Source organism: Notamacropus eugenii, chromosome Y (assembly GCF_028372415.1).
Source record: "Notamacropus eugenii isolate mMacEug1 chromosome Y, mMacEug1.pri_v2, whole genome shotgun sequence".
In the NCBI taxonomy this organism is placed as follows: Eukaryota; Metazoa; Chordata; class Mammalia; order Diprotodontia; family Macropodidae; genus Notamacropus; species Notamacropus eugenii.
The window spans coordinates 11004716-11076804 of record NC_092880.1 but is presented as its reverse complement, the minus strand read 5'-3'; the positions used below and the strand labels follow the sequence as shown (position 1 = coordinate 11076804).

The 72089-nt window shown below is 36.9% G+C and overlaps 2 protein-coding genes, 1 long non-coding RNA gene and 1 pseudogene across 3 annotated transcripts; 1 reads left to right on the top strand and 3 right to left on the bottom strand.

Annotated features, from left to right (window-relative positions):
- Nucleotides 1-8100: 8100 nt before the first annotated feature.
- LOC140516573 (olfactory receptor 14A2-like) lies at nucleotides 8101-9089 on the bottom strand. Its single transcript, XM_072627508.1, has one exon. The coding sequence runs from the start codon at nucleotides 9087-9089 to the stop codon at nucleotides 8133-8135; it is 957 nt and encodes a 318-aa protein (XP_072483609.1). The 3' UTR covers nucleotides 8101-8132.
- Nucleotides 9090-18426: 9337 nt separating this feature from the next.
- On the top strand, nucleotides 18427-41581 carry LOC140516657 (uncharacterized). Its single transcript, XR_011971412.1, has 3 exons — nucleotides 18427-18573; nucleotides 40948-41103; nucleotides 41215-41581. It is a non-coding gene; the product is annotated as an uncharacterized lncRNA (long non-coding RNA).
- LOC140516646 (olfactory receptor 14A2-like) lies at nucleotides 24131-25045 on the bottom strand. The gene is given in 1 exon segment (XM_072627647.1): nucleotides 24131-25045. A coding segment is annotated over 1 exon segment (915 nt).
- On the bottom strand, nucleotides 38303-39228 carry LOC140516830 (olfactory receptor 14A2-like; annotated as a pseudogene).
- Nucleotides 41582-72089: the final 30508 nt, after the last annotated feature.

The window sequence follows — 72089 nt, the reverse complement described above, 5'->3', positions numbered from 1 at the left end:
TTGTTCAGAGACCCCATAACCTTGAATGCCCAAGAAATTAAGGGCTTCTGTAGGAGCGACCAAAGAACTCGCCTGTGTGGGGCTACAAATAAGAATATCATGCACATACTGAATTAAGCTACTATCTGCTAGTTTCAGGTTCTTTAAATCCATTCCTGAAGCCTGGCCAAATAAATGAGGGTTATCTCAAAACCCTTTGGGCAAGACTGTCCACGTTAGCTGATATGGACTTGATTTCCTAGGAAGAGTCCATTCAAAGGCAAAAATAAATTGTGAGTATTCTCTATTAGGCTTTTTTTGTGGGAAGGATTGCAGAGTTGCATGGAGATGAGTAAAGGACAAGGATATTATACTTGGGGAATTTTTCAGTGAAAGGTTGTAGTCCTTCCCTGACCTCAGGCTTAAATAGATATTGCCTGTGAAGAGGGAACACTTTAGGGTCTGGGAGGCAACAATAGCTGGGGTGGCAGAAGTAGTTGCCCCTGGAATTCCCAGATCCCAAACAATTGGCTGGACTGTCTCCCACACTTTTAAGCGAACATGGGTAGATTTAGTGAACAAAGGCAAAAAGGGAGATGGGAGGTTTAACTAGAGAAAATTTGCTCCTCAATTTCACCATCAGGTTCCTTTCCAACAAGGGGGCAGGGCCAGAGGAGGACATAAGGAAAGAGTGTTTAAACAACAGATCCTCAAGTAGGCTGGGGAGGGGGTATGTTTGGAGACATTCCTTAGTTTTCCTTTCCATGCCTCTGACCGGAGGGGTCAAGGGATGGGTAGGGCTAGAGTAATTAGTTAAAACAGAGAATTTAGCCATGTTAAAGTGGGTAACCTTACCTTTACCCTCGATTTTTGCCCCATGCTTGGTGAGAGAGATGAAGAAAGTGGGAGCACTGCCAGCACCGAGGCTTTCCTGTCATTCTGAGTCTTGAGAAGACTGGAGGACATGGTACTGGGGGTAGCTCCACCACTTTTCCAAACTGAGGGACAATCCTTCCTTCAATGTCCCTCCTGGTCACATGGGCATGGTTCCACAGGTGTCAGTTCCTGGGGTTCCTTCTGGGGGGTGCCCTGGAGGAGCACTCCTTGGCCCAGTGACCCTCCTTGTGGCATTGAAAACAGGTTTCCCCACTGCCCAAGTAGTTGAGCTTCCTCCAAGGGGGCACCCTGCAGGGGTAGTTCCTGGATTTTTTCCTGGCCATGGCAGCAGCCAAGAATTGAACATGCTCCCTGTCTCTGGCCCTTCACATGTGTTCTCTTTCCTCTGCTGCAACAAGGTCTCTATCATTAAAGACTCCAAAGGCCATCTCCAGTAATTGGGCCTGAGGTATTTGGGGTCCCATTGCTAATTTCTGCAATTTCCTCCTAATATCTGGGGCAGACTGATTAATGAAATATATGCTAAAGATTGCTGCCCCCTCTGTGGAGTCAGGATCCAAATTTGTATGCTTTTTAATAGCTTGTACTAGTTGGTCCTGAAAAGGGGCAGGGTTTTCCTTTTCTTCCTGAGTAATTTCCCTAACTTTTTGACAATTTACTTTATTTTGAAATGCAGTTTTTAGGCCTTCTAACAGGCAAATTACCTTATGGACTCTCTTTCCTCTATCCTCACTCTTTTGATAATCTCATTCTGGGTCACTAGTGGGAACAGCAGCTGCTCCTGCGGGGTATTTTGTGGGATCATTGCTAGCCAATCGATCCCCAAAACTTTTGGGTATGTTCCCATATAGTCTTCTTCTCCTCAGTTGTACAGCAGGCAGAGAACAAATATGCAGATCATTCCAAGAAAGTTCAGATTGTAGTAAAATGTCCCTAAAACCCTCAGTAATCTTAGTGGAGTCTTCAGAATATCTCCCCAGTTTCTCTTTAACCTGAATGAAGTCTGAGATGGAGAATGGGACTTGAGGAGCTGTGGGGGCAAGAGCTTGGTAGGAAGTCCTGGTTTTCATGAGGAAGAGGCTGGGAAATGCTAACTGAACTGGATTGGAGTGCAAGGTCAAGGGATCGAGCTGGCTGGGGGAAAAAGATCAGCTAGCACCTGAGGAGGCAAAGGGGTTAGAGGGGGAGATACCCCAGAGACTACTGTGGGGGTGGGGCCTGAGACCTGACTGAATGTTGCCCCAGGGAGAGGGACTGCAGAGGGAGCCACCTCAGCAACTTCTCTGAGGAGGGAGGAGAGGAGATACAGGATAGGAGATATGGAAGATAAATGAGGTAGGAGTCAAGGGGAATTGGGATAGAGGAAAAGGGAAGGGAAACCAAGAGAAAGAAGGGGTGGCCAAGGAGGGGGAGGCCAGGTTTGGGAGAGGTAAGGGAGCAGCAGGTGGGGCTGTGGGAGATTGGGGTGAGAATAGGAGTTGGGATGGAGGGAATGGGGATAGGGAAGGAGGTGAGGCCGAGACCCAAATGTCCAATTCACCCTCATTGTCTTTCTGTGGGGTGGCTCTGGCTACAAGCATCTTACAATCTTTTCTTTGAATGGGGTCCTGAGAGACCTTGACGAAGGCCATTATGTAGGGTATTTCCATCCATTTTCCTTTTTGGTGACAATATAACTCTAATTGTAAAAGAGTATTACATTGTAAGGTCCCAAAAATGGGCCATACTTCACGTCCTCCAGGTGATACTGAAGCCAATCTATGTTTCAAAAACACACCAATTTTTTCTTTATATGTTCTTTAGAGAATCTAAATTTTTTCCAGTTTTGTAAGAGACAACCCAAAGGCGAATGTTTGGGAATTGAAGAGGGTTGATCCATTACAGACATGGGGTTGGAAGTCCCTCCCTCTGTAAAGGAGGACGTGAAGTAAGTCTTGAAAAGAAACAAGAGGAAAAAAGTAACTGACGTTTCCCTAATTGCCTAGTGCCCAGGGAATTCAGAGAGTTGGACACGTGCTTCCTGACAGGGCATCTGTCCTTGTCTATGCTTTGGAGGGTGTGCCCAGGTCCATGGCCTCAAACCCAGCCACTGGACCAACAACCTGAGAGCGTCAGGCTGAGTGTAAGACAGCCTTCTGCTGCCTGACCTGCTGCAACCTGAGAGGTCCAAAACCAATTTCCCTAATTCCCTAGCACCCAGGGAGTTCAGACAGCGGGGCACACACTTCCTGATAGGGCATCTCTCCTTGTGCCCAGGTTCATGGCTTCCAACATAGCCACTGCACCGACAACCTGAGAGCGTCAGGCTGAGTGAAAGACAGCCTTCTAGCTGCCTGACCTACTGGAACCTGAGGTCAGAGTTGAAAACCCCTTCCAAGGTGCTTGGAGAGTGAGAAGGGGATAGGGAGACAGGGAGGCTTATATACTTTCCAGTCTTGGCAGAAGAACTTGAGATTAGCAGTTCTTCCAGATCAAGAACCAAAACTTTGAGGTTGGGATGCTGTACCCCAAAATACTGACCCATCGGGTCCTGCTCGAATGAATTTGATACATATCTTCTCAAAGCCAAAGAAAAACAAAGTTTATTAAAGATTTGCCAGACTGGATTGACTCTTAAGGGGCCTAATCTTTTGTAATGCTCATATTGACAAGCAGGCCAGATAGAATCTCAGCTAAACAGAGTCTGAGCTGGATTAAACCTGAGCACCTTCATGGAGGCAAGATGGAACTTAAATACAGAAAAGAGGGAAGAAGAAGAATCCAGGTGTTGCTAAGTAGTCTGGGGTCCCAGGAACGGTCTTGATAGATCAAACCCAAGGAGGATCCTGATGGGAGTGATTGGTAATAGAATCAAAGGGAGGAATATCAAAAGAATGCAAAAAGGAGATAGGGAGTATCTGACCTGGGAGAAATGGAAGGGGAATCCAAGGAGCCCTACCCCAAGGCCAGACTTTCAGGAGCCCTTCAGAAAAATGGGACAAAAGCACTCCCAATCCAAGCGAAAAAGTCTTGGCTTGGGTTTGTATCTCATCAGGGTCAGTTCCTAAAGTCCTTTAAAAGCTGAATTAAGGAGTTTATATTTTATCCTTGAGACAATAGGAAGCTAGCAGAATTGATTGAGTTGGATAGTGATATTGTCAGATCTGCTCTTAAGTAAAATTATTTTGTTAGTAGTATACCAAATATTCTGGAGTGATGAGAGACTTGAAATAGGGAGGGTTGGTAGGAGAATGTTGCAATTATCTAGACTAGCAGTGATGAAAGCCTGAACTAAAGTGATAACTGTGTCAATGGAGAGAAGGGATCGATCCTGAGTGATTTTGTGCAGGACAAATAGGCAACAAAAAGTTGCCTGTTCAGCACTGATTAAATAGGCGGCTTACCTGAAGCAGCAAAATGTGGAAAACAATAGGAGACTTCATGTGCCAGGCAAGTCAAACTGCACCCCCATCGCCATATCAATCAATACTTCCTCTCAAACTTCGATAGAGACAGTCTTGGTCTTTGAGCCTGATAATGTTTAATATAAAATTTTGGAGTGATCTCTTTGTTCTCTCTGAAATAAACTCAGAGAGTGCCTCTTCCTATGTCAGCAAAAGCCAGCCAAGGCCGATTCTCCACTCCTTAAGGAGACCTTTAACCTAAGACACTATATCTTGAATAATGAGACTTTCCTTTGAATCTTATTATCTGTAGACATATACTATGTTATGGCATATTAATGGTAAAGAAAATATAGACATCTTAGATCATAATTTCTATTGAACATTGTTTACCCTTTCCTATGTCAATTGTCTGTTTAGGGGAGGAAGCCTGCCACTTACTAGTGGTGGGGTTTCTTTCCTTATCACCAAGACATATGCTTACCCAGCCTGAAATCTCAAGGCCTGACTAACATTGCTTTGTTAATTGTCCTGTCTTACTGAATTTATGATTTGCTTAATTAGAAGAGTTTCTTTCTCATGACAAAATGTACTCAAGAGAGTCAATTTCTGTACTAAGGCAGCCAGTTCTGATCCTGGCTCCATAGCGCTATGTAACCGTTTTCTTTATGGGGAATTGATTAATTAATTAATTAAATCATAAAATGTATGCATTTAGCCTGTTGCCTTTTCTTAACAAGTTTTCAGGTCAACAAGCCCAACAGTGCTAGAAATAATAGCACACTAGACAACTGCTGTTTCTAGCCCAGTCCCTCCAGCTGCCATATAGAGGATTACCCTTTAGGATGGGAGACCTGGTAACTCCATCTGCAGGTATTTTTTCAGTAGCCATAGCTACCAATTATTCAAAAAAAAATGTCTTTTGCATTGTCAAATAGTGTGATCAGAAATGGTTATGGTTTTATAAATGGAAATAACGGTAAAAAAGTTATCTTACCACTTGTCTCACTGCTCTAACCTAAGGACTACTAGACCTTTCAATCTCTCTTGCCTATGAATTCTGTTATTGGTTGTCTTCCCTTATTTGTAGATAAGCCCCTTGAGAGAAAAGACTGTGGCAATAATAATATAAGGGAGCCTCTGGTTGCCCTCGATGAATTCAAGTTAACATGTTTTTAGGCAGTGATTTATAATTGGGTGTTCTGAGAGGTTACTATTATCTGATGACCAAACATTATTTATATTGCCATATGGCAAGCAGGTAGTCCCATTAGAAAAATAAAAGAAAAAAACCCAATATAATTTTCAACAAACCTTAGTGAAGTTTATTGAAGAGTACAATGACTTTTCCTCTCATTTTTTTGTCACTTTCAGGTGTGGGACATTTTAATCTTGGCTTATGAAGGAACCCATATATCAGCTGCTCCCCATCAACTCTCTTCAAATTTTGGTGTATCCATTCAAGGGAGAGCAGTATCCAAGATTTGTCTATTTATTTTAAACTACTCTTTAATTTGAGAGTACCTTTCTATCTACTTCTTCCCTTCCAGATTTCCCATCTCTGGTCTTTCTAGCATTTTGATTGATTGAGATACAATGGTTTATCTATTGCCTCCATTCAAATACATACTTTGGTATTTATTTTGGGTACCAGTGGGCCACGCTCTGAATCCACGGCTAGTTTTGCAGATGCCCCTTTTCTTCACTCTGATAACTTTTTTTTAACAATTGGAAGGCTAGAAAACAACTGCCCTTAAAACAGTTCAGGACTGTTGCAGACAACCTTTTTTCCAAACTGTGCCACCCAGAAAACCAAAGTTGTGAGTGTGTTTTAAAAGTAAGCAAATATCTTCTACTTATCAGCCTATCTCTAATATTGAATATTATGTAATATATTGTGTTCATATGTAATTATATAATGGAAATTAATAAAATGTTCACATAATACTATCCATATACATATATACATACACACACATATACATATATACATACATACGTACATATGTATATATGTTGTTTACTCATTCAGTCATGTACAATTCCTTGTGGCCCCATGGACCTCAGTTTATAGAATTTTCTTGGCAGACACACTGAAGTGGTTTGTCATTTCCTTGTTCAGTGGATCACTAATCCATAGGCAAACAGAGGTTAAGTGACTTGGTCAAAGTCACACAGCTAGGAAATTTCTTAGGCTAGATTTGAACTTACATCTTTCTGACTTCAACTTCAGCACTCTATTCACAGCACCACCTACTCATCTTTCTCTCTCTCTCTCTCTCTCTCTCTCTCTCTCTCTGTGTATGTATTATGTACGTACATATATGTATATATATATATATATGAATATGAAACATTTACTATACAGACCCTTTCTTACTCATTGTTTGTGTTCGTCCTTTGTTGCCAAAGAAGATCATGCCATCAGAGAAATGATGACATGACTTGCACTTGACTTTGTTCTGAGTGAGGGAGGGCTTACTTAGTTATCCTGTATAGGGATATATGTTCAAAGAAACTTTAAATACATATTTAAATATATGGACTTAGCTGGACATTTTAAAGTATGGTCTTAAATACGTATTTACTTTCTTCCAAAGTAGACATAATGTTACAGTCTCTGGGGTAACAGATTTAAAGCAAACAGAGTGTCTTTTCTGTATATAATGGCAACACAAATCAAGTTATATTCTGCTCTTGTAAGAATTTTACTGTTTAAATGGGATTCTACATGTTAAATGTATCATTTGTATGATCAGAACACGTGGATTACTTAGCTTTCATGCTCTTAATATAGCCAGCCCAAACAACCTACATTTCAGTGAGAGGGCTAGTGGAAGTAGGCTCAATGGGTAAAAATTTCAGAGAGGAATGTTTGCACTAATGAGAGGAAAATGTCTGAACAATTAAAAAAAATGTAAAAGTGGAATGGTTTGCTCTTGTATGAAGTTACTCTGCCTCACTGAAAATAATCACATGAAATTTGGATGATCCTGAATTGTGGATGTTTTTATGGGTCAAGTTTAAGTATAGGGTAGACTAGAGGACTGGCCTTTTTCATCCCTCCCAATTCTGGATTTCTGTACTTATTTTCTAAATTTGAAGGTTAAATCAAGAGACTAACACTTTTCAGAAAGAAAATTAGTTATTTGAAAAATAGCATTTTGAAATCTCATCAATTTATATCAACTGTTTACTTAACAACTGACAACATGGAGTAGAAGGAAACATGTGACTTCAACTAGATGAATACTTGAATCAGAATGCTATAATTTACTGTAGATTTTGAAAATGTTAGTTATCCTTAAACATAAAGTGATGATAACACTTTTCCTAATTATCCCTATTATTTTGGTGATCACATATTGGACTGTGAAAGCATTTTACAAAACTGTAAAGCAAAATAGACATATAAAGACCTTTTCATGCTTCACTGTAAGTTATGGCATCCTGAGTCATTCTTCATATGTTTTCAAGAGAGATAATATTTTCTATCATTCCATGCAACTACTTGTTAAGAAAAAAAATTGACAAATTATCACTAGACCTTCAAATACAATTTTTTTCAGTTAAGTACCCTTTTTCATATTTTATTTGTTTCAGGAGTGAAATGAGTATACATTGCAACCATATTGTTATAATTCTCCAGACAATCTGGGAGTCAATGTTTTAAAATTGGTGAGCTTGACATGGACATAGTAGCAAGGAATTTAAGTCAGTAACGCATATTGAAGTGCTATATCAATATGTATGAAACATATACACATGTGTAAACATAGATATGCATAATATGAAATAAATACACATATGCAAACCTGTATGTATGTAAATGTGTGTTTATATGTGTGTGTAAATATATGCACAGGCATGTGATCATGGAAAAGACTTTGGTATTAATCCGTTTGAGAAGTATTTCCAGGCGATAAGTTTCATCAGAGCAGTCTTCATGTCCTTGTTCCTCAGGCTATAGATGATAGGGTTCAGCATTGGGGGCACCACTGTATAGAACATGGACAACAACAGATCTAGAACTGAATCAGATTCCTGGGGTGGCTTTAGATGAGCAATGACACCTGTTGTGATAAAAATCATGAGAACGATGAGGTGGGGCAGGCAAGTGGAGAAGGCTTTTGACCTACCCTCTGAAGTTGGTATCTTCAGTACAGTTGAGAATATGTGGCTGTAAGAGATTGTGATATAAATAAAGCAGAAAACTGCTAAACCAAACCCAAAAGCCATAGTGACATCAGCTGCAAGCTGTGTCTCAGAGCAGGAGATTCTGAGCAAGGGAGGGACATCGCAGAAGAACTGGTGGATTTCTTTGGAGCCACAGAAGGGCAAAATGAAAGTACTAGCTGAGTACAGGGCCCCAAACAAACTTCCACTGAACCAGGAAGCAGCTGCCATCTTCACACAAGCTCCTCTGGTCATGATGACTTCATAGTGCAGGGGCTGACAAATGGCCACATAGCGGTCATAGGACATCACTGTGAGGAGAGAAAGCTCTGATGCTACAAATAACATCATTAAAAAGAGCTGTGATATACACCCCAAGAAAGAGATGGAGTTGGTGCGAGTTGGTGAGTTTGCAATTGATTTGGGGACTGTGATGGAAATAAGACAAAGATCTAAAAAGGATAAGTTCTTTAGGAAGAAATACATAGGGGTGTGGAGTTTCCCATCAAGAGAGATGAGGGTGAAAATGAGTATGTTACCCATCAGAGCCACCAGGTAGATTAACAAGAAGAGGATGGCATGTAAGACCTGTAGCTCCCAGATGTTGGAAAAGCCCAAGAGGATGAATCCTGTCACCACAGTGAGATTGGCCATGTTTAAGGGTAGAGTATTTTCTCTACTGCCTGCATGGAGAAAAGAAACAGATGCCAAATGATGTGAAGAACATGTCAGATAACTTTGGTTCAGGTCCACTTTGTGACCTTTGATAAAAGACAGTCTTTTCTTAATTTTCCAATTTTTCAAATGAAGTGATAGAAGTAGTTCAGAGGATATTAACCTGAAGGTTATGGACCTAAAATATTTTGTTAAATACATTTTCCTGTAGTTTGTTTCTATTTTATTCTTGCATATTTTAATAACTTTTAGGGAACTGATTCTCAGAAATTTGTCCATAGGCTTCACCAGTTTGCCAAAGGGTCTCGTGAAGCAAAAAAAAAAGGGCTAAGAACCCCTCAAGTAGATGTTTTTAAGACTCTTCTATATCTCAGATTGTCTGGGAATCTATGAACAACCCCTTTACCTTGAAAAAGTTCATAATAATAGTTATATCTCTCAGTGGATGATTTTCATTACCATGACGTACTTTCATTATAAGACTTCTTTTTAGGTGGACAATTCTAGCAGCATTATTAATAATTTATACACAAGACACTGGAGCTCAGAAAAGTTAAATGACTTTTCAGTCATTATCCAAGAAGTATTAGAACCAAGTGTTAATCCAGGTTTCCTGCTTCCCAGGCTATCTTTAAAACTCCTCTAGGTCATTTAGCTGAGGCATACCTTAACGTGCTGGTCATAAAAAAAAAAAAATAAAGAAATAAAAATTGTCCTTTTAAGATCATCCTATAAAGGACAATAATCCTTTAAGAGTGAGAGTGATATGGATTATCTAGGAATTTTAAATGACATTCTCTTGCCCTGGACTGCTCGACTATCCAAGACATTTTGACACTATCATCAGCCCAATAGACTAGAAATGTCATGCAGATGAATATGGTGCTATATATTAGACTTCCTCACAGTCTTTTCAATTTCAAGCTCTCTGTTGGTTACCACCAACCCAGATCAGCCTTGTTGAAATGCAAATCTGTCCTCAAGTGGAAAATTAATTCCCAAAGCATTTTCTTCTGTATTGGATCTCTTCTGGTTTGAAGAATACAGCATGTGAAAAAACTGCTCCCTTCACCTCCAGACATTGCTTTAGACTGTGATTCACCTTGCCCTAGTTAAAACACACCTGGAGCTCAAACACATATATCCTCATATACTCATGAATTATTTCCCAACCTACACTTCTTGGACCCATTATTTTTTTGTCTATAAGGTCATATGTAAGTAGACACTTGCATTTGGGCATGAAGCAAAAGAATTACCAAGAATGGATCAACCATAGCATTTGAAAAGACATTTATTTATAAAGAGGTTGCTCCGTACAAGCCTCTATTCTAAACCTGGATAGTTTAAAAATATAGATCATCTCTAGGCTTCAAGATGTTTCCATTCTGTTAGGGAACAAATACTATATGCAAGTGAATATAATTCAAAGTATAATGGGATAAATGTATGTGGGGGAGAAAAAAAAACTCAGAGGTTTGTGAAACAGAGAGCTTATTTGTGACTGGTAAGATCAAGTGACAGGTTTTTGCTTAATGGAATTTGTAGAGAAGTTCTTAGAGTTTGGGGAGGATTTCAAAAGGCATAAATATTGAGGTTGCAAGGGGAGATATTTCATGTATGTTATCAGCATCAACACAGAAGCAGTGATGAGAACGACAAGGAAGAGGGATTATCTATTTTCTTAATATGAAGAACTTTGGAATGCAATATTGATTTTAAGAGGTACAATTTTGATCAAAGTGCTTGTACTTTTACTAAAATGCCCATGTTTTCCCATGCATTTTTCTTTTTGGACCTATTGTTTATTTTTATGTTGACCTGCACTTCATGCACCACTCAAAAATTTGCTTGGCCGTCATGCCTAATCTGATTTTACTTTCTTCCTTCCCTGATTGTGTTCCAATAATTATCCACTTTAACTGGATATTTGTCTCTCCTCTTGAATTACTTGCTGCTTTGTTTTATTGCAGATTACAACTTGCCAAATTGTAACCCTTGGTTACTTCAGCCAACCATCTCTTATAATTTTACTCATGTACTGCTGGATATAGCTGGTCAAAGCCACAAAACTCTATTGACAGAGTTCACTACCCTTTTATGCCATAGAATTGCAACTGTTCCTCTTGGCTTCTCCTGAACTTATATTCTCTTCTCCTATCTCCTATACCTTCCCTCCCATACAAATGAAGACTTCATATCATACTTCAGTTAGAAAATAGAGACCATTATGGTTGAGAGCTATTTCCCCTTTCTTTTCAACTAGCAACTAATTGATACCTTGCCCCATTCTCTCCTACTTTGCTCTAGTCTCTGATGATGATTTAAAGTATTCCTGCACCTGAGAAGAGTCAAATCCTCTATGTATACCCTTGATTCCATCCCATTTTTAAGATATTTCTTCTATCAGCCTCTTCTCTACCTCTAATATTTCGTGTTTCCGTAACTACTCATTCCTTTCCTGGGTCCTAAAATTCCCCTTATCCTTAATAACATCCAAATAGGCTCTATGATTTTTCTGTACCCAGTAAAAGACTTAGAAAAACACTATCCATGTTTTTATCTCTACTGTCTCTTCTTTCATTCTTATAAACCTCTGTTAATCTGACATATGACCTCTTGAGTCAAGTGAAATTACCATTTTAAAAGTCAACAGTAATTCATTAATGTGTTTATCTGATAGATTTCAAAAACTCATTCTTCTTGACTTTTGTATAATATTTGTCACACTTGAATACTCTCTCATCCTTTATAGAGTACTTAATACTCTGATTTTGGTTACTCTACTCTCTCTTGGTCTTCCTAATATGTATCTGACAACTAATTTGTAGCGTCTCTTGCTGTATCATCACTGTCCCCTCATGCTCTCTTTGGCATGCTCATGCCAAAGTTGTTTTAGACTTTCTTCTATCTTTTCCATTCCTGTTCTCTCAGTGGTCTTATTGTTTCACGTGGGTTTGTTCATGTTCCCTATGATGATGAATCCAATACCTATTTTTCCTGCCCTAGTCTTTCTCTCTTAAGCTTTATCATTACATCATATATCCAAAGTGGATGTTCTCTAGCTATCTCAAACTCAGCATGTTCCAAACCCACTCATTATTTTCCCCATTCCCCACAGATCCCCTGCTTCTCAACTGCCTTATTTCTTGAAGAGAACCATCATCCCTTCAGTCACCAGATTCATAACTTCACTGCTATCTTTTTCATGTCACACTTACCCTATTTCCCCACATGTAATCAGTTTTCACATAGTGTTGTTTCTGTCACCACAACGTCTTCTGCATTTGTCCTTTTTCTTTCATTTACTAAGCCACTACTCTAATTCAGACATCTGTCACTTATGTAGAATAATGCAGTGTCTTCCTAATTGGTGTCCCTGTCCCAAGTCTCTTTCCTCTGTAATCCATCTATCACATGTCTGCCAATATGGTTTTCCTAAAGCACAAAATTGAGTATGTCACTCTCCCACTCATTAAACCATAGAGAGCTCATTAATTCTCACAGAAACAAGTGTAAACCTTTAATTTTGATTTTGACATGCTTTCTGAAGGAGGACCCATTCCTCATTTCTGACCATAGTGCATCGTTATCCTCTCTACTTTAACACTTTAATTATTTTAATGTAATATCCAGTCAAAATAACCTTATGGCCTTTCCTGACTTTGTTGTTCAATCATTTCAGTCATGTTCGACTCTTCATGATCCCATTTGGGGTTTTCTTGGCAAAAATACTGAAGTGGTTTACCGTCTACATGTCCAGGTCATATTTTTTAACAGATGAGGAACTGACACAAATATGGTTTAGTGACTTGCCCAGGGTCACAGAGAATGGTAAGTGTCTGAGGCTGTATTTGAACTCGCAAAGATGATTCTTCCTGATCCGCAGGCTAGTACTCCATCCACTGCACCTAGCTTCCCTTCTTTCCTCATATCCAGTGCTCAATTTCCCATCTCTGTGGTTTTTTCCTGCCTATTCAAAGGCTGAAGTTAAGAAATGTTTTCCCATCTCTCTTTGAATCCCTAACTCCTAGTATAGTGATTGACCTGCTTTGGTAAATGCTTAGTAAATACTTGCTGATTGATTTCTTTATGGTTAGTCTTTCAGTGATCACTTAGTTTATAAACCATAAGTCATTGGAAAGATCATTGTACCCCAATGTATGGCCCAAGATTGCCTGAAATCCTTAACTTCACTGTTTCATGCTTCCTTCAGTTTACTATTAAAGAGATAGTCTTATAGAATGCACTCTTTTTTTTTAAACACCTAGGTGAGATCAGTTACTGGAAAGAGTATTTTGCCTGAATATTATAGAGAAAGGATATGTGATTTAAGAACTGGCTATACCATAAAGAACGATAGTCCTGAGTTCGTAGCAGCATAATTTTCATGGAGGGGAATGAACACTGAGTAGCAAGGGAACAACATGAGTAACCCGAGTACTAAAACCTAATAAAGAATATAAAGATGTCAGAACTTACCTAAAACAATCCTCATATTTATAATTGTTGCCATGCTTGACTTGATTTTCATACCTAAGAACCTGTTTAAAATTGCAGATGCAAGTTGTAACAGCTTCTCTCCCTTTGATAATATAGTTTTTAACATTTCTGGACATTTAAGATTAGTTTTGTCACAGATTTTCTAATCTGGGGCAGAAAGTCTGTGATGTATCTGCATTTTGATAACAGAAAAGGTAGAAATTTACACCTCTTTCCATTTACCTCTTTAATGCATTGCTTGACATAAGATTATCTTTTCTCCATTCAGGCATCTCCAGGCACATGTAGAGATGGAGTAAACTCTGGAAAGTGAAGGGTACTTGTAGACTCAATGATAAAATGTGTAATTGATGAAAACTTCATTTCCTTTCCTCAGATTTCTGGTCCTAGTACAATCCTGGTATATATTCTGAGTCACAGTAAGTATATTGAGCTGGGAAGCTCTAATGTTGTCTTAGCTATACTTACCACTTTTCTACTTCAACTGCAGAATTTAAAGTGTTTTTAGGGTATCAAGTTTCTTAGTATCTAGTTCATCTCTTTCTCTGAGATTGTTATATTTGCTATATTCTTACATCATTTTATTTTCCTTCTGAGATTCAAACTCTCTAAATTTGCTGGGATTCTCCAAGGGTAATAGAATTATAGATATCCTCAGTGATTCTATAGTTTTTCAGTGTTAAGGGCCCTACAGTCCCTGAGCAGCTCAAATCCCAAAACCTATAGCCATCGTTAGCATGGCTCTTGGGAAATGGGGAGCACTTGAGGACCCTATGATACCTAGAACCTATTGCTTACATTGATAACAACATAAACATTCTAGTAATCATCAGATAACATTTAAAACTATTTTTTAATTCAGAAAATGTTTCATATTCCACCAAGCTATATAAATCAATGTACTGCCCCTTCTCCAAACAACAAAGAAACCCAATAACGAAAGATATTCTTCTGTATCTCTTAGGAAAATGCAGCATACTTTATTACAACCATTATCTTTTATTATTCTCCATTTGCTATATTATGTTTGTCCTTTGTTTTTGAAGAGGACATCAGGGCCTGCAGCTGACTGATTTGAGTTAGGGAGGGCTGTGAAAGGTCACCAGCCTCACATTCTCCTCCAGAGCCATCTGTATTCAATGACCAGATATGGATCAGGATGACCAGAGATGGCCCATGGAACTCTTTCTCTTTGAAATAGCAACCCTGATGGTCTTCCCCTCCTAGCTTTAATTTTTTTGCTAATTAAAAGGGCCATCCCTTGACTCACTACATAAAGAGGACAGGTCTATTCACTGACTGGGCATTAGCTCACTTTAAGTGAGTACTTGAAAAAAGACCTTAACCTAAAAGGGCAAGGGTATACCATTTGTTATAAAAAAAAAGGGTATCATTTAAAAATCTGGTCCTAATAGTGCCTCTCTGTTCCTAGCACCCACCATGGTACTTCATATATACTAAATATTTATGAGATGTAAAAAGAAGTCACGAAGATATTCACTTTTCTGAAATAGTGAATGAGAGAGAGCTTTAAGAGATGTCTTAATAGTTAAAGTCTCTCCATTACTATGATACTGTGGCTCTTTTGCAGATTTCTGATTGTTTTCCCAAATTCCTAATTTTTTTCAGTCACATAGTCATGGCTAACTTTTCATTACCTCATTAACCAAAGTACTTCAGTCCCTTCTATCCTCCACTATCTCTTGCATTGTTTCCATGATACTCTTTCACCCTCTGCCTTTCTCTTTCCCTTTTTTCTTCAATTTCCCTCAACATCAGGGGATGTTCACCAATGAGTTCTGTCTTGTCATTATGTGGCCCAAGTATTTAAGCTTCAACTTCAGTATTTGACCTTTCAGTTGATAATGTTTAATATAAATTTTAGACTTTAATAAGGGCCAAAGTTTGAATTAAGAAGAGTCTGGACCTAATAGTCTCCTTTGTTTAGAGGATGGCTTTTGATGTCAAGCAAATGGGACTCCCTTACTCCCTTATCAGACCCTTCTTCTAGCATCCTAGTGTGAAGAAAGGAAAACACAGATACCTTGGGTTGTAACTTCAGCTTTTGTCAAACTCTGTTAAGATAACAACTTCAAAGGCCTGTTTAGGACAGGAAGCCTGGTGGGATTTTCTTACCCAGCTGGAATCCCAAGGCCTGACCAACATTGCTTTGTTAATTGTCCTGTCTTACTGAATTTATGGTTTGCTTAATTAGGAGAGTTTCTTTCTCACGGCAAAATGTATATAAGCCAGAAGATTTCTGCACTGGGTAGCCAGAACATTTCTGGCTCCATAATGCATTATGTTACCGTTGTCTTTAATAGGGAATTGATTAATTAATTAAATCATAAAATGTATGCATTAGCCTGTTGCCTTTTCTTAATAAAGTTTTCAGGTCAACACAGTGAATAGCCCCAACGAATTTCTTTCAGGATTGAAAGTCTTCTCAAGCACCCCAATTTGAAAGTGTCACTTCTGTGGTGCTCAGTTTTCCTTATAGTCTAACTCTCTTAGCCAGGCATTGCTACTGGATGGCACTGTCTTGACTATCTGGACCCTTGTTGGCAAGGGTGTGATATATTTGCTTTTTAGTATATTGTCCCAATTTGCCATAGCTCATCTTCCAAGGAGCAAGTGTCATTCAATTTCATGGCTTCAGACCCTATCTAAAGTGATCTTTAAGTCCATGAATATAAAATCTGACAGTGCTGCCATTTCTTCTCCCTCTATTTGCCAAGAAGTGATGGCATCTGTTGCCAATATCTTAATAATTTTTACGTTAGGCTTCAAGCTAGCTTCTACAATCTCTTTTACCCTCATAAAGAGTCTTCTTAATTCCTCTTCACTTTCTGTCATCATATGATTCTTCATTGTTTTTCTCTTTGTTTAGGTCTTTTGTACCTTACTCTGCACACAATTGCTGTTAGTACTTAAATTAATTTCCACTTAAGTGCTCTTTACCATTCTTGTTCTGATGTTTCTACAATATCTTCATATGAGTATAGCTCATCATTTATAATCTTCCCTTACCAAACTTCATCACTGTTTTGCTCTCCAGCTACTTTCAGTAGCATTATAGTAGTTGTCCCATTGATAGCACTATTCCAGTAGTCGGGTTCATGACACAAAAATTCAGTGATATGCATGAGGTCATATTTGCTTTTTGAATCGTGTCCTCTATTTCTTCTTGTTTGTTACCTAATATGGAATTTGTATATGGACTTTTTAGCCCATGGATTTTATTTCTGGTCCTTTCTTGGAACCTGTCTTGTGGTCTTCTGAAAGATTTCTCAACTGCTGTCCTTCTTTCATTTTAGCCACACTTTATGCCATTTATACTGATGGATGTGAATATTTAACTTTCTATCATTTTTGTAAACTTTAAAGCAGTTTAATGAGCATATGTATTCTTATGAACATTTGTTTCTAGACAAGAACCATTACTTTGTATTTTCCCAACATCCAGAAATCTGAACTCAATTTTCTTTTATCATCTTAGGTACCTTTAATTACCCAAATTGATTTTTCTTTTGTGTACGGGGGAAAATACCACCTAGTTCCCCATATATTTTACGACAATTCTTTCTAAGTTCCTTCTGACAACATTATTTGTGTCCATTAGAGTTGTAAAAAATTGGAAATTATCCTCATTTTCGTAACTGTTGGCAATTTCCTGGTGTGTTTTGGTAAGAGGACTAGCTGCTTCTCTACCCCTGAGCATAACTATAACTGCCCTTCCTTTTTATACCTCCTCTGTCTCTTACTGAGATTCCTAATAACCTGGAGTAAATGTCATGTTAGTCAATCTGGTAGGTGTGAGGTGGTATCTCATAGTTGTTTTAATTTGTATTTGCATAATAAGTAGTGATTTAGAACGCTTTTTTAAGGTGACTGTTGCTAATTTTGATTTCTTCTGTAAACAGCTTATTCTTATTGACTGAACATTTATCCACTGGGGAATGTCTCTTATTTTTATAAATTTGGCTTAGTTTTCCTACATATTTGAGAAATGAAGACTATGAGAGAAATTCAGTGGAATTATTTTCCCCAATTTCTTATTTTCCTTCGAGTTTTGGCTGTATTAGTTTTGTTCATGCAATAGCTTTTTAATTTCTTGTCATCAAAATGATCTATTTTATTTCCTGTAATCCTTTCTATCTGTTTGGTCACAAACTTTTCTTTTATTGATGAATCTTGATGGAGTGCTTGGTTGCATGTGCTTGGGCCCCAATTCTAAAATAATGTTTCTCTTTAAAAGTCACATTTCTCTCTACCCTCAAAACATTATCCCAGGGAGTTTCTCCCCAGCCTAAGGACCCAGGCTGCCCTAGCAACAACCGTTATCTCCCTTCTTGCTATAGTAGCCAGCTGCACCTATAGAACTTACTAGGCTTAACTAGCTGTGTACTGGCTTAATGGGTTGTATAGTGGGTCGTAATGACATTTACTACTCACTGACCAATCATATGTGTCTTAGACTTGGACATACCTATATTCCCTTACATTTATCTTGCCTAACAAGACATTGACTAGAAAAGCCTGATTTTTCCTGGTCACCCCAGAATGTTGGTTGACTTAGTGATATTTCAGGCCTAAAATCACATCTCCATGTTGCGCCCCACCCCCCTTGGGCTATTTCCCGATGAATTTTGGGTAAAATACCTGCACAGTAGATACTCAAAATGCATGTTCCTTGAAGAACTGACCATTCCTTACCCACTCCCTAATCCCACCCCAAAACAACTAGTTAGCATATTTGGCACAAGTGATACTACAGAATATCCTATATAAACTTTCTCTGTACCCCTTCTAGGTTGCAGGTTCCCTAAGAACTCTTGCCCACTGGAAAGCATAATAAATCTTTACCTGAACTTCAACAATGCTTGAGTCCATGAGTTCTTCTCCAGACTACCTGCCCCTGGGTCCTCACACCCTCTTCCAACCCTCATCAATCTGACAGGTGTGTTTTTCCATGTTCCCCTAATTTACTTATGATGTCATTCTTTACGTGTAAATCATTTATGCATTTTGACTTTTTTTTTTTAATATACAGTGTGAAATTTTGGTCTGTCCCGAGTTTCTGTCAAATTACTTTTCAGTTTTGCCAACAATTTTGGTCAAATGTTGTGTTCTTATCCCCAAAGCTTGGATCTTTGGGCTTCCTAAGCACTAGATTACTATGTTCATTTACTTCTGTGTATTATGTACCTAATCTCTTCCCCTGATCCACCACTCTATTTCTTATCCAGGATTAGAGTGTTTGATGATTAATATTTGATTATTACCATTTAGTAACAGAGTTTGAAACCTGTAACTGTTAGGTTGCTCTCCACATTTTTTTCTCATTAATTTCAATTTTATTTTCACTTTTTGTTCTTTCAGATGAATTTTGTTACTATTTTTCCTAGCTCTATTAAATAAATCTTTGGTAGTCTGTTTGGTCTGACACTGAATAAATACATTAACTTAGGTAGAATTCTTATTTTTATTAAATTATCTTTGGTACTTATGAGCAATTAATATTTCTCCAGTTGTATATGGATCAGTGCCATCAACTGGCAGATCGGAGGCTTATAGAAAAGAAATAGATAACAACAGCAGGGGCTAGGTGAGCCTGTACCATCTGTACATGACTGGTTTATTGATCTGAAGGTCAAGATTTATATGCTCTCTTAAGCAGGCAAGCAAGCAATGGTATTCCCATCAGAACATTTTTAGTTTACATCTTTTACTTCCTTATCTTAGTTCCTTCTGCATAATAACCTCAGGGTCGGGAAGAGCTAGTCTTTGCTTATCAGGAGTGGAACCCATCTCCTTCAAGGAGGTGTGAAGTCTACATGATTGCACATGATTTTGGACTTTTTCAATTTATCGATTAATTGTGCTTATTTTTTCTACCTCTCTTCCCTCTGTCTTTGTCTCTCTCTTTCCAAAGTCCTATTTGGTATATTGGATGGTATTCTTGAAGGGGAAGAAGGAGGAATGGTGAGAAATATTGTGGTTATATAAAAATAAAGATATAAAAAACTAATTTTTATAGTCTTTCTAAGTTGTTCACAATGTTGTCTTTCTTGTATAAATTATTCTTGATCTGATAACTTCATTCTTCATCAGTCCATATTACCCAGGACTTCTGAAATTCTTCCTATCATTTCTTATGGTATCATAATATCCATTACATTCCTGTAGTACAATTTGTTCAGTCATTCCCCAATTCTTTAAGAGGCAACGTACAGTGCTGGCTTAGATTATACTTCTTTTCTCTTCCTTCTCCCCCAAACCCATTTCCATCTCCCTTTCAGGAACAGGACATTAATTTGACTTTGAACTTTTTCTGGTAATATCCTCCCTTGTGCCCTTCATTCTTTTTTATCACTTCTAATTTCTTCGCTGAGCTTAGTATATTCTGTATTTAATTCTTTGTGTGTATTCAAGCCTGTTTTTTTTCTGGTTCAGTTAAGAGTGTTGCATATAGTTCTCTTGATGCTTCATGTGTAGTTTCTTCAATCATATTTGTATATTTTTCTTCTTACAAACCCCATTTCTGAGTAGAAGGTTCAATTCCCTTCTTCCTTCTATTGACATGAGTGTATTCTTTTAACCTTCTCTTTTCTCATTCCCTTGTAAAATCTTCAGAACAGAATCAGTGCATCCTCTGTTCCCCTCCACCCAATTTTACTATCATAATACCATTTTGTAGATATTAAGGTTCTGAAAAGATAGCTGTTTTTTATTCTTCCTTTGGAACTTTATGATTTTACAGTCCCTTCTAATTGCTCAAATAAATTTACCTTTTTATATTTCTCTTAACTCTTATTGTTGTATTTCAATGTTTCCACTCAGCTTTTTAGTCAGAAATGCCTAAAAAATCTCCTCTCCATTGATTTTTTTTGCAGTTATTACAGTTACTTTCTCCTTCTAAGTTGGGTTTTTGGTTATTACTGGATTATAATTTTTATAATAGTCTGTATTTTCTTTCTTCTCTCCCCAGGTTTATTTCTTAAAAGGCCTTGTACCAGAACCATTCCTTTTGTTTTCCTTTTGGGTGAAGTTGTTAGCCCTGCTTGATTCTAACCTGTATCACCTGAGTTTCTATGTGGATTTCTACTACCTGGAATCAGACTCCCCCAGATTTTTGTGGTCCAGAGTAATGAATCTTCAGAGACCTTCATGGAATGTCAAGATAGAATGCTAGAGACCAAATGAAAATAAAAAAAAAATGAAACTAGAATGCTAGAGATCTCAGACTAGCATCATGGGCTGTTGTGGTCTGAGTGAGGCTGTGTAGGGAGGTAAAGTTCATCGACTCTTTTCATTGTCAATGATTTAAGTTTCTGATCACCCTGGGGCTTTCTTGGAAGAGACTTCTAGTCTATCTGTTACTAGATATAAGACTGGCTATAGTATCTCTGACAGACCTCTGCTCCAGTTGTGGGACTCCTGGCTTGTTTTCCTTACCTTGGTTTTCTTGACAGACCCCTTTCTCATTGCTCTTGGACTTCTGCATATCTTTTCTGTTCGCTTTTTTGATGGAAAAAATAATTTACTGCAGGTAGTCATTGACTTTCTTGATTATTATTTGATCTAGTTCTATTTTTACATTTTTGCTAGTGTAAGATTGTGAGAGCTTGATGGCTTGCCTCAGTTTAGGTAGCCATGTTAGTTGGAAGTTGGAGACCTCTGATCTTTAAGCATCCTGACCTCAGTTTTTTAAAGTAATCAACTACTGTGAATCCATATTTCCTACCTTTTACTCATCCATTGAAATGGTGTTCACAATCTATACATCATGCTCCCTAAAAACTGTTCCTTCTTCAAAGTCCTTAATTCTACAACTCCCCTATCTGGCTATGATCTCAGGTCCTTTCTGGTCTTTCTATTTCTAAGCAGAAGCTAGTGAAAAAAGAGAACACTATCCACTGAATACCTAATACTCTATTTGAAGAGGTAAGACAACATGGGGGAAAAAAACTCTACTTAAGTGTCAATGAAGAGTTTGTGCCTGCCTATTTCTCACTGAGATGATGCCAAACAATTCTATTTTGCTGATTCTGTTAGATCAATTGTTTAGATTAGAAGGTAAGGAAAATGTGGAGTCAGTGAATATGTCCCCCAAATGTTACAAAATCACTGTCAAGCTAAACACTGATAGATTGAATGATTTTTATTTCTGTTGCAAACTTCATCTGTGTGGAATGATTTATTCCTATCAGTGTTTATGTCCTTTTTGTCCAAATTGTTTTATTTGGAATGCTTTTCCCTTTAATCCATAAATTGTTGCTTAAAACTGGAACTTGGTCAGTATCAGCTGCATCAAACAACCTGTCAGTCTGTGCAGTGACCATGTATCTAAAGGTAAGAGGTATAGGTAGACCTTCAAGGCCTAATGAATGGGAACTTTTTCTTTCCTGCCACTTCCTTATTATGAGGAATAGAAACCTGGTCTAAAACTTAGTTTCCTCCTGTTAAATGTGGAGATGGAGCTTTTTTCAATTTTTTTGTCTTCCTAGGAAGTACTTAATTCTGTGCCCAGCTCTCTTTAGGAACACCCTCAGGCAAACAAATGGCTTCCTTACCCTCTTTTCCTTCCTCCGATACATTAAAAAAGCCTACGGGAATTGAGATAAGAGAACTAAAGTTTCAAAAGTTTTGCCTGCTCAGACAAAGGGTCACCTGCATATTATATAGGTAGTATACACTATAATCATGGACCTTGTAAGGTTTAAGTTAGCATAGCAAGTATAGTCCAATTAAATGCTTTCCTTAGGAACAATTCTTTTATCTGACTAAAATATTGAATTTAAGGGAGATAAAAATTCCAAGTAAGGGACAAAAATAAGAAAATAAATACTCAATTTGATTTGACTAAAAGAAAAGGCACAAATACAACAACAAGGTTCAGATGTTGGAGAGGGAAATTTCAGGGTGATATATATATATGTACGCATATATATATGTATATTGTACACAAAAGTGTATGCATATACACACACATATATCCGTTTGAAATAGTTTAACATTCTGTGTTAGAAAAAGTTTAACCTTCAATTTAGTTTCAAATGTCTTCTAGGGTTAAATTGGGAAACTGAGGAATTCAGAACAAATAACAGTTTTTTCCCCCTTTTCTAATGAGGAAAGAAAGAGTAAATAACTGAAATGAATCCAAAAGACAAGAAGGTGTCATTGTTTTAGTTTTTTTTTTTTTTTTTTGATGTAGGAATCAATGAGTGCTGGTGAAAGTGTTTTTGTTTCATTTTTTTTCATCTTTCATATGATGAAAGTTGTTAAGGGAGAAGAAAAAATGCTGCCTCTAATAAGATTGGAGTCAGTTTAAAATGAACTAGGAGCTTTACTTAGGAAGCTTCTAAGCCTCCAGAATGTCTATTATTTGGGCCTAATTGGAACATTAATTAAGTCTATTCTTCATTTTCCCTCCTACTCTTGTAAGTCAAAAGAAAATCAAAGAAAAAGGAAAATAAAGGAAATAAAATAAAAGCAAAATAAAGAAATAAAATAAACACTCCCTAAATTTATTGTAAGAGCAAAATTCATGAATTCACAGCAACTCTAAGAAAAATGTTTTAAAAATGTATATGGGTTTGCTGCAAATTGTAAGAGTTGACTTTCTATACTGAATTTCACATCCAAGTGTCTCTGGAAGAGCTTTTCTGTGGATTATTAAATATATAACCAAAGAATTTATGAAATACTCAGTATGTTCCAGCCAATATGCTAATTAGAAATTCAGATATTTGAAATAAGCCTTCTTTTTAAAAACTCTTATTTATTTTTAACATTTTTATTTTGAATTCTAGATTTTCTCTCCCTCCCTTCTACCTTTCCCTATTGCACTCAGAAACCAAACTATATCATATGTGAAATCATGCAGAACAGATTTCCATATTAGCCATATTTCATTTTTTAAAGTTATGTTTTATTGGTGTATTGGTAAAAATTCTATTTTTGAGCTAAAAGTACCAGAGAGGAGGCCTCATAAGACAACTTAAATTTGAATAACTTGCTATTCCTTTTAAATATACAGCAAAGTTATTATGTAAATTACCTTTTTTCCTATTTTTTTCTTCCCTCACCCCTCCCATGCTCTAGAGATGGCCACCTTTAGACACAAATAGGTGTGTGTTTATATATATACATATATGTATGTGTGTGTTTGTATATCCATATCAATGTAAAAATTATTCTACACATACTTCTATTTATCAGTTCTTTCTCTGGATACAGATAGCATCTTTTTTCTTATGTCATTTATAGTTAATTTGGGCCTTTATAATAGCAAAATTAACTTATTTACTCAGAGTATACATATTTTTAAAATCATTTATTAACAATCTCTAAGAGATATCAATTCCTTACTAATGACCTTAGCATGAGTAAACAAGGAAAGAGTTCAAGTCAGTAAGCACAGAAAGGATGAAACTGAATTCCTTTTCTTTTTAAATGAAGCAGTCATAAGATCATGGAAAATTCCTTAGTATTAATCCCTATGAGAAATGTATCTAGGCTATTAGCTTCCTCAGAGAACTCTTGATGTCCTTGTTCCTCAGGCTATAGATGACAGGGTTCAGGGTTGGGGGCACCACTGTATAGATTATGGACAAGAATAGATCTATAACTGAGTCAGATTCCTGGGGTGGCTTTAGATAAACATTGGCAGCGGTTATAATAAAAACCATGAGAACAATGAGGTGGGGCAGGCAAGTGGAGAAGGCTTTTGACCTACCCTCTGTGGTTGGAATTTTTAGTACAGTTGAGAAGATGTGACTGTAGGAGATTGTAATTTAAATAAAGCAGAAAATTCCTAAACCAAACCCAAAAGCCATAGTGAAATCAAGTGCAATATGTGTCTCCAAGCAGGAGATCCTGAGTAAGGCTGGGACATCACAGAAAAACTGTTGGATCTCCTTGGAGCCACAAAAGGGCAAAGTGAATGTACTAGCTGAGTACAGGGCCCCAAACAAACCTCCACTAAGCCAGGAAACAGTTGCCATCTTCATACAAATCCCTCTGGTCATGATGACTTCATAGTGCAGTGGTTGACAGATGGCCACATAACGGTCATAGGACATCATTGTGAGGAGAAAAAGCTCTGATGCTGCAAAGAAAATTACTAAAAAGACCTGCAATGCACATCCCATGAGAGAAATGGAATGATGATGGCTCAGGGAGTTTGTGATAGATTTAGGGAGTGTGGTAGAAATTAAGCAAAGATCTAAAAAGGACAGGTTCTTCAAAAAGAAGTACATGGAGGAATGGAGATGTTCATCAAGAGAGATGAGGGTGAAAATGAGCAGATTCCCCATCAAAGCCACCAGATAGATCAATAAGAAGAGTATGGCATATAAGACCTGCAGTTCCCAGATGTTGGAAAAGCCTATTAGGAGGAATCCCGTTACCATGGTGAGGTTGGCCATGCTCAGAGAGTTCTCTTGATCATCTGCACAGAAAAAAGAAGCAGTTATCAAATTATGAGAACGCTCATTGTGCTAGGTGTCAAGAGACTTTGGTTCAGGCCTCCACTGTGACCTTGTGAAAATCACAGTGCTTTGGTTTGGTCATTTGCTAAATGAGGAGATGAAACTATATTGGAGTCTTAACCTTAGGTCTAGGATTTTTTTTTAAAACATATTTTGATAAGTATATTTCCCCATGGATGATTTCTTTTGAAACCTATGTATTTTAATTTTTGCAACTAAATATGTTATTCTGAGGAGAAGGTTGTAGGCTGCACCAGAAGCAGCTCAGCACACAGGTTAGGGATCCCTGAACTAGATGAATTTTAATGGTTCTTCTATGTTCCAAGGAATCTGTGTTTCTAGAAACAATATCCACAGCTTAGAAAAGATTATAATAGAAATATACATCTAAAGACTATGAATTTTAAGGGTTATAGAGCACTTTTGTCGCAAGAATCTTGTGAGATACATGGGTCAAGTAGTATTATGCCATTTTGAACATAAAATACTACATCTCCAGGTAGTCATGTGACATTCTAGTGGTCATACAAGAATTGTCAGAACCTGGTTGGTAACATCATGCTTCCGATTCCAAGGCTGAATTGAAAACTGCTCCAGGTACCTATACTAAGACAAACCTGAAATTTTTCTTTATGAAGAAATTAATTTCTTCCCATTCTTCAAGAATGTTAGTGATAGAGGTAGATACTCTAACAATTTTAAATAATGTTCACTGCCCAAGATCATAACCCTACCAAGACACTGTCATATTGAAACTTTTATTACCCCACAATAATAAAATTGTCCTGCAAATGAAATCAGTGTCATGGATTTGGCACTAGCCTGGGCCATTTTAATTTTATACTCTGCCTTAGCCAAAACTACGCTGCCAGTAATGCAGAATAGCCATCTTAACATGAAAATCCATTGTCAACTGGATAACCAATTCCATAGTCACCTTTGTGGTGAATCTGTTCTACTCTTTGTATGATGAAAACAAAATGGCTTTCTGCCGCTCTGCAGTCTGATTGAATTAAAGTACCTATATATATCCAGGCCACTAGAAGGGATAGTGAATAGAGTTCCAGACCTGTCGGTAGGAAGACTTAAGGCTAAATCTAGGCTCAGACACTTACACTTCTGCTTGTTTCAGCTTCCTCATTTGTGAAACAGGTATAATTATAAAAGTAACTACCTCCTCAGGTTGTTGTGAAGGTCAAGTGAAATAGTAATTACAAATCTTTCAGGTTAGTAAAGTAAAATTTATATACCACATGGTAAGTGCTATATAAATGTTAGCTGTTATTGTTATCCATCCTCATAAACCCATAAGTTAGCATAGAAAGGCATGCCTGAAGGACCGTCTACTCTCTTTAAGGATAGATAGAAACAAACCTGTACTTTGTGCACAAGACAAAGGAATTACTGATATGTTTCATTAATACTTTTCAACATATTTTATCATTTGCTCTATTTTAGTCCTGCATAGGTGTATCAGTAAGTAGCCCAACATACACAGGGGGACCTGCTACCATAGGTTTTTAAATCTGCATTCCTAAAAGGAAAGCAACTCTCAAGGGGTTAACAATCACTTTAATCAAGTACAGGTATCACAGAAAATCAAAATCAAAATTTCAGGGAAAATACAGAGAAATGGAAAGTCAAGAGACATGATTCCAAAATGTCTGACTATTACATACAAGAGAGGAAAGCAGCAACTTCTGGGTTTAAGGTGGGAAGCTCCTTAGCAACTTCCCAGAGTCTCTCTGGCCAAAAAAACATTTCCAGTCAGTAAGCCCCAAAGTGATCAACAGACATGGCTTCCTCTGTCTGACCATAATTCAACAAACAGGAACAACTGTTTGAATGTACCAGAGAAGGAAGCATGATATATAGGTTTTCAAAGCCAGGGGTCTGTGGTAGGGGCTTTCCAGAGTCTTCATCTGGCAATTAAACCTTCTTGCAAAAGCTAAGCCCCAAAGTAAAACCTCTCCCTCAGAGTATTTGTAACTTGTATAGAGCCAGAGGGCATCCCAACCCATGAGAGCCAGGGCTTCATTTACAAAAGCTGTGGGTGTTCCTACAAAGCTTCCCTAATCAAACCCCACTTAATGGGCAGACCCATTAATGGTGTTGGGGAGGAGATCTTTAATCACATTAACAATAGAAATGCATATACTGTTTCTAGTTAAAGAAACTCTTGTTTCTGTACTTTCCTCCTAGAAAAGACTCTTTAATGATAAAGGCAAGATTCAATCAGTCACTTGATCATAAGAAAACAAAATAGCAAAAGATCCTAATTTTACTTGCCATTGCAATAGATAATATAGATCAACAATGCCCACTTGCAGACCTTATGGACCGTCTAGCCTTTTAGAGAGACAAGCAAGATTCACAAATAACCACAATACAAATTCTAACAAAATATGTGTATAAGAGCATAACAAAGGGCTTAGTGAGATGTGAGAGTGAGAGTTAACTTTCTGGAGACAGACGGACACACACACACATATATATGTATGTGTATGTATGTGTGTGCATGTACATATGTATGTGTGTACTTTTATCTATATAATAACCTTATGCAGTAAGTTGAGCTTTAAACAGTGGACTGAATCTCTTCTGGCAGGAATATTTAGGTTCTTGAAGAAGATATTCCATGTGTAGGTCCTAGAAATACAGAGAAGTAGAAATGGAAAGTTCAATTTCAGAAAGAGGGATTTTCTGTTTTCTCAACGTAAAGACCTTTTAAAATCTTAAGTACTAATTTTAAGCAGTGTAATTGCAATAGGAATTTTGGTATGTTTACTAAAATTTTCAAGCCTTATTCTTCATAATAATGTTCTTTGTCTTGCCTAGGACCCTCACTCCTTATATTCCTCAGTTTGGTCCTTAACAATATCCCTGCTCTGACTTAACCTTTCTAATTGAGACCCTTTACTTAATTGATTTTTGTCTCCTCTTGAATCGTTTGCTTTCTTGAATAATTGCACATCACATCTATTAAAATTAACTTGTGATTGCTCCTGCATTTACCTCCTTTAATCCTACTTAGGTGCTACAAAATGGAACTCATTAAAGTCAAAAGCTACTAACTGGACCCATTGTCAATTTTGATTACCTAAACTCAGCAAGGAAATCTTTTTTCCCCCTTCTTAAATTAGTTTTTTTTTTTTTTATCACGTTCTTCACTTTGTCTTTTCCCAAACTTATCCAACTCTCTTTACATTTCCCATATTCTTTTTATCAACAACTCTCTTAAGTTAGGACTTCATTTCATACTTCATTTAGAAAAAAAAGACATTCTTGGTGAGATTCGTTTTCCTCTTTCTTTTTAAGTCATAATTCCTTGACATATTCTATTTTCTCCTCCTTTACTCCTTGATGATGATGTGAGGTGATAAATCTCCAGACAGCGGTGAAACTTTATCCATACCTTTGATCCTTTACTATCCTGTCTTAATTATTTTCATTCTTTTCTCTCCCTCTGAACTTCCCTATCTATTGATTCCTCCTCTGATATTTATAAATGCACCTAAATTTTCCCCATTCTTAAAAAATCTTCATTATATTTTACAGTCTTTGAAAATATTATACCTTACAATCTTGGACAAGTTATCTTTCCATCTCTCTTCTCCCTTTCTTAGCCTAAGTCTAGAATGATGCTGTCTATACTTTTGTCTACACTTTACACTGCCTGTTCTCCCATACTTCCTAACCATGCTACAATCTGCTACATGACCTAATCAGTCACTTGAAATGATCCCTGCCCAAGTCAATAATTAATTGATAGATTTGATTGCCTTTTCTCTTGCCTTGCTTGTTAGCCTCTTCTTAGCCTTAGTCTCTGTCCAGTATTTAAAATTGCTGGCTACTTCCTACTTTTATGTAGCCTTTGTTCTCTGAATTTTTCTGACCTTGCACTCTCTTGCTTCTATTCCTACCTATTTTATGACTCATTCTTAGTTTCTCTTATTGATTCATTCTTACAGTATGTTAAGTGTGGGTAGATGACAAAGTTTTGTTATAAGCTCTTCTTTATGTTCTTCTTGAATTCTCTTAGTGACCTTATTAGTTCACATAGGCTTATTTAGTGTCTCTATGATGATGTGTCCTACATCTTTATTTTCTGAGCTAGTATCTCTCCTGAACACCCATGTTGCATCATCAACTGCCCATTGAACATTTCAAGATGGAAGTCCTATAGAAATTTCAAACTCAGTATGTTCAAAAGAGGAATTATTATCTCTCCTAAGTCTCTCCACTCTCCTTTCCCCACCATCCCAAAAGAACCTTCTGCTTCTGAAGTTTCTTATTTCTATCAAGGGGGGAATCTTATTCTTTCAGTTACCTAGATTCAGAACTTTACTGATGTTTTTGTTACCTCACTCTCACCTACCATAGGCATCCAATAAGTTTCCACATCTTGTCCTATCTCCACATCTCACTCCTTTCATTTGCTTAGCTATCACCCTATAGTTTGTCTTTGATTACCTTTCACTAGACTCTTTCAATTACCTGTTAACTGGGGTCCCAGTCTCAGTTCTGCCCCCTCTACAACCCATTCTTCACACACCTGCCAAACTGGATTTTTTAAAGCAAAATCTGAGTGTGACCTTACCCTCCTCACTAAACATCATGGGTTCCCTAATAATTTCAGGATCAAAGACAAACTGTGCTGTTTGGCAGTCTTTGTGAATCAGGACTCAAATTTTCTTTTCAGCCATATTGTATTTCATTCTTCTCTAAGCCCCCACAGTCTAGCCCAAAATATCTTCTTGCTGCTGCTCTTACATGGCACATCATTTCCTATCTCTATGACTTTGCACTGCTGTTCCCCATGCCTGACATGAATTTGTTCCTTAGTTCAGTGTCCTAGAACTCCTATTTTTTTTCATTTCTCATCTAAAGTGCCCCATTCTACAAGTACTCTTTCCTGATTTAACTAACTCCTTGCCTTTTCCCTTGACTTCCCTTGTATCTATCTGATATTCTTTTAAATATACTTATATAATACACACACACCATATATATATATATATATATATCCATCGCTTTGAAATAGTTTATAAAATCTTTGAAGTCAAGGGCTATTTTCACTTTTGTCTTAGTAACCCCAGAAGAATGATTGGCCTAAAGTAAGAACTTCATAAATACTTGTTGGTTGAGTGGATTCAGCCATTCAATGATTCCTTAGATCAGAAGTTGTAATGGGCATTGGAAAGTTCACTGCACTCCATGATACAGTTCCAAACTTTGTGAAATGCCTAACTTTGCTAATTTATTCTACCTGAAATTACATAATGAAAGATAATTAAATTGAATGTTCTTTTTGTAGTTTTGACACTGGGTTGAGATCAGGTGCCAGAATGAGTGTGTTGAAGGAATGTTATTGAGAATGGATGTCTAATTTTAAAACTGGAATCATCACAAAGAAAGTTAATTGGTGGGGTGGCAATTGGGAGGGGAGAGCCCACTCTGGAGTCTGACCATGAGGTATTTGTACTATTAAAGGATAGAGAAGAGAAAAATGCCAAAATTTAGGAGGAAATACAATGTAAGTAGGAAGATCTCTAAAGCAATTTCCACCTTTTCTTCAATTTCTCCCATACTTTGTCCCCATTTTCATTCCTTAGACCTTGTTTATAGTCACACATATAAGCTATCAGAAATAGTCTTTACATTTCCTCACATGGCCTTTTGTGTTTCATTCATATTTCATATTGATAGTGGCATAACTCTATAATCTTAGTCATAAAGATACTGATGCACATATGTATGTATGTATGTAAGTGTGTGTGTGTGTATATATGTATATGTTTCTTTCATAAGAGAAAAAAGGTCATACCTTGCAATCCATTTATTTCTTCAATCCATGGCTTGAGGGTCAGACTATAAGATCACCACACATTATTCAATATGCTTATGTGGAGGTGGAATAAGTTTTCAAAAGTGGAGGTGATTCATATTCCCAGTTATAACATGAAGAAGTAATAAAAATTCTACTGCTCCTTCTTTTAAAGTTTGGTCCCAGTATAACTCCATCATTTCCTAGAATCACTTCAAGTATACTGGGTAGGATGCTTTAGTGTATTTTCTATGATTTAATATTTTTCTGCTTTGACTGTAGTATTCCCTGTCTATAAGGAATCAAGTTTCTTAGAACCCAGCGAATGTTTCCTCTGATGCTAAATTACTTGACAGAAGCTTGCAATCTTTTATTTTACTTTAGGAATACAAGCCCTCTCATTTTTTGGCATCCTATGAGGATCATAGAAAAAGAGTTCTCTGGAGTGTTCCTACAGCATTCAGTCATTTACCCTATGTCCCTGAATAACTCAGACATGAAAAGTAACTGCTAGCTTATTAGTATCACCCCTGGGAGTTGAGTGACATTATAGAACTCTATGGTATCTTATGTCTCATGTTGATAACCACATAAATATCACTGTGTCCATTGGGTTAAATTTAAAATTCATTTTTATTCCAACCTCCATCCCCTATGAAGATTCACATTACATGGAGAATTATGAAACAATCACTTTCCCCTCCCAAAAAAAACCAATTCCAACAACAAAAATTCTTACCTTTGTAAGTGTTAGGAAAAGTTGTACAGAAAAGTGATAGTTCCTCATGCCACCTACAATCATTTTTTTATTTTCATTTTTTTAAAAAAAGAAGTATGCTTTAATTTTGAAAAGTTGACACAATTGTTGTCTTTGTATTTCCAATGTCTGGCATGTAGTAGGCATTTATTGAATTATGGATAGAAGTCATGAAGTTATTCACTTTATTGCTTTTGATAAAGATCAAAATGTTTGCCATACCAAATGTCTTATTAAAGTCCCTACAGTGCTACCATATGAAATTTCTATGTCAGTCTTTTTTTTTTTTCAATTTTTTAAGCTCCTCATTGCTTTTCCCTTTTTGTACAGATTATTCAAAGTATATTCTGTTCAGACAGAACATTTCCTCCTTTGATCTTTCCCTAAATTCTCTAAATCATTCTTCTTTCTAGGTCCTTAATTTCTGCAATTGAGTAGAGCTTCTAACCTCTGTGCTCCATCTCTTTTATTTCTCCTTATTCATCCTCTGAATATTATATTCCCCTGTCTAGTCATATTCAAACAATAGGAATCATGCCATAATGATTCAATTATACATATGAAATCACTTTTCCATTTAGAATTAAGACTTCTTGATTGTTCATCTTCGTTGTTGTTTAAACTTGGGTGGAACTTATATATAGCCTTTTTACTTCACGAAAAATTTTTTCTCATATCTTTTCTAGATCTTGTATGTATAGCTATAATTTCTTCATCTGAAAACTACTTGTTCACATTTTTGACCATTTATTAATTGGGGAATGACTTGTATTTTTATAAATTTGACTCAGTTCTCAATATATTTTAGAAATGAGTCCTGTATCAGAGCAACTGGCTGTATAAATTATTTCTCAGTTTTCTTATTCCCCTCTAATCTTAGTTGCATTGGCTTTATTTGTGCATAAACTTTTCAATTTAATGTAATCAAAACCATCCATTTTGCATTTCATAATGTTCTCTGTCTCTTGTTTGGTCATAAATTCTTCCATTCTCTGTAAGTGTGACAGATAAACTATTCCTTGCTCTCCTAGGTTGCTTATAATACTAACCTTTACATCTAAATTATGTATTTATTTTGACTTTATCTTAGTATATGGTATACAATCTTGGTCTATGCCTAGTTCGACCTTACACTTTTCCACTTTTCCCAGCAGGTTTTGTTAAATAGTGGGTTCTTAACCCAAAAACTCGAGTCTTTATGATAATCTTTGACTGTGTTGTTTTGTCTATCTAATCTATCCCGCTTATCCACCCCTCTATTTCTTTTTTTTACAAATTAATTTATTTTTTAGTTTGCAACATTCACTTCCATAAATTTTAAATTTTCTTTTCCTCTCTGCTTTTCCCTCTCCCCAAGACAGTTCACAATCTGATATAGGCACTACATATATATTCTTATTAAACATGTTTTCACATTAGTCATGTTGTATAGAAGAATTAGAACATATGGGAGGAACCATGAGGAAAAACAAAATAAAACAGAAAAAGAGAGCAAATAGCATGCTTCTATATGAGTCCAGACTCCGTATTTCTTTGTCTAGATGTGGATAGCATTTTCCATCACCAGTCTTTTGGAATTGTTTTAGGTCCTTGCATTGCTGAAAAGAGCCAAGTCTATCAAAATTGGCCAGGACAATGTGATTGTTACTGTTTATAATGTTCTCCTGGTTCTGTTCACTTCACTCGGCATCAGTTCATATAAGACTTTTCAGGATTTTCTGAAATCTCCCTGCTCATCCTGTCTTATAACACAACAGTATTCCATGATGTTCATATACCACAACTTGTTTAGCCATTCCCTGATTGATGGGCATCCCTTTAACTTCCATTTCTTGACCATCACAAAAACAGTTGCTATAAATATTTTTGTACATGTGGTCCCTTTTCCCATTTTTATGACCTCTTTTGGATACAGCTCTAAAAGTCATATTACTTAGTCAAAGGGTATGTATATTTTATAACCCTTTTGGCAAAGTTCCAAATTGTTCTCCAGAATGGTTGGATCATTTCCAACAACTCCACCAATAATGCATTAGTGCTCCAATTTTTCCACATCTTATCCACCATTTATAATTTTCCTCTCTTGTTAGCCAATCTGATAGGTGTGATGTGGCACCTTAGAGTTTTGATTTGCATCTCTGTAATCACTAGTGATGTAGAGCATTTTTCCATATGAATATAGATGACTTTAATTTCTTCCTCTGAAAACTGCCTGTTTATATCCTTTGACCATTTATCAATTGGGTAATGATTTGTATTCTTATAAATTTGACTCAGTTCTTTATGTATTTTAGAAATGAGGTGTTTATCAAAAACACTGGTTGTAAAAACTCCCAATTTTCTGCTTCCCTCCTAATCTTGATTGCGTTGGCTTTGTCTGTGGAAAACCTTTTCAAATTAGTGTAATCAAAATTATCAATTTTGCATTTCATAATGTTCTCCAACTCTTATCTGGTAATAAATTCTTCCATTCTCCATAAATCTGACAGGTATACTATTCTTTGCTTTCTTAATTTGCTTTTAGTTTCAGCCTTTATATTTTAATTGTGTACTCATTTGGACTTTATTTTGGTATATGGCATAAGATGTTAGTCTGGGCGAGTTTCTGCCATATTATTTTCCAGGAGTTTTTTTTTTCTTTTTGTCAAAGAGTGAGTTTTTATCCCAGAAGTTGGACTCTGTAGGTTGATGAAATAATACATAACTGTAGTCATTTACTACTGTGTGTTGTGTACCTAACCTATTCCACTGCACCACTCTTTCTTAGCCAGTACCAAGTAGTTTTGATGATTGCCATTTTTATAGTAAAATTGAAAATCTAATATGGCCAGGCCACCTTCCCTAGCATTTTTTTTTCATTAATTCCCTTGATATCCTGGACATGTTGCTCTTCCAGATGAATTTTGTTATTGTTTTTTCTAACTCTCTGTTTTTCCCCCTAATTTAACTTTCACAATACCATTTTGTAGATATTAAGGTTTTGAAGAGACAGCTGTTTTTTATTCTTATGATTTTGCAGTCTCTTTCAATTGCTGAATTTTTATGTTTCTCTTGACTTGTTGCATTTCAACGTTTCCACTCAGCTTTGGATTTTTCATGAAAATGTCTAATTTTCTAATTTTTCCATCGATTTTTTTTTTTGCAGTTGTTACAGTTTATCCCTCTAAGTTGGTTTTTTGGTGATTACTGCATTATAATTTTCATAGTGATCTGGATTTTTTTGCTCCTTTCTCCAGGTATACTTTTTAAATTGGTGCTTGTACCAGGAACATGCCTTTTGCTCTCCTTTTGGGTGAAGTTGTTAGCCCTGCTTAATCTCATCCTGAGTACAGATATCACCTAACTTCCTATGTGGATCTCTACCACTTGTGATCAGACTCCCCCAGATTTTTGTGGTCCAGAGTAATGAATCTTCAAAGTCCTTTAAGCTAGAGATCTTGGAGAATGACAGAGAGTATAGGCTGTTGTGGTCTGAGTGAGATTGTATAGTCAGGTAAAGTGCATTAATTCCTTCCATTGTCAATGCTTTAAGTTTCTGATCACATTTGGGCTTTCTTGGAAGAGACGTCTAATATGTTTGTCTGTCACTAGATACAATACTGGCTACCGTATCTCTAGCAGACCTCTGCTCCAGTTGTGGGAGTCCTGGCTTGTTTTCCTTACCTTGGTTTTCTTTGCAGGTCCCTTTTTCTTGGTAAAGTTTTTTGATGGAAAAAATAACCTCCTGTAAGTAGTCATTGGATTTCTTGATAATTATTTGATCTAGTTCTATTTTTACATTTTTGCTAGTGTAAGGTTGTAGAAGCTTGCTTACCTTCCTCAGTGTAGGCACTCATGCTGGTTGGAAGTTGGAGACTTCTGACCTTTAAGCATCCTGACTTCACAGTTTCTTAAACTAATCAGCTATTATAAATTCACATCTCCAGCCTCTTACCCATCCTTTGGAATGCTGTTCACAGTCTATATATCATCCTCACTAAAAACTGTTCCATTTCACAGTTCTTAATGCTGCAATTCCCCTGTCCAACTATGATCTCAGGTCCTTTCTGGTCTTTCTATTTCTAAGCAGAAGCCAGTTATCTACTGAATCCCCAATAACCCATTTGAGGAGATAAGAGAACATGGAAAAACTCTACTTAGGTATCAATGGAGAGTTTGTGCCTACCTATTTTTCTCTTTCATGATGCCAACCAATCTTATTCTGCTGATTCTTTTAGATTGATTGTTTAGGTTACAAGGTAAGGAAAATATGGATTCAGTGATTATGTTCTCCCATATGAATTATATTCCAAAATCACTGTCAAGCTAGAGACTGATGGATTGAATGATTTTTATTTCTGTTGCAAATCTCTTCTGTGTAGAATGATTTATTCCTATCAGTGTATGTGTCCTATTTGTACAAGTTATTTTATTTTGAATACTTTGCCCTTCAATCCATAAACTGGTGCTTAAAACTGACACTTGGTCTGTATCAGCTGCATCAAACAATTGGTCAGTTTGTGCAGTGACCATGTATATGAATGTGGGAGATATAAGAAGACTTTCAAGACTCAGTGAATGGGAACTTTTTCTTTCCACCACTTTTTTATTACAAGGGTTAGAAATCTGGTCTAAAACTTAGTTTCTTCCAATCAAATGTGGAGAGGGAGACCATTTCAATTTTCTGTCTGCCTAGGGAGTACTTCATCCCTTACCCAGCTCTCTCAGGGAATACCTTCAAGGGAAACAAATGACTTTCTTACCCTCTTTTCCTTCCTCTAATACATTAAAAAAAATCTTTGGAAAGTGCGATTAGGGAACCTCTTGGTTCAAAAGTGTTGCCTGCCCCAGCCAAAGGGTCATCTGAATATTATATAGATATACATTATGGTTAATGACCTTGTAAGTTTTAAATTAGCATATCACATGTGGTTCAATTAAATGCTTTCTTTAGGAACAATTCTTTTATCTAAGTAAAATATTGCAATGAAAGGAGATGAAAATTTCAACTAAGGGACAACAATAAGAAAATAAGTACCCAATTTGATTTGACTAAAAGAAAAACAAAGCACAAATAAACAAAGCTCTGATATTGGCAAGGAAAATTTCAGTGTAACAGATATATGTGTTTTGTATATAGATGTATATATATGTATATACATGTATATACATATATATACATGTATACACAAATATATATTCATTGGAAATAGTTTAACATTCTGTGGTAGAATAAATTCAGTCTTCAATTTCCTTCTAAAAGTCTTCTAGGTATATATTACTTAGAGTAATTCAGAACAAATAACAGATTTTTTCTTTTCTTTTTCAATATGGGAAGAAAGGATGAAGACCTGGAATGGATCACAAAGAATAGAGTTTAACTCATTATTATTTTTTTCTGATTTAGGAATGAGTGAGAGCTGGTGAAAGTGTTCTTGTTTTATCTTTTTTACCTATATATGATGAAAGTTGTTCAGGAAGAGGAAAAGTAGTAGTCCCTAATAATATTGGAGTCAGTTTGATATGAAATGGGAACTTTTCTTAGGAAACTTAACTTCCCAAATATCTGCTATTGGGACCCAATTGGAACAGTAATTTAATCTACTCTTTTATGTTTTCCTCCTCTTCTGGTAAGTCAAAAGAAAAAAAAGAGAAAAAGTAAAATAAGGAAAGAAAAGACCCTCTTCCTTAAGTTTTTTGTTTAACAAAATTCAAGACTTCACAGGGATGTGAGGGAGAGTATTTTAACAATGGATATAAGTTCAGTTCTAATTATAACAGGGTTGGTTTTTTATTCTTTACTGTGGATTATTACATATATATCTAATACACTTATTAAATACTCAGTATGTTCTAGACAGTATGCTAATTAGAAATTCAGATATTTGCAATAAGCTTTATTTTTAAAAACATTATTTATTTTTAACCTTTTATTTTTAAATTTTGAATTCCAGATTCTCTCTCTCCCTTCAACCTCTTCCTCAACCACGGAAAAGACAAACTATATCAATTATATTTTTTAAATCATGAAAAAATCGATTTCTATATTAGCCATATTACCTTTATTTTTTTTGATTTGTGGTTTATTGATGTGTTCATAAAAATTCTATTTGTCAGCCAAAAATTTTGGAGTGGAGGCCCCTTAAGAACCTAATTGTGTAACTTGTTATTCCTTTTAAATATACAGTGAAGTTATCATGCAGATTTCTTTTTTTTCCCTTCTTTTCTTCCCTCAACCTTTCCCTGACCTAGAGATGGACACACTTAGATACGAATAGGTCACGCTTAGACACAGACACAAACACACACATAATTACTCTATACATACTACTATTTATCAGTTCTTTCTCTGCAAGCAGATAACATCTTTCTTCATATGTCCTTTATAGTTAATTTGGGGTTTATATTAGAAAAAATAACTTAGAGTTTATATATATATACATATATGTATTGAAAATTATGTTAATGATCTTTAAGAGACTGCTTTTGTTAACTAAAGACCTTGGCATGAGCAAACTAGGAAAAAGTTTGAGTTAGTAAGCACAGAAATGTCACAACTGATGTCCTTTCCTTTCCTTTCTTTTTAAATGAAGCAGTCATAAGATTATGGAAAATTCCTTAGTGTTATTCCCTATGAGAGGTGTTTCCAGGTTATTAGCTTCCTCAGAGAACTCTTGATGTCCTTGTTCCTCAGACTATAGATGACAGGGTTCAAGGTTGGGGGCAACACTGTATAGATTATAGAAAATAACAGATCTAGAACTGAGTCAGATTTCTGGGGTGGCATTAGATAAGCAATGCCAATTGTTATGATGAAAACCATGAGAACAATGAGGTGGGGCAGGCAAGTGGAGAAGGCTTTTGACCTACCCTCTGTGGTAGGAATCTTCAGTACAGTTAAGATGTGATTGTAAGAGATTGTGATGTAAATAGAACAAAAAATCCCTAAACCAAATCCCAAAGTCATAGTGATATCTACTGCAAAGTGTGTCTCAGAACAAGAGATCCTAAGTAAGGCAGGGACATCACAGAAGAACTGATGGATCTCTTTCGAGCTACAGAAAGACAAAGTGAATGTACTAGCTGAATACAGAGCCCCTAACAACCTCCACTAAGCCAGGAAACTGTTGCCATCTTCACACAAGTCCCTCTAGTCATGATGACTTCATAGTGCAGGGGCTGACAGATGGCCACATAACGGTCATAGGACATCATTGTGAGGAGAAAAAGCTCTGATGCTGCAAAGAAAATTACTAAAAAGAACTGTAATACACACCCCATGAAAGAAATGGAACGATGATGGCTCAGGGAGTTTGTGATAGATTTAGGGAGGGTGGTGGAAATAAAACAAAGGTCTAAAAAGGACAGGTTCTTCAGGAAGAAGTACATGGGGGAGTGGAGATGTTCATCAAGAGAGATGAGGGTGAAAATGAGCAGATTCCCCATCAAAGCCACCAGATAGATCAATAAGAAGAGTATGGCATATAAGACCTGCAGTTCCCAGATGTTGGAAAAGCCTATACGGAGGAATCCTGTTACTGTGGTGAGGTTGGTCATGTTCAGGGAGTTCTCTTGATTGTCTGCACAGAAAAAAGAAGCAGTTATCAAATGATGAGAACATTCAGTGTTTTGGATGTCAAGAGACTTTGGTTCAGGCCTTCCTTGTGCAAATCACAATGCTTTGGTTTGGTCATTTGCTAAATGAGGAGATGAAATATGCCATGATGATGTCTTAACATTAGGTCCTGGTACCTGTATTGAGGCACACCTGAACTTTCTATTCATGAGCAAATTAATTTCTTCCCATTCTTCAAGAATGTTAGTGATAGAGGTAAATGCTCTAACAATTTAAATGATGTCCACTGCCCAAGATCTTAACTCAACCAAGACACTGCCATATTGACAGTCTTATTATACCAGAATTATAAAATTGTCATGAAAATGAAGTCAATTTTGGGATTTGGCACCAACCTGGGCCATTTTATTTTATACTCTGCCTTATTCAAAGATTATGTCATTAGTAACTCAGAATAGCCATCTTGAAATGCCAATCCATTGTCAACTGGAGAACTAATTCCCAAATCATCTTTGTCTATGAGTCTATTCTACTCTCTGTATGATGAAGGCAGAATGGCTTTCTGCCCCTCTGGAGTCTGATTCATATTGCTTGAGTTAAAGTACCCATCTGTCTCCATGCATCTAGAAGGGACAACGTGAATAGAATGCCAGACCTGTAGTTAGGAACACTTGAGGCTAAATCCAGACTCTGACACTTACCAGCTGTGGGACCCTAGACAAATCACTTAACTTCTTGCTTCAGTTTTCTCATTTGTAAAATAGGAGTAATATTAGTACTTACCTCCCAGGGTTGTTGCGAAGGTCAAGTGAAATAATAATTACAAATCTGTTAGGTTAGTACTTTGCACATGGTAAGTGCTATATAAATATTAGCTGTTATTATCATCCATTCTCATAAGCTCATAAGTTAGCATAGAAAGGCATTCCAGAAGGACCCTCTACTCTCATTAATGATTTACAGAAACAAGCCTTTATTTTGTATGCAAGACAAAAGAATTACTGATAATTATGTTGAATTAATACTTTTCAACAAAAGTGTGGGATAAATTATGGGAGAAATTGAAGAAAAGGTGGATATTGCTTTAGAGATCTTCCTACTTCTATTGTATTTCCTACTAAATTTTGAGATTTTGTCCCCATTTTCACACCTCAGTCCTTGTTTATAGTCACACATACAAGTTGTCAGACACAATCTTTACATTTACTCACATGGTCTTTCATATTTCTTTCATATTTCAGATTGGTGGTGGCATAACTTTTTATAATCTTAGTCATAAAGATACCGAAGCATATTTTTTCATTAGAGAAAATGGAAGTTCATACCTTGCAATCCTTTTATTTTTTAATCCATTACTTGAGGGTCAGACTATGAGATGAACATACATTGTCCAATACGCTTATGGGAAAGTAATTTCTCAAAAGTGGAGGTAATTTACATACCCAATTATGACATGAAGGGGTAACAAAAAATTCTTCTGATCCTTCTAATTTCTTGTCATAGGATGTCCCCATCATTTCCTAGAATCACTGCAAGTATACTGTGGTATGATACTTTAGTGTCTCCTTATCTATAATTTAATACTTTCTACTTGATAGTAGTATTCAGGGTCTATAAAGAATCAAGTTTCTTAGAACCCAGTGAGTGTTTCCTCTGATGGTAAAATACTTAGCAGACACTTGCATATTTTTTTTCTTTAGGGATGCAAGCCCTCTCCTCTTTGGGCAATCTCTGAGGATCATAGAACAGGAGTTCTCCAGAGTGTTTCCTCAGTCATCCAGTGTCATATGCCCCAAGTCCCTGAGTAGGTCTGGCATGAGAACTTACTGCTAGCTTATTACTACAACTCTTGGGAGGTGAGTGACATTTTAAGATGTTATGATATCTAAATCTTGTATCTTATGTTTATAATCACATAGATATCCCTGTGTTCATTGGGTTAAATTTAAAATTCATTTTTATTTCAGCCTCCGTCCCTCAAGATTCACAATCCTTGGAGAATTATGAATCAAGCACTTTCCCTTGCCAAAAGTAACCAATTCCAACAACAAAAATGCATACCTTTGTAAGTGTTAGGAAAAGTTACACAGAAAAATGATTATTACTGATACCATACACAATCTTTTTTTTTAAAATTTTGTTTGTTAAAAGAAGTATGTATTAGTTTTGAAAAATTGACACATTTGTGATCTTTGTAATCCCAGTGCCCGGCACATAGTAGGCATTTATTGAATTATGGATAGAAGTCATGAAGTTGTTCACTTTATTGCTTTTGATACAGATCAAAATGTCTGCCATAGCAAATATCTTATTAAAGTCCCTACACCACTAGCTTATGAAGCTTCTGTGTCAGTTTTTTTAATCAGTTTCCTAAATTCCTTATTGCTTTTCCCTTTTTGTCTGGATTATTCATAGCAGATTCTGTTCACAGAGAACATTGCCTCCTTTGATATTTCCCTAAATGTCCTAAACCATGCTTCTTCCTCCTTCTAAGTTCTTGATTTTGGCACCTGAGTAGAACACTTAAGGCTCTGTACTCAATATCTTTTATTTCTTTTCTTTTTTATTCTTTGAATAATATATTCCCCTCTACAGTCATATTCAAATAATAAGAATCATGACATAAAGTTTCAATTATATACATGGAATCAATTTTCTAGTATGAATTATAACCTCTTTCTCTTATTTGCTGCTTAAACTTGGGGGGAACTTACATATAGATCATATATTACTTCATGAAAAAAAATTTCTCATATCTTTCCTGGACGTTGAACTGTGGCCTTCTAAGGGCCTCAAGTATTACCTTTCTGTCTTCATTTTAGTTATGCTCTATGCCATCTAGTTTGGTAGATACAGTTTTTAAAGTTGTTAATTTAGTTTTTTACTTTCTTTTAAATAACAACTGAGGTCTGAAATATTTCCCTCACTCCTACCCTTACCTCACCCATGGGAGAGGTCAAGAAAGTAATACCATGTGAAATGCAATGCAGATTTCCATGTTAACCATGTTGCAAAACTAAGAAAAATAAAAAACATAAAAAATTCTGCTTTAATCTGCACTCAGATTCCATCAGTTTTTTCTTTGGAGGTGGATGGCATTTTTCATCACAAGTCTTTGGAATAGTCTGGGATCATTGTATTGATCAGAATAACTAAGCCATTCACAGTCAATCATTGCATAATATTGCTGTTGTAATGTACAATATTCTCCTAGCTCTGCTCATTTCACTTTACATGAGTTCATATAGGGCTTCCCAGGTTTTTCTGAAACCATTCATCTCATCATTTATTTATTTTATTTTAAATTTAGGAACAAAAACAGCATTTCTATAACATAGTATAACAAAAAAGATGATTATACATGGAAATGCAAATATAATATGTGTAACTTTCTATCCCACTCAAATATATAACAAAATTATGTAAATTTTTTTTCTTCTCTCTCCCCCACCTCTTACAGCATAATAGAATTCCATCACAATGATATATAATAGCTTCTTTTTAAAAATTTAATTAATATAGTTTTAGTTTCCAACATTCACTTCCATAAAATTATCAGTTCAAAATGTTCTACCCCTTCTTCTCCTCCCCTCTCCCCAAGACAACATGCAATCTGATATAGACTGTCTATATACATTCATATTAATCATTTTCACATTTATCATGTTGTAAAGAAGAATTAGAACCAATGAAAGGAACCACAACACAGAAAAAACAAAACAAACAAACAAGAAAGCAAATAGTATGCTTTCATCTGCTTTCAACCTCCTCAATTCTTTTCTGGATGTGGACAGCATTTTCCATCTTAAGTCTTTTGGAGTTGTCTTATACCCTTACATTGCTGAGAATAGCTAAGTCTATCAAAGTTAGTCATTGAACAATATTGCTATTACTGTGTACAATGTTCTCCTTATTCTGTTCACCTCAGTCAGTTTCAGTTTATATAATTCTTTCCACGTTTTTCTGAAGTCTGCCTGCTCATCATTTCTTATAGCACAATAATATTCCATTACATTCATATATTGGATGTTGCTCCACCATTCCCTAATTGAAAGACATCCACTCAATTTCCAATTCTTGACCACCACAAAAAGAGCTGCTATAAATATTTTTGGACATGTGAGTCCTTTGCTCATTTTTATAATCTCTTTGGGACACAGACCTAGAAGTATTATCACTGAGTCAAAGACTATGCACAGTTTTGTAGCCCTTTAGAAATGGTTCCAAACTGCTCTTTGGAATGATTGGATCACTTCACAACTCATGTAATGTTAATTAGAGAGTTAAAGATCTTCCCTACCCATTGATGGGGCTTCCTATAAAGGGAATCTTGATTAGGGGCATCCCACACCTTTTGTTAATTTCTCATGCCATTGTTCTCAAGGGTTGTGATGCCCTCTGGCTCTGAAAAGTATATGAATACTCTGAGGTGCAGTTTTACTCTGGGGCTTAGTTTTTTGAAAGAAGGTTTGTATGCCAGATGAGACTCTGGGAAGCTGTTAAGGAGTCCCCTGGTTTTGAAAATCCAGATGTTCGTGCTTCTCTTTCTGGTAAGTATGTATGTTTATGGTATGTATTATTTATGGTAAGAAAGTTGAAAGCCTGGCCTGTTGATCTTTGTTTCTCTGTTTGTATTTTCTCTGAAGTTCAGAGTGCTGACTTTTCCCCCTGAACTAAGTGAATGACATTTGATCAAAGTAAATTGTTGACCCCTTAAGAGTTGCTTTCCTTTTAGAAAAGCATATCTAAGAACCTGTAGGGCAGGCCTGCCTGTGTATGTTGGGGTCTTTGCAGATACACTCCACCAACAATACATCAGTTTTGCAATTTTCCCACATCTTCTCCAACATTTATCACTTTCCTGTTTTGTCATGTTGGTTAATCTAGTTGTGAACCTCAGAGTTGTTTTAATATGCATTTGTCTAATAGTGATTTAGAGCATTTTTTCATATGATTATAGGTAGTTTCATTTTCTTCCCCTGAAAACTGCCAGTTCATATCCTTTGACCATTTATCAATTGGAGAATGACTTGTATTCTTCCAAATTTTACTTAATTCTCAATATATTTTAGAAATGAGGCCTTTATCTAAGACACTGGCTGTAAAAATTGTTTCCCTGCTTTTTGTGTCCCTTCTAAGTTCCATTGACTTTGTTTGTGCAAAATCTTTTCACTTTAATGTAATCAAAATTATTCATTTTGCATTACATAATGTTCCCTATCTTACATTTCATCATAAATTCTTCCATTCTTCATAAATATGACAGGTAAATTATTTCTTGCACTCCTAGTTTGATTATAATATCAAGTTTTACATCTGAATCATGTCCTCATTTTGACTTCATCATGGTATAGGGTGTAAGATATTTGTCTATGTCTAGTTTTTGCGATACTATTCTTGATTTTTCCTAGCAGTTTTTGTTAAATAGTGGCTTTTTATCCCAGAAGCTGGAGTCTTTGAGCTTACCAAACAGTAGATTACTATAGTCATTGGCTATTTTGTCTTGTATATCTCACCTATTCCACTGATCCGCCATTCTCCTTCTTAGCCAGTATCAAGTAGTTCTGACTATTACTGCTTTATAATAAAATTTAAGAACTAGTATGGCTATGTCAGCTTCCCTAGCATTTCTTTGCACTAATTTCTTTGATATTCTGAAACTTTTGTTTTTCTAGATGAATTTTATTATCAATTTTCTAGTTCTATAAAATAATTTTTTGGTAGTTTGATTGGTATGGCACTGAATAACTGAATGAATTTAGGTAGAATTGTCATTTTTATTATTTTAGCTCTGCCTACCCATGAGCAACTGATATTTTTCTAATTATTTAGGTCTGACTTTATTTGTGTGAAAAGTGTGTTCATATATTTCCTGGGTTTGTCTTGACAGATAGACTCTCAAATATTTGATAATGTGTACGGTAACTTTAAATGGAATTTCTTTATCTTTTGCTGTTGGGCTTTGTTAGTAACATATAGAAATGTCATTGATTTATGTGGCTTTATTTTATATTCTGCAACTTTGCCAAAGTTCTTTGTTATTTCAAGTAGTTTTTTCCTTGATTCTTTAGGATTCTGTAGGTACATCATTATATCATCTGCAAAGAGTGATAGCCTAGTTTCTTCTTTGCCTATTCTAATTCCTTTAGTTGCTTTTTTTCTCTTATTGCTAGAGCTAACATTTCTAGTACAATACTGAATAATAGTGGTGATAGTGGACATCCTTGTTTCAGTCCTGATCCTATTCAAAATGCTTCTAACTGATCTCTATTTCATGTAATACTTGCTGATAGTTTTAGGTAGGTGCTACTTATCATTTTAAGGAAGACTCCATTAATTTCTATGCTCTCTAATGTTTTTGATACTAAAGGGTGTTGCATTTTGTCAAAAGCTTTTTCTGCATTTATTGAGATAATCGTATGATTTCTGTTAAGTTTGTTGTTGATAAGATCAATTATGCTGATAATTTTCCTAATATTGAACCAGCTCTGCATTCCTGGTATAAATCCTACCTGGTTATAATGTATTATCCTCAAGATAAGTTGCTGTAATCTCTTTGCTAATAGTTTATTTAAAACTTTTGCATCTATGTTCATTGGGGAAATTGGTCTATAATTTTCTTTCTCTATTTTACCTCTTCCCGTTTTAGGTATCAGCACCATATTTGTATCATAGAAAGAATTTCATAGGACTCCTTCTTCACCTATTTTCCCAAATAGTTTATATAGTATTGGAATTAATTATTCTTGAAATGTTTGATAGAATTCACTTGTAAATCCATCTGGTCCTGGAGATTTTTTCTTAGGGAGTTCATTGATGGCTTGTTCATTTTCTTTCTCTGAAATGGGGTTCTTTAAATATTTTATTTCCTCTTCTGTTAATCTGGGCAATTTATATTTTTGTAAATATCCATCCATTGTGCTACCATTGTCAAACTTATTTTTCATACAGCTGGGCAAAATAACTCCTCGTTGTTAATCTGGTTTTCTCTTCATTGATGGTGAATTCACCCTTTTCATTTTTGATGCAGGTAATTTGGTTTTCTTCTTTCTTTTTTTGATCAAATTAACCAAACATTTATTTATTTTGTTTTTTCTTTCTCATGAAACCAGGTCTTAGGTTTACTTATTAGTTCAAGAGTTTTCTTAATTTCAATTTTATTAATCTCTCCTTTGGTTTTCAGAATTTCCAACTTGGTATGTAATGTGAGATTTTTAATTTGTTCTTTGTTTAGCATTTTTACTTGCATGCCCAATTTATTGATCTTTTCTTTTTGTATTTTATTCATGTAAGCATTGAGAGATATAAAATTTCTCCTAAGAACCACTTTCTCTGCTTCCCATAAGTTTTGGTATGTTGTCTTGTTATTGCCATTCTCTTTGATGAAGTTATTGATGATTTCCATGATGTTTGATCCACTCATTCTTTAGCATTAGATTATTTAGTTTCCAATTAATTTTTAGCTCATATTCCCATGGCTCTTTTACACGTAATTCTTATTGCTTCATGAATGGAAAAGGATGCATTTAATATTTCTGCCTTTCTGTGTTTGATTGTGAAGATTTAATGCACTAATACATCGTCAATTTTTGTGTAGGTGCAACGGACCACTAAGAAAAAGGTGTATACTTTTCTATTTCTCCAGTGGTCTATCATATTTAGCTTTTCTGATATCCTATTCACCTCCTTAACTTCTTTCTTGTTTATTTCGTGGTTAGATTTATCTAGTTCTGAAAGGTGGAGGTGGAGTTCCCTCACTAGTATAGTTTTGCTGTCGATTTCTTCCTGTAATTCCCTTAACATCTCCTCCTTAATGCTATACAACTTGATGCATGTATATTTTGTAGCGATATTATTTCATTGTCTATGATACTTTTTAGCAGGATGTAGTTTCTTTCCTTATCACTTTTTATTAGATCAAATTTTGCTTTTGCTTTGTCTGAGATCAGGATTTATCCCTGCTTTTTAAAAATAAATTTCAGCTGAAGCAAAATACATTCTGCTCTAGCCATTTACCTTTACTCTGTGTGTATCCCTCTGCTTCAAGTATGTTTATTGTAAACAACTTATGGTAAGATTCTGTTTTTTAATCCACTCTGCTATCTGCTTCCATTTTATGGGAAAGTTCATTCCATTCCCATTCACAGTTATGATTTCTACCTTTGTCTTTCTCTCCATACTGTCCTTCCCCATCCCTGTTTGTGCTTTTTTCTCTCCTTTCTCCCCTTTCCTCCTCACTAGAATCTTGCTTTTTGACCACTGCCTTCCTTAGTCAGCCCTCTTTTCTTTCAGATCCCTCCCTTTTCTTTCCCCTTTCCTCTCCTACTTCCTATATGGTAAGTTAGATTTCTGTACCTAACTGAATGTGTTTTTCCCTATTTGAGTCAAATCTGGTGAGAGTAAGGTTGAAACAATGCTCATCTTCCTTCCTTCTTTCCCTCTACTGTAATAAGTCTTTGTGCCTTTTTATGTGAAGTAATTTACCCTTTTCTGCCTCTTTTCTTCTTCTCCCAGTACACTCCCTTTTCACTCCTCAATTAGATTTTTCATTATCACATCAAAATCAATGTATACCCACACTCTTTGTCTATGTCTAAATGTCATAATACAGATACAGTTCTCAAAAGTTACAAGGATCATCTTTCTATGCAGGGATGCCAATAGTTTGCACTTATTGAATAATAGGGTTTTTTTCTTTCCTCTTTACCTTTTTAGGTCTCTCTTGAGTCTTGTATTTCAAGATCAAATTTTCTGTTGAGTTCTGGTCTTTTCAGGAAGGATTGGAAGTCCCCTATTTCATTGAATGTCCAGTTCCTCTCCTGAAAGATCAAGCTCAATTTTGCAGGGTAGTTTATCCTTGGTTATAATCCAAGCTCCTTTGCTTTATGGAATATTATATTCCAAGATCTCAGATCTTTTAATGTAGAAGCTGCAAGGTCCTGTGTAATCCTGACTGTGTTTCCACGATTTGTAATTTATTTCTTTCTGAGTGCTTGTGGTATTTTTTCCTTGATCTGATAATCCTGGAATTTGGCTACAATATTCCTTGGCATTTTCAATTTGGGATCTCTTTAAGAAGGTGAGTAGTGGATCCTTTCCATGACTATTTTACCCTCTGCTTCTAGGACGCCAGGGCAGTTTTCTTTGATGATTTCTGGAAAGATGCTGTCCAGGCTCTTTTTTTGATTATAGATTTCAGGGAGACCAATAATTCTTAAGTTACCTCTCCTGGATCTATTTTCCTGGTCAGTTGTTATTCTAATGAGTTGTTTTATGTTTTCTTCTATTTTTTAATCACTTTATTTTGTTTGAGTGATTCATGATGTCTCATAGTCGTTAGCTTCCACTTGCCCAATTACAATTTTTAAGAAATTTTTTTTCTTTTCAGTTAGCTTACGTACCTTCTTTTCCATTTGGCCAATTCTATTTTTTTTTCCATATGTCTTTATTATCAAAGTGGATGTGTGTTTGCATACATGAAGTGAGTCATCAGTGAGGGTAAAATCAGTACCAAGGAAGAGTTGAGTTCCACAGTCAGGCAGGTAGGCAGGTCCTTTGTTCCAAGCACATCAGGATGTCCATGGCTATGGGCAGTTAGCATTTAGCTTTTTGTTAGGGGATTAGGGAAGGTGGCATTGGAGATTATCATGAAGGATGCTAGAAGTTGATAGGCCTCTCTCTCCCCTTAACTCACTGTGACCTGGCCCAAACTTCTTCCCCCCTATTGAGCCTAATTTTCTCCTGTTCCTCTTCCCCTAAAATGGCAACAAACTAACTGCTAACATGCTAATGAATCAGCTCACCTCCTCAGAAACTGATTTGGTGAAAGGTGAGTAGAGTTAGGCCAATACTCTAAATAGGGAGGCAGAAGACCTGGGGACTAGTTCTTGCCTTGCCTGATTTGCTGTGCAACCTTGGTCAAGGCACATTTCCTCTCTGGGCTTCAGTTTCCTCTTCTCTAAAATTCCACTTGTCAGGGATGTTAGAGAGGGAATTCATGTTTAGGTATAAATTGGACTAGATCCAATGAGATTGGATAGGTAAAGCATATTAAAAACCTAGAACAGCCACATCAGTGGTAGTGACTTTTATTCACTTTCTGATGATCTCTGAGGGTCCTTCCAGCTCAGCAATTCTGAAGAGATTCTGAGGGGCTTCAACTGTGTGGTACTACAGTGTTTCCTCTACACTGTAATATTCTCTGAATAATAGGGGGGCATCCCAAGTTGGAGGCCAAGTGTGGCAGTGTGGCAGACATCCTTAGGAGAGCTGTTATCAGCAAGGTTGTGGGAGGGGAAGGTTGGTTTCATAGTCACAATGGCCCCATAGTAAAGCATGGTAAAGGGAGGACTGCCAAGAATCTTTGGGATGTTAGGAATACAAAGAACATCAGAGACCATCTAGTTCAACCAGACGCCATTTTACAAGTGGAGAAAAAGGAGTCCAGAGAAAGGAAGCAACCTATGCAAGATCACAGAGTGAAGTTTGTACCTGTCCCATAATTTGCACAAGCACCAGGCTTCCTTAATTCCAGTTTTCTCTCCTTAGTAGTGGGAATCTTCCTGGGGCTTCAATACTTGCTATTTACCAAGGTCCTTCCTCTCCCCTTCCTTTTTCTCTCTCCTTCCTCCTCCTACAGGCACTAAGATCTTCCACCTTCTCTGCCCTACTCTTTTTGACACTTACTCCCAGCTCTGCTCACACAAGCATTTTGAAGCTGGTTGGTAACTTCTTATTGGCAGAGAATTCTGAGTAGGTGGTTAGTTCTTTTTGATAGTGAGTTTCTATTGACTACAGTTCTTATTGTCTAATGAGGTTTGATTTCTCAAAGAGTTCTTATTTGCTATAAGTTTATAAGTTCCTTATTGCCCATGAGTTATTATTGGCTACTGAGATCATATTATTTCTAGTTACTGACCTTACTGGTCAAGTTTTTATGAGTTACTGAGATCTTAATAGCAAGTTCTTATGGGATATGAGGATTTCTTTTTGGGTTCAAGTTATACTGGTTACTGAGATCTTACTAGCCACAGGTTCTTATAGTTTCATAAGGAATTCTTATTGGCCACCTGTTCTCATTGTTTACTGAGATCTCAGTAGCCACAAATTCTTATAGGTTGATGAATCTTTATTGATCACAGGTTCTTACTCATTACTCAGAAATTAAAAGCTACAAGTTTTCATAGGCTGATGAGGAATCTTATTGGCTACAAGTGCTTATTACCTCTTGACCTCTGATTGACCAGAAGTTCTTAGAGGCTGCTGAGTCCTCACTGACTCCAAGTTTTTATTAGTTAATGAGATCTTAGTAACCACAACTTCTTATAGGCTGATGATAATTCTTATTGGCTGTAAGTTCATATTGATTACTAAATTCTTTTAGGATCCTGAGCTCTCATTGGTCTCAAGTTCTTATTGACTGCTGAGTTCTTATTGGCCATAAGTTCTCATAGGCTGATGAGTGTTTATGGTCCCAAGTTGTAAATTGGAAGAGGTATTAGTGGCCACAAATTCTTAGAAGCTATTGAGTTCTTATTGGTCTCAACTTCTTTCTAGTACTGCCTAGATTAAATATAGAAAATATATTACTGAAGACCTGAGTTTTTTCCCTGGGTTTGAAAATCAAGGAAGGAGGAATCTTTCCTTACAAGGCACCTGCGGGAAAAAAATTGGCATTCACATTTGATATTCACATTTGGCATTATGAGGTCAAGGAGAAAGTCTGGAGTGATTATAACTCATCCTTCTTCCCCAGAATGAGTTTCCCTAGAAGCTCATGGATCTTGAGTTGAGTCTCCTCCACTGACACAGTTGAATCCCACACTCCCACCACTTTTCCATTTGGGGCTACTAGGTACTTCCAGAAATTCCAAGTTAGCTCTTTTCCAGAGTATTCAATTAGATTCTTGAAAGCAGCATTGACCCCAGTATCATGGACAGCGATTTTGTTGAACACGGGGAAGGAGATTCTGTAGATCTTCCAGGCAACATTCTTAATCTCGTTGTTGGTGTCTGCTTCCTGCTGGCCAAATTAGTTGCAAAGAAAGACCAGCACTTTGAAGTGCTGTGGGCTCAGGTCCCACTGCAGCTGCTGAAGGTCTCAGTAGTGCTGGTTTCTGTAGCCACATTCGCTGGCCACATTGACAATCAGTGCTGCCTTATAAGGAGGGAGTGTGTCCATACAGCAGACCTGTGATTTTGTTCAACAGCTGCAGATTGCAATCTGTCTATAGCTTAGTAGTAGACTTAAAGTATGTAAATGGCCATTTGGATACTAATATCCAATAGAGACCATAAATGACTAGACTGGTGAAGAGCCTTGAGTACATTCCATGTGAAGGTCACCCCATGTGAGAATCAGTGGAGATGCTGATTACAGTTTTTAAGGAGTTCTAATCTTCAGTGAGTTTTTGTACCACCTTTTCCATTTGGCCAATTCTACTTTTTAAGGAGTTGCTTCTACAGTCAATTTTTGTCCTTCTCTTTCCAAATTATTGACTTTCTCTTGCATACCTCTCATTTCCTTTTCCAATTTTTTCTACCTCTCTTATTTGACTTTTAAAATCCTTTTTGAATATTTCCAAGAAGATTTTTTAGTCTTGACACAAGTTCACCTTTCCCTTTGAAGTTTTGGATGTAAGTAGGTTGATAATGTTGTCCTCTTCTGAATTTGTGTTTTGATCTTCCCTGTCTTCAAAGAGAAAATCTATGGTCATTTCCATTTCTGCTTTTTCCTCATGGTGTTTGTCTATTTCCTGGTTTTTAAAATTGAGCTTTCTTGATGGAGTACAGGTGCACTATCCCAAGCTTCTTGTGCTTGAGCCAGGGATGTGGTCCCTGGTTTTGCCTGTTGGGGCCTCAACTGCTGGCATCTGGGGGCTGTAGGGGTCTGGCAGCTTATGTAGTGCTGAACTAGGGTCCTTGTGGTGTTCTCTAGCATGTGCTGAGTTCAGGTGGGGTTTTTCTGTGTTTCCTCAGGGTTATACTTAAACCACTTGGGGTGGTGATGGGTCTGGCCCCTGGACAAAGCCTCCTCACCTGGGCTTATCTGAAGGATGGGGAGCTGTTGGGACTGGAAGCTCAATTCCGTGTGGACAGTCTCGGGCAGGTAAAAGTGGGACTTCTAAATCTTAGAGTCTTACGAGGCCCTCCATGAACAGCGGGGGTTCGAGAAGGTCAGACTGAGCTAGCTCGGCTAGCTCGGGTATTTCCGCCTCTCCCCCGGAGATACCTGATGGGTGGAGTCTCGCTGCCCTCGAGGTCGTCCCGGATTGGAGCACACCTAGTTACCTAACAGCATGGTATTGAGATGCAAACTGTGTGGCTGAAGATTAAGTAGGATTGAGGAAGCCTAAAAGCTCTCTTAGCACGTGTGGAGCCAAAGAGAAAAGTAGGGCTCCGCTTCTTTTCTTTCCTCTCTCCCCTCCCCCTCTCTCCCCGCTTGTACTTCTACTTCCAATCCCTTAAGCTTAGCCTCCTTAGGAAATCTCCCCCTCTTCCTCCTAAGAAAGAAGATCCCCTGTACTTGTAACCGAAACCCTGTAATAAAGCTCAACCCCTGTTTGACTCTGGAACGTCCTTTCTCTCATACGTGCATCCGGCGTGGCCAGCCGAAGACCTCGGGAGGTGAGGTAAGAAAGACTCGGGTAGCCCAATACAGGCCTCTAGGCTTGGCAGGGAGCTTTGCCTATTGGAGGAAGACTGACTACAGTTGTACTTCATAAGGTTGTGTTTCCTGGAGTTGTGCTGAAGCATGGAGAGATTTGGCTGCTTAAGGTGCTTGCCTACTAGTGCACATTGTGGTATTCTAAGCTGGAGTCTACCAGTTCACTTGCCTGTGACAAGGCCCTTAGGGGTTACTGGTATTGGTGCTTACTGCTCCACTACCTTGGGTCTCAGAATCTTCCCCTGGTTTGCTGAGGTGGGGTGTGCTGCTGAGTTGTTGGAACACTTACTGTCTTGCCTGTTCTCTTCTCCTTCTACCAGAGAGAAAGGGTACTAATCTTCCAAGTCTTCTGAGCTAAAAGACTACTATAATCCATCTTTCTGATGGATAAGTTGTTCCAGAATTTTTCCCTGGGCAATATTTTCTGAGTTTTTAGAGATGAGATGAATGAGGGAGAGGGGGAGTGACATTTCTTACTCTGCCATCTTGGTTCCTGGAAGTCCTGTACCATAACTTCTTCATCCATTCCCCAATTTATGGGCATTCCCTCAATTTTTAATTCTTTGCCATGTTGTGATTGACAAAAGGGTAAACTGAGGTGGATGTTTGAGCATGATAAAGTTTATTAGCAGGAGTATTCTAACCATCAATAAATAAGTCAATGCATTGCCTCCATTAATGCCAAAGATCCTGAGCAAGAGGGCAGTTGCCCTCATATAGGTTTTGGGGAGTACAAAACAAAGAACAGAAGAGAGTAGATGATATGGAATTAAGGGCAACATGATTGGTTACAGAGCTGAAGCATAGGGAACAACATCATTGGTTGGAAGTTTGGTGATTGGGTCATAGCAATGACGCCACTTCTCTCATGAAACTAAGAAGTGCTGATTGTTTGAGTCCAGGTGTGAGACAGCAGCTCAGATGTTTGGGCAGCAAAGCAGACATCCTTGAAGGCTAGGCAGAATAAAGATATTAGGCCCAACTCACTTTCTGTTGAAACACATTCCCAAAGTTAGCAAAATCCTTTGAGGTGAGAAAGCTAGATTTTAAACTTAACCCATCATAAGCCAGTTGAACTGTGAGCTAAGTTCAGAGACAAAATTTTAAATAAGCAGTTATTGGACAGAAGCATTTACAGGAGAAAATCAATTAACTGAAAATAAGATCAATAAGAAAATGATACAGGGTCCATATTAATCTTCTTAGCCACCACAAAACCAAGTGCTATAAATGTTTGTGTACATAGAGGTCCTTTTCCTTTTTCTCTGTTCGCCTTGCAATACAGACCCTAATAGTGGTATTTCTGGGTCCAAACAAAAAGTTTAATAGCTCTTCAGGTATAGTTCAGAATTGTTCTCCAAAATGATTGGATCAGTTTGCAATGACACCAGCAGTGCAGTAGTATCACTATTTTTCCACAACCCCTCCAGCAAGCATTTGGCATTTTCGTTTTCTATCATGTCAGTCAACCCAATAGGTGTAAGGTGGTACTTCAGAGTTGTTTTAAAAGATATTTCTCTAATTAGTAGTGATTTAGAGCCTTTTTCATATGAATGTAGATAGCTCTTATGAAAATTGTCTATTCATATCATTTGAACATTTATAAATTGGGAAATGATTCTTTTTATAAATTTGATTCACTTCTCTATATATTTGAGAAGTGAAGCCTTTAGCAGAAAAACTTGCCATAAAATTCCCCCTTCTAGTTTTCTGCTTTCCTTCTAATCTTGGCTGCATTGATTTTATTTGTTCAAAAACCTTTTTAATGTAATCAAAATTATCCATTTTACTTCCTATGATCCTCTCTTTCTTTTATTTGATCATACCCTGTGGATATTCACGTACAATTTTCTCCTTACCTCATACTTTTTAGTTTAAAGCCTTTTGATTAGCTAATTATGAACTTCTGTCACAATCATTTTATTCCTAATCTGGAACCATTCCTTTATTTTATGTCAGCATAAATTTTGCCCATATGCCTCTAAGGGGAACTTTTCTTCTTGCCATGAGGGGAAAAGAATAAGGGGCCATGAAACTGGCCACTCGGCCACTCTTTTTTTTTTTTTTTTTTTGTCTGTGAGAGAATGGTGCTGAACTAGAATTATATCTATTTTTGTTACTCTTCCCACCCCAAAGATGCTGGTCTAGGGGAATAATTCTTTAGGTTCAAATTGTTTTTTTCTTTGTTTTGTCATTATTCCTTAAATGGATAGGCCAAGTCCCAGTGCATATCTGCAGGCTTTAATCCTTCCTACAGAAAGCTGGTTATATAGAACATAAAAACTGTGAATAGTGAAGTAGTCCACTTATTCAGACACATAGCAAATAGAAATTAGAGAAATTATACTGATTAGGATATATCAGAAAATATACAGTATGAATACACCCTTTGGATAAGAGTGAAATCACTCAATCAAGAGAAGAGAGACTTTTATCACACTGAATGGAAAATTGTCAGTCTGTTGGGAAGCAAATTGAAAATCAGGGACGTGTTGAAAATCCAGCTTTCCCCTTATGTGCCTGCCATTTTCCAACATTTCCAAATGATGAGAGTCTGGAATAACATGTGTCCTCTCTTCAAGCAGAAATAAAGAAAAATACTTCCCTTCCAAGTTGCCATGTAAACTCCACTCTTATGTAATTAATCAACATCCAGCCAACATTCTCTTTCCCCAATCAATCAATCAATCATTTATTAATATAAGATCCAGGTGCTGTGATAAGCACTGAGCATACAAAAAGAGGCAAAAGATAGTCCCTGCTCTCAAGGAGCTTGCATTTCTAATGAGGGAGACAACATACAAACAAATATAAACAAATCAAGCCATATAGAGGATAAATAGGAAATAATTAACAGAAGGAAGGCATGGAATCAAGGTGGTTTGGGAAAGACTTGCAATAAAAGACTGGATTCGTGGGACTTAAAGGAAGGCAATGGGAGAGGGGACAGAATGGAAAAGGAAAAGCGTTCCAGGCATGGGGGTCAGCCAGAGAAAATTCCCAAAGTTTTTTAAAAGCTGCAGTGTATTATTCCAGAGTGGAAGACAGACCAGTTTCCCTAGATGAAAGAGAATGTGTCAGGGAGTAAGGTGTGATACCTGGAAAGATAGGAGAGGCTAAGTTATATAGAACATTGAATGGAAAACCGAACATTTTGTGTTTGATACTGGAAGTTCTCTGCCTCTGCCTCTGTGTGTGTATACACATATATGTATATATACACACATATAGACACATATGTGTATATGTACATATGTACACACATGTATAGACATATAGACATATATGTAATTCCCCTTCACCCCACTGGACTTCACTGAATAAGGGGTGTGTGTGATATGATCAGACTTGTGCTTTAGGAAAATCACTTTAGAACTTCTCCAGTGAGAGAGTCTTTGCAAACTCTATGCTTAAAATGAATCATACTACCAAAGTTTTTTGAAGGATAAAGTACTTCTGTCTTGATTCCTTCTTGAATTAACAGGGAGGATTAACAACATAACTACCTATGCTCTCATCTGGTCCTGCAGTGTCTGATGCTAATTGTCCATATGCCCATATAAAACCAATCTTTGTGTATCATTTTTTTTTGAGGGGTAATAGTTTCTATTTAGTTGTTGATTTCTGTTGATTTATATTTCCTTCTAGAGGACATTCCCTTTCCCTGTATTCTTTCACTTTTTTCTCATAACTTTGTCCTTCCTACTCTTTTAATTGGTCAGGAGTGAAGGTTTTATCCTTTGCCTCCATATCCCACATGATGGAACTTTTGGATATCAGAGTGGTTGAAAAGGGAGGTCATCTCTGTGCATGGCCTCAAAGATGTCAGTTATATATACATACATAAATATTTTTGACTCAAAAGTCTTCAAGGAATCTCTCAAAACAATTTGATTGTAAAAGATAACAAAGAGGATAAACTTATAATTAAATATCTTTAAAAAGCTAATAGGTAACTAATATTTATATAGCTCTTAATGGTTTACAAAATGTTTTTGATATATATTATTTCATTTGATCCTCACAGTAATGAAATTAGTATTATTGTTTCCATTATACAAATGGGGAAACTGAGGAGAGGTTAAATGACTTGCCCAGAGTCACATCTTACCCCTACATGAGGGATTCTATGGGCCATCTCTTTGTGCTGGATTTATTAAAGAGAGACTAATCAAGCATTTGGTATATTTTCTATTTTTGAGGAGATTCTGAGTGATCTAAACATAACCTAGAATAATGTAGCAAAAAAGTATTGACCAGAGTCTCAGAGACAGGGGGCAGGAAACCCCTTCCTTTCTCCTTATTGTCGTCTACCCATAGTAAAACTCTGGGAAAATCTCTCATACATATGGGGAACAGCTGAGCAAGTTGGGCTATATGATCATGATGCAATACTACTGTGCCATAAGAAATGATTTTAGAAAAACATGGACAGACTTGTATGAAATAATGAAGAGCAAAATGAGCAGAACCCAAAGAATATTGCATATAGCAACAACAATATCACTTTGAGAACAACTTTCAATGGATAAGTAATACTGATTATTATAAATGCCCAAATTAACCACAAAGGACTTATAAAGGCAGATAATATCTTCATTCAGACAAAGAACTGATAAATAGAAATATGTATAGAGTGATTTTATACATTTGTGTATGTATGTGTATATATTCCAATATGTATATACACCTACATGTATATGTATGTGTGTACACACACACACACACGCACCCCTCCATATTTGTGTCTAATGGCAGCCATCTCCAGGGTGGGGGAGGCAAGAAAAAATAGAAAAGAAAAAGAAATTATGTGATAACTTCAAATATTTAAAACAAAAAACATCCATAATTGATTTGCATTTTCATGTACATTTTTTTTTTGCTGTACTATGTTTTGGAAATACTTGTTTTATTTCATAAATGGAAACTAAAGTAAATAAAAATAACAGTTAAAAAAAGTGTACATATAATAATGGAAAAAACCTTTGGGGTAAAACCCTTTGAATAGTGCTTTCAGGCTAAGAGCTTCTTCAGGGAAGTCTTCATATCTTTGTTCCTCAGGCAATAGATTACAGGGATTGAGAGCACCACTATATGAAATACAGACAACAACAGATCCACAACTGATTCAGAGTTCAAAGATGGGCTTAGATGAGACATGGCTGCAGTTGTAATAAAAAGCATGAGCACAAAGAGGTGGGGCAAGCAGGTGGAAAAGGCTTTTGACTGACCCTCTGCGGTTGGAATCTTCAGCATAGTTGAAAAAATGGGACCATAAGAAACAGTAATGGATATGCAGCAGAGAATCCTTAAACTGAACCCAAAATCTATAGTGACATCAAGTGCAATATGTGTATCAGAGCAAGAGATTCTGAGTAAGGAAGGGACATCACAGAAGAACTGATGTATGTCATTGGAGCTACAGAAAGGCATAATGAATTTACTATGTTTAGAGTCCCCAAAAAACCTCCAGTGAGCCAAGAAGCAGCTGCCATCTTTACACAAACCCTTTTGTTCATGATGACTTCAGAGTTCAGGGCTTGGCAGATGGTCATAAAATGATCATAGGACATCATTGTCAGGAGGAAAAGCTCTGGTGATACAAAAAAAATAACTAAAAAAAGTTGTAACATGCATTCCAACAGACAGTTGAAGTGGCTGTGACTTAGGGAATTGCAATGAATTTAGGGACTGTGGTAGAAAGTAGGCAAAAATCTAAAAAGGACAAGTTCTTCAGAAAAATGTACATGGAGGAGTGGAGATGCTCATCAAGAGGTAAGGGTAAAGATGAGCAGGTTACCCATCAGAACCATCAGGTAGATCAGCAAGAAGAGCATAGTATGTAAGACGTGAAGCTCCCAAATACTGGAAAAGCCCAAGAGAAGAAATTCTGTCACCATAGTCAGGTTGGTCATGCTCTGGGAGTTCTCTTGACTGTCTGCACAGAGAAAAGAAGCAGCTATCAAATGATGAAAACACTCACTGTGCTGAGTATCATGTTATCTTGGTTTAGACCTGCACTCTGATCTTATGTAAATCATAGTCCCTTTATCTACTTTGGTTTGGTCATTTGCTAAATGTGTCGATGAAACTATATCAAGTATCTTAATATTAGGTCCATTAACTTTGATTTAAAAAACAAATTTTAATAACTATTTTTAAACATAAATGGTTTCTTTTGGAATCTATTTATTGTATTTCATGTATTTAAAGATCTTATTCTGAAGATGGCTTCATTGACTTTACCAGAAGGCGCCCAAGATACAAATCAGGTTAGGAGCTTCTTTTTTTTTTTTAATTAAATTTATTTATTTAACTTTTAACATTCATTTTCACAAAATTTTGGGTTACAAATTTTCTCCCCTTTTATCCCCTCCCCCCCCCAAACACCAAGCATTCTAATTGCCCCTATGACCAATCTGCTCTCTCTTCTATCATCCCTCTCTACCCTTGTCTCAGTCTTCTCTTTTGTCCTGTAGGGCCAGATAGCTTTCTATACCCCTTTACCTGTATTTCTTATTTCCTAGTGGCAAGAACATTACTTGACAGTTGATCCGAACACTTTAAGTTCCAACTTCTTTACCTCCCTCCCTCTCCACCCCTTCCCTTTGGAAGGCAAGCAATTCAATATAGGCCAAATCTGTGTAGTTTTGCAAATGACTTCCATAATAGTTGTGTTGTATAGGACTAACTATATTTCCCTCCATCCTATCCTGCCCCTCATTACTTTTATTCTCTTTTGATCCTATCCCTCCCCATGAGTGCTGACCTCAAACTGCTTCCTCCTCCCTGTGCCCTCCCTTCTATCATCCCCCCCACGCTGCTTATCCCCTTATCCCCCACTTTCCTGTATTGTAAGATAGGTTTTCATACCAAAATGAGTGTGCATTTTATTCTTTCCTTTAGTGGAATGTGATGAGAGTGGACTTCATGTTTTTCTCTCACCTCCCCTCTTTATCCCTCCACTAATGAGTCTTTTGCTTGCCTCTTTTATGAGAGATAATTTGCCCCATTCAATTTCTCCCTTTCTCCTCCCAATATCTTTCTCTCTCACTGGTTGATTTCATTTTTTTTTTTTTTAAGATATGATCCCATCCTCTTCAATTCACTCTGTGCACTCTGTCTCTATGTATGTGTGCGTGTGTGCATGTGTGTGTGTGTAATCCCACCCAGTACCCAGATACTGAAAAGTTTCAAGAGTTACAAATATTGTCTTTCTATGTAGGAATGTAAACAGTTCAACTTTAGTAAGTCCCTTATGACTTCTCTTTGCTGTTTACCTTTTCATGCTTCTCTTCATTCTTGTGTTTGAAAGTCAAATTTTCTTTTCAGCTCTGGTCTTTTCATCAAGAATGCTTGAAAGTCCTCTATTTCATTGAATGACCATTTTTTCCCCTGAAGTATTATACTCAGTTTTGCTGGGTAGGTGATTCTTGGTTTTAGTCCTAGTTCCTTTGACTTCTGGAATATCTTATTCCATGCCCTTTGATCCCTTAATGTAGAGGCTGGTAGATCTTGTGTTATCTTGATTGTATTTCCACAATACTTGAATTGTTTCTTTCTAGCTGCTTGCAATATTTTCTCCTTCACCTGGGAATTCTGGAATTTGGCCACAATGTTCCTAGGAGTTTCTCTTTTTGGATCTCTTTCAGGCGGTGATCTGTGGATTCCTTGAATATTTATTTTGCCCTCTGGTTCTAGAATCTCAGGGCAGTTTTCCTTGATAGTTTCATGAAAGATGATGTCTAGGCTCTTTTTTTGATCATGGCTTTCAGGTAGTCCCATAATTTTTAAATTGTCTCTCCTGGATCTATTTTCCAGGTCAGTTGTTTTTCCAATGAGATATTTCACATTATCTTCCATTTTTCCATTCTTCTCGCTTTGTTCTGTGATTTCTTGGTTTCTCATAAAGTCCTTAGCCTCCATCTGTGCCATTCTAATTTTGAAAGAACTATTTTCTTCAGTGAGCTTTTGAATATCCTTTTCCATTTGGCTAATTCTGCTTTTGAAAGCATTCTTCTCCTCATTGGCTTTTTGAACCTCTTTTGCCAATTGAGTTAGGCTAGTTTTCAAGGTGTTATTTTCTTCAACATATTTTTGGGTTTCCTTTAGCAGGGAGCTGATTTGCTGTTCATGCTTTGACTTCATGTCTCTCATTTCTCTTCCCAGCTTTTCCTCCACCTCTCTAACTTGATTTTCAAAATTCTTTTTGAGCTCTTCCATGGCCTGAGCCCATTGGGTGGGCTGGGACACAGAAGCCTTGATTTCTGTGTCTTTGCCTGATGGTAAGCATTGTTCTTCCTCATCAGAAAGGAAGGGAGGAAATGCCTGTTCACCAAGAAAGTAACCTTCTATAGTCTTATTTCTTTTTCCCTTTTCTGGGCATTTTCCCAGCCAGTGATTTGACCTCTGAATATTTTCCTCACACCCACCTCGCCTCCTGATCCTCCCAGCCAGCGTTTGGTGTCTGAGATTCAAATGCTCTTCCCCAGCCTCAGGGCTTTGGGCGGGGGCAGGGCTGCTAATCAGTGTGAGATTAAGTTCAAGTGCTCAGGTTGGGGCAGGGCCGCCTCTCAGGCTCAGTTCCCTCAGGGGATTTATGCACAGACCTTCAACAGTGGATCCAGGCTCCTGCCTGCTTGGGGAGACCCGGTCTGCTGCCGCCCCTCAGCTTCTGTCTCCCCGAGGGGGCCCGAGCCATGGGGGCACCCCACTCCCCCCTCGACCCGCCAAAGAGACTCTCTCACCGACCCCCGTCACCTGTGGGTGGAGGGACTTGTGCGGCCGCTGGAGATCCCGTCCCTGAAGCCTGCTCGGATCTGTATCTCTCGGTGCCGCGGCCGCTGCCGCAGCAGGTCTGGGCTGGGCTCCGCGTCTGCAGCTCGACGGACCTTTTGCGAGAGGTTTGCAGGTCTCTCCGGAACAGAAATCTCCCTCGCTCCAATGAGGAGCTTCTTAACTAAATAATTTTTAAGGGCTCTTCTACATTCCAAAGGATCTATGTTTCTAGGAGCAGTATCCTTAAAATTAAAAATATGACAATACTAGTAATACTTCTTTAAATTGTATGATTTATTAAGCATTAGAAGAACTTTTTATTAGAAGTAGCTTGTGAGGTAGATTTTTTAAATTGTATTATTACCATTTTGAACATAAGATACTTAGCACTCAGAGGCATTTTGTGACTTTCCAGTGGTCATACAAGGATGTCAGAATTTGGATTCTAACATGGGCTTCTGATTCCAAGACTGACTTGACAGGTCCTTTAGGTTCCTGTACTCAGGTACAGTACTCCTCTACTCAAGTAAACCTTAACTTTCTTTTCATGAACAAATAGCTTTCTTCCCATTTTATCAAGAATAATAGTGATATAGATTTTCTAACAATTTTAGTTGACGTCTACCACCCAGGATAGCTCACCCAACCAAGACACTGTCATATCAATAGCCTCTTTACCTCAAAGAAAGACAGTGGATTTGACAACAATCTGGGCCATTTAATTTTATTTTCTCCCTTAGTGAAAGACTATGCCACCAGTTACTCAGAACAGCCATCTTGAATTGTCAATTTGGAGAGCTAACTCCCAAACCACCTTTTTCTGTGCTGTTCTACCATCTTTGGTAGAATAGCTGCTCCATGGATTCTGAGTCATCTTGCCTGAATTAAATACCCACCTATTTAGAGAAAGCTTAATGATATAGTAGATAGACCTGGAGTCTAAAAGACCTGAATTTAAATCTTCTTCTATAAAGCAGGAATAATAATAACACCTACCTCCCAGAGTTGTTGTGAAGGTTAAATGAGATAATAGTGATAAAACTCCTAGCACAGTGTCTGGCACATAGTAAGCAGCTATATAAATGTTAGCTATTATTGTTATTGTGGCTAAGAGAAACAGTTTTGCTTTGAATAGTCCTAGGGATAGAAGTTGCTTCATTAAGCAATCAATTGGCATGATTGCATCAGTAGAGTTGATGGCAACAATGTGGCTGACCTGGATGTTTAAGATAAATTAAATTTATAGAGATTATGTCATTTTGAATGTACTTTTACATATATTATCACATATATTCTCTAATGATTGCCAGATGACCATTCCTGATTTTGTAGTAGGCTGGTCCAGAGATCCAAATTTCTTACAAAAAAATAGGCCTCTCCAATGAGGCCTACTCTAGTTTGAACAGGGTTCTTAGCTGCTTCTGCCTGAGAGAAATGAACATTTTTCTATTATATTAATAACCTATTATTAATTAGGTTCCAGGCTTTTTACTTACTCATTCAAGGAACAGCCCCTATAGGTCAGTCAGCCAGCCCCTGAAGGGTGTGGGTAATAGAGGAGGTTACCCTAATTCTTGGGCTTCATGCTCTTTGATCTTGGGCAGGACCCCACCCAATTAGGAGACCTTCTATTTGAAGTATAAACAGAATCTAATCTAGGCAAATTCTTGTCCTGAGGCAATAAGTCCATCTACTTGTATCCCTTCATTGGAGTTTAGGGCCATGAAGGAGAAAACCAACCACAGTGCTCTGGGTACAGATGTCCTCTGTCCTCTGTCCAGATTGCTGGAGGTGCTGAGTCTCATGACCTAGCCATGAAGACTTTTAGCCTACCTCCTCATTAATTGTTCACTACTCAGCGTTGATTTTCAACTGTCAGGGGTACTCCTTTTCCAAAAGTATTTTAAGACTCACTGAAACCACTGACCTGTAATTTATTGATTATTAGCTAGCCTAATTAGGAAAATGATTATTAATTATCCAGAAAATCTGTCCCATCATGGAACTGTCCCAACATGGGAACCAGAGATCAACCCAGGTCCTTGCTCCTTGTTCTTCCTGTTCCCCAAGAAATCACCTGCCAAACTACTCTCCCTCCCAATTTACCCACAATTGTATGTTTTCTTAGACATAGTATTAGTACTGACTTAAAAAACTAGATGTTCACAGATATGTTCAGGACAGACAATGTGATGGAAGAGAACTGGGTACTTGAGTATCTCTAGAACAGTCCAGGTTAAATTTCAATATCAGCCCTCTCCTTTCCTCTGGTTTCTTACTCTCCAAAAGAAAGAGTTATGTATCTACTTTATGTATCTGTAATAGCTTATCAATATGCATGCCAATCGGGTATAAACATATGCCTTCTAAAATATTGTTTCTCACACTCATACTCAGCATTGACCCACAGGAATACTGATGGCGCAATGATTTATTTTGGAGAAGGATTAAGAAGAGGTAATAGATGTCAGAAACAATCTGAGGCTATTAGCCATGAGAAAGACTCTCAAGTTTTTGTAGTGATAGTATTGTGCTTTTATTACATAAATAGGTACATATGTAGCCATGATTATTAGATGCTTCCTCCTGTCCCAAAGATCCTGATTACACTTCAGGATATATCACTTTCCTGGCTCACTGCCCATCAAAATAACCTGGGAACTTTAATATCTGACTCCATTATACCTTTCTGGAAACACAAGGTGGTTTATTGGCTAGAGAAGATGGATAGGAATGATATCAAAGTCCATAGAAATTATGACAAATAACAGTGAGCATCACTTCTCAGTGGCCTATATTGACACATGCACTTAGTATATTTCCAAGGCTTGGTTTCTAGCTGTTTTTTTAGGCCCTGCTCTTTGGTATTGATTCTCTGTTCCATGAATCCTCTGGTGGTCTGAAGGGTTGTTTCTCTTGGGACCTCCACTCTAGCAGCTCTCCATTTGTGATTCCTGTCACTATGTTTTTTCATCCCATAGTCCATTCATGCCTGATCTTCAGCTTCAACCTGATAGCACTCCTTACCTTTCACATGGCCAAATTTTTTAGTCTGTCTGAGTCTCAGCTTGAAAAGATAATTTCACATTATCCACTTAGAGAACCTTGTATTATCCTTTAATTCTCAGAGCAGACCTCACACTTTACACATCTTGTAGATGTAAGAAATAATTTCCTTTTGCAAATAGGTCTCTCCCCAAATTCCATGCTAGTGCCTGGTGACTTCACCGATTTCTTCCTCTTACTGTCATTCCCTGGATAATGTGACTCCTACCTATGTCAGCACTTTCTATGCATTCAGAGACTTAGGAGAGCAATAGATTGTTCCTCTGTCTCTCCACTCAGCATGCTCCTTCTACGTTGTTTGGAGGTTTTATTCAGATTTTCTGGGCTACTGTCTAAAATGCTTAGTGCGAAAGAAATAGGCAGGGAAGAATAATTAACTAATTTTTTGCTATGTGCTAGTCTCTATGTTGAAATACAAATTCAAACTAAAAGAAAACATTCACTGCCCTTAAGTAGCTTAGACATCTAAGAAAGAGATTGGAGTATAGGGATGAAGCAAGAAAATTCTAACTGAGAAAAAACATCTGGAGAAAGTTAGCTGCACAAGCATGAGGGGAATGAAACACGGCCAATCTAAGTCTGTCCCCAGAATGGAGGCCCCTCAAAGGAACTAAAGAACAGTGGTAGAATGGGAAGCAGAGGAAAGGAAAGGGTTGATATTTAAATCTAACCTGGACTCTTCTAGAGCTACTCAAATACTCAATTCTCTTTCTTTCTCCCATTCTCTGTCCTCTGTCTTGAACTTATCTGTGGACAACTAGTTCCAGGCTAAGTAAGCAACGAAATTATGATAGTAAACTTTAGAGAGAATAGGAAACACAGCTAAGAGGCATTCTTAACCTTTATGTGTGTATATGTATGTGTGTGTGTGTGTGTGTGTGTGTGTGTGTGTGTGTGTATTGGACCATATTGTTAGCATGAAGTCTGTCGTTTTCTCCTCAGAATAATGTTTTTAAATATCGAAAACAAAATACTGAGAATTACTAAAAACAATTTTACTGAAATGCTCTTATCAATTAAAAAAAATAAAACTTGTCTCCAGAGTAAGAACCACTGATCTAGAGGGGAAAAAACTTGTATCTTCCTTATCACAATGCCTTCCAAGCACAATGGATAGGCTAAACATAGTCTCAATTATATATACATGAATGCATGCCATTAATGACACTACACAAAAATACTTCACCGTCCCCATCTCAAGTAACCATACAAGTAGAGGGGTCTTTGGCTGTGTTCTGTTAAGATCCTGGAAATAAAACAAAGCTGGAGTGTGCTCTGAGATTAGCTGGTCAAATCCTTCATTATTGGAAGCAGAAACTCAGCTACAGAAAAAGGAAAGAACTTGTCTGAGTGAAAGGTATGCGTATGTGTGTGTGTGCACGTGCATGAGTGTAGTGTGTGTGTGTGTGTGTGTGTGTGTGTGTGTGTGTTGCCTATGTAAGTTATATAGTTATTCCTTCCACATCATGATTTTCCCATCATGGTTTCTACATATCAGGGGTTGGCATAAGAAATCAAATGGGAATTTTTTGAGTTTTATGGAAGCCACACATGACACTTGAAGGCCAGCAAATGAGAAAGAGCCTCTGGCCAAATACTTAAGTCAAATTTTATTATAAGATACTGTCTCTCTGTCTCTATTTCTCCATCTCTCTCTGTCTCTTCTCATTGTGCCTTCTCCTGCTGCACACTCTCCTCTCCCTCTCCTTCTTTTCTCTTCCTTCCTCTGCTTCTCCACTCTGTCTTTCTCCCTCTCCTTCTTCCTTTCCCTCTCATGTTGAAATGCCAGCTGCTCTCCAAAGCCATTTTCTTATTTGTTTACATGTCTATGTATGGTGATTATAATTTTACTTAAGTTTTCTCACTCTCTCTCTCTTCTCTCTCTCTCTCTCTCTCTCTCTCTCTCTCTTTCTCCTCTGTCTGTCTGTTTCTCTCTCCAGCTCATCCTCCTTTTCTTTCCTGCTATTTCCACTCTCTTTTAAGATGATCAGACATAAAAGAAACACGTCAGTCCCTCTGTCTCATTAGAGTCCCTCTATTACCACTAGTTCAGAAAATATGGATCAGTGGGGGCATATTTATCATTTCCCTATATTAAAGGATAGATTATGTATCTGTATTTAGTGTTTTATAATTTCTCATTTGTGTTTCCAGTTTTATATTGTTATTAATTCCTGTATTTGAAATTTAGAGTTTCTATTCAGCTGTTTTCTTTTAATCTGAAATGCTTAGATTTCCTGCTCAGTGCATCTTCTAGCTCTGTGTGGATGAGTTTTGGGGTAGAACTCACTGTACTTCTGTAAAGTTAATGTAAGGTTAATGGTGGGCGGGGTTGAGTTAAAGATCTTCCCAACCATTAATGGGCCTCAATACCTTTTGTTAATTTCTATTGAGGCACTGGTTCAGGGGGTCCTGCCCTCTGGCTCTGAAAAGTATATAAATACTCTGAGGTGAGGTTTTACTTTGGGACTTACTCATTGGAAATGTTTGCTTGGCCAGACAAGACTCTGGGTAGCCACTAAGGAGCACCCTAGCTTTGAAAACCCTGATATTGGTGTTTTTCTTTCTGGTAGCTATGTATGTTTGTAATGGTCAGAGAAGCTGGATCTGTCTGTTGATCTGTAATGTATGTATTGGCCAGACAGTTGGAAGCCCTGTCTTTAGGTTTTTATTTCCCTACTTGCCTTTTATTTGTTGGTTAATGTAATTAAAGAAGATTGTTGACCCCTCAAAACTTGCTTTCCTTTTAGAAAAGCAGATCTAAGAAGTACAGCAGGCCCTCCTGTGTATGCTGGGGTCCTTGCTGTTACAGCTTCTTGCTATTGTGCTATCTTGTATCCACCTTCCCTATTATGAATTTAGAGAACTCTATAAGGCCAAGGAAAAAATACCACATATTAGAGAGGTGAAAACAAAATTTATGTATTGTCTATGACCTTCTATGAATTCTTTTGCTAGTCCTCTTTTCAATTCAACCAACAAAAGGCTACCTTATATCAGATATGCATGATTCCCTTGAGTGAATCCATGAGAACTATGGCCCCTTTCAAACATGTTTGTAGATATCTAAGCATGAACTGTGGTTTAGAAGACAATTAAGTGGACAAATGAATCCAAAGAGATATAATTCTTGAAGAAATTATTAAGATTGATCTAGTTTCCTTCAAACCCAGGTTGAGTGATATTTAGCTAGTATTTTCAAATGAAAATACTGATGATTTCTAGGACCATATTTTGTATTCTACTACCTTGATGAAGGTATGTATTATCTTAATTCATTAGTTTTTAAAAACTCCCTCAATCAATAGTCTTTGTTTTCCTCTCCTTACATAATACAGTGCTTCATTTTTCTCATTACTTTTGTGTAGCTAGAGTTTAAATAATAAAAGTGATGATGAGAATCCTTATTTTTCACCCTGATGGCTTTTCTGAGAAAAATGAAATTAAAGAATAACAAAGGAAATAACAACAAATTGGATAAGAGAGGGAGAAGAAACTTAGTATTTCAGAAACTTCAAGTTCTTGTTGGTCACAGAGCATATGGAAGCAACAGGCTTGGCTGTAGCCCACAAAGAAGAACTTAAAAATTCAAGGAGATTAGAAAGCAAGGGAAATGATGAGAATCAGTCAGTTATTCAGGAAGCAGTTATTGTATACCTACTATGTGCCAGGAAAGATAGTCAGTTCGAAGGATACAAGTACAAAGAATGAAGCAACTCTACTCTCAAGAAGCTCTATAGGCCTGTGTAGTATAAATTTAAAGGGAATACCTATTAGTAGAAATAGTATTTAAATATGTGATATGTTGTGATGGAGTGTACCAGCAGTGGAGGCTTAAAAAAGGCTTCATTCAGAAGCTTGTTCTGTACGTTGAAGAAGGAGACAAGACACTTTGAGGAAGAGAGGTAAGGAAGGACTTCATTCAAGACATGTAGAAATGTTCTCTGCAAAGGTATGGAGAAAAATGAAGTATATCTGGGGAAAAGAGAAGTTCAATTCAACTCATCAAAGTATGTGGAAGGAGGAGTAATGTGTGAGGAGACTGGGAATATTGGTGCACAGTCAGATCTTAAAGTGCTTTAAAGACTAAATAGAAGAGTTTTTATTTTCTCTTTGAGGCAACAGTAAGCTAATAGAGTTGCCTGAGTTTGACAGTGACATGGTCAGATTTGCCCTTAAGTAAAATTATTTTTTTTCGTAGTGTGCAGAATGCTCTGGAGTGATGAAAGATTCGAATCAGGGATACTTGGTAGGAGACTGTTGCAATACTCTAGTGTAGAGGTGATAAAAGCCTGAATTAAGATGATAGCTGTGTCAGTGGACAGAAGGGATCAAATCTGACTGATTTTGTGGAGGACAAAGGACAAACAGGCAACAAAAAACTGCTTGTTCACAACTGATTGAATAGGCAGACTACCTGAAGCAGCAAAGTGCAGAAAGCAATAAAGGGTCTGTGGTTGAAATAAAGCAGAGGTCTAATAAGGACAAATTCTTTGGGAAGAATTATACAGGGGTATGGAGTTTCTCGTCAAGAGAGATGAGGGCAAAAATGAGTATGTTACCCATCAAAGCTACCAAGTAGATCAGCAAGAACAGGCTGGCATGTTAGACCTGTAGCTCCCAGTTGTTGGAAGAATTCGATCTCCATCATGAGACTGACAATCTTCTAGGGGTGGAGGTTCTCTCTACTGTCTGCATGGAGAAAAGAAACAGAAGTAAAATGATTGTTTGCAATAGCATTTTACATTGGTTAAGGCTTACCGTCTGACTTTGTGTAGATCAGAGTCCATCTTTCTGCTTTACTTTTCTTATTTTTTAAATGAAGTATAAAAAGTATAGAGAATTTTATCCTGAACACACATTGTTTGGGTGGAGGGCAGAAGTAAGGTCATTTCCATCTAATTTGTTTCCATTGTAATCTTATTTAATTTTTACATTTAAAGACATGATTCTCAGAAAATGTTCCCTTGGCTTCATCAGACTACTGAATGGGTCCATATCACCCAAAGGCTAAGAACTCCCAAAGTAGATGATATTTAAATTTCTCTAAAATTTAGATGATCTAGAAATCTATGTTCAATATCCCAACCTTAAAAAATTGATAACAACAGTGATATATTTCTCAGTGAATGATTTTCATTATCATTAATTACTTTCAAGGTAAGACCTGTTTGAGGTAAACAGATTAAGTAGTATTATTACCATTTTCTACATAACACACTGGAGTTCAGAAAAGTCCTGTAACTTTTCACTGATTATTCAAGGAGTTTCAGAATCAAGATATTAATCCAAGTTTCCTGATTCTAAGGCTATCTTGAAAGTTGCTCTTTTCTGAGGAATATGTTAATAGGCAATTCCTAAACAAATAATCAATATCTTCCATTCTTCAACACTGACAGTCATATAGATTCTATAAGAATTTTAAATGATATCCACTTTCCTGAGTTGGCTAACTATTCAAGATATTTTGACATCATAATCAGTTTAATAGACTGGAAATGTAATACTGAGGAGGACAGTGTTAGGTATTAGACTTCCATATGAACTGTTTAATTGCAAACTCTCCCTTGGCAACCACCAACTCAGACCAGCCATCTTAAATTACAAATCTATCCTTAAATTGATATATAACTCCCAAAACATTTCCTTCTGTGTTGGGTCTGCTCTCCCAGTTTGGAGAATACGCCTTGTGGAAAAATTGCTTCCTTCAACTGCAAACCCTGCTTTAAATTTTAATTCACCTCATTTTGGTAAAAAACATTCTTGGAGCTAAGGAACTCATGAATTATTTCCCAAACCATACCTCTTGGGACCATTATTTCTGTCTATAAGGTCATATAGGTAGAAACAGAGTGTAGATCATGGGAAAAGGGAATTACTAAGGATGGATCAACCATAATATTTGACAAAACAATCATTGAATTTTTGCTCTGAATAAGCCTGTATATGAAACTTCAAGAATTTAAATAGTAAAAATCATCTTCGGTCACAGACCTCAAGACATTTCTAGTCTATCAGGGTGATGAGAAATATAAACAAATACTTATAAAATAAAGTGGGATGAATGCATAAGAATAGAGCAAAGAGCTTAGAGAGATATGAGACAGAAAACTTATTTCCAACTGTCATCATCAAGGGATGATTTCAAGCTGTATGGAAGTTGTAGAGAAGTTATTAGAGCTTGGGTAGGATTTCAAGTGACATAAGTATTGAGCTTGGAATGAGAGGAGATATTCCATGTATATCGTGAACATTACAACACAGAAGCAGTGACGAGCTGGACAAGGAAGAGGGATTGTCTATTTTCTGAATATAAAGGCCTTTTGGAATTCAAATATTAATTTTAAGAGGTATAATTTCAATCAAAATTCTAGTACTTCTACTAAAATGCTCATGTTTTCTCATGCATTATTCTTCTTAAGGCTATTCTTTATTTTTATTGGGATTTCTGGTTCCTGCACCACTCAACAATTTGCTTGTCAGTATTTTTGGTCTGATTTTCCTTTCTTCTCTTACTAATTGTGTCCCTGTAGTTAACCAGTTTAATTGGATAATTAACTCTCCTCTTGAAACACTTCTTGTTTTGTCTTTTTACAGATTAGACCTTGGCAAACCCCAATCTCTGGTTACCCTAGACATCCACATCTTATAATTTTACTCATGTACTATTGGATGCAGTTGGACAAAACCACAAAACTCTGTTGACTGGGTTCACCACCAATTTATGCCATATGAATGCAACTGGTCCTTACGTTAGCCAGGGAATCCTTCTGTTCCTTTCATGTTGATTTTCTATCCCAGTTTTTACCTTAGGTGCATCTAAACTTTTCCTCTTTCCTTATACCTCCCATACCTTCCCTCCCACATATTTGTATAAGTGGAGACTTCATATACTTCATTTAGAAAATAATAACCATTAATAGTGAGTTGCTTATTTACCCCTTCTTTCCAACTCATAACTACTTGATATTCTGCCCCATTCCTTCCTGCTTTTCCACAGTCTCTGATGAAGATTCTGTAGAATCTGATGAAGATTCAAAATCATGTTGTTCCTGACAAAAGTGAAATCCTATACTTATATCATTGATTGCATCTCTTTTCTAATTTTTTCCTCTATTAGCCTCTTTTCTACCTCTAACATTCAGTCTTTCCTTATCTATTCCTTCCTTTTCTGTTGCCTAACATTTCTCTTATCTCTAAAACCCAATAAATAGTTCCTATTATCCAAAACAAACTATCTTTGTTTATAATTTTTTTTTCCTCAGGAAAGTCCTAGAAAAATACTCTCTCTCTCTTTCTCTCTCTGCATATATATATATATATATGTATATA

Excerpts from the sequence above, each read along its gene's own strand:
- LOC140516573 (XM_072627508.1), bottom strand. The coding sequence starts at position 9,089 with ATGGCCAATCTCACTGTGGTGACAGGATTCATCCTCTTGGGCTTTTCC.